The sequence below is a fragment of the Podarcis raffonei genome, chromosome 1, assembly GCF_027172205.1.
Source record: "Podarcis raffonei isolate rPodRaf1 chromosome 1, rPodRaf1.pri, whole genome shotgun sequence".
Classification (NCBI taxonomy): domain Eukaryota; kingdom Metazoa; phylum Chordata; class Lepidosauria; order Squamata; family Lacertidae; genus Podarcis; species Podarcis raffonei.
The window spans coordinates 42328949-42400023 of NC_070602.1; the positions used below are offsets into that span (position 1 = coordinate 42328949).

The 71075-nt window shown below is 44.4% G+C and overlaps 2 protein-coding genes and 2 long non-coding RNA genes across 4 annotated transcripts; all 4 read left to right on the top strand.

Annotated features, from left to right (window-relative positions):
* Positions 1-741: 741 nt before the first annotated feature.
* On the top strand, positions 742-9327 carry KNSTRN (kinetochore localized astrin (SPAG5) binding protein). Its single transcript, XM_053382711.1, has 9 exons — positions 742-1044; positions 3004-3082; positions 3608-3725; positions 5115-5174; positions 6285-6384; positions 7266-7380; positions 8124-8185; positions 8483-8557; positions 8987-9327. Exons 2-9 carry the CDS (start codon positions 3013-3015, stop codon positions 9116-9118), a joined length of 732 nt encoding a protein of 243 aa, XP_053238686.1. The 5' UTR covers positions 742-1044; positions 3004-3012; the 3' UTR covers positions 9119-9327.
* A 1412-nt stretch (positions 9328-10739) lies between these two features.
* IVD (isovaleryl-CoA dehydrogenase) lies at positions 10740-31733 on the top strand. Its single transcript, XM_053382551.1, has 12 exons — positions 10740-10922; positions 13916-14005; positions 17278-17329; positions 17946-18115; positions 21327-21420; positions 22583-22719; positions 23404-23500; positions 25537-25630; positions 26727-26808; positions 27886-27990; positions 28609-28681; positions 29010-31733. Exons 1-12 carry the CDS (start codon positions 10782-10784, stop codon positions 29141-29143), a joined length of 1269 nt encoding a protein of 422 aa, XP_053238526.1. The 5' UTR covers positions 10740-10781; the 3' UTR covers positions 29144-31733.
* A 2268-nt stretch (positions 31734-34001) lies between these two features.
* LOC128410928 (uncharacterized) lies at positions 34002-34838 on the top strand. Its single transcript, XR_008329636.1, has 2 exons — positions 34002-34301; positions 34344-34838. It is a non-coding gene; the product is annotated as an uncharacterized LOC128410928 (long non-coding RNA).
* A 23782-nt stretch (positions 34839-58620) lies between these two features.
* LOC128410923 (uncharacterized) lies at positions 58621-59313 on the top strand. The gene is made up of 3 exons (XR_008329635.1): positions 58621-58810; positions 58921-59008; positions 59126-59313. It is a non-coding gene; the product is annotated as an uncharacterized LOC128410923 (long non-coding RNA).
* The last annotated feature ends 11762 nt before the right edge of the window (positions 59314-71075 follow it).

Genomic DNA, 71075 nt, shown 5'->3' on the forward strand with positions numbered 1-71075 from the left:
CTTTGTTAAGCGTGCAGGGAACTATAGCTTTGTGAGGGGTAAATCCCTGGATTCTTGTGGGAAGTGTTTGTGCTTTAAATTTATGGCGTGTACACGATCATTGTCTAACTACCGGGAAGGTGCGAATGGAGTGGAGAGTAGCCGGCATTGCTAAGTGTCAGTCATTACTACAGGCTGGCTTGTTCTGTCCACTTGCATTCCTGGCTCAGGGACACGTGTATTGTCACCTTTGCAAAGCAGGACACGTGTCAGCAGAGCTGCATTCCCCTATCCTTAAAGCCCAGTGACGGGAAAAGCGACACTTGGTGGCACATATTGTTTCTCAGCAGCGCTGAAGGTACAGAACCCCCGACGCCGGGTGTGTCCTAGAAATAAATACATAGGCTAGTCCCTGCAAGACTGCAACCCGAGGGTCACTTCCTTCGGATCAAGCCCCATGGAAATCTGTCCGATATAAGCCTCACTACGCATCGCTTCAAAGCAGAGCAACAACAACCAAAACATCCCCTAAACGATAACACGCCCCGTCGTGCAAAACCCTTATTAAGCCTCTCCTCGTCCGCTTCCCACAGTAGCGCAGGGCAACATCCTCCTTCAGCGCCGGAGTCGGAGGAGTCAAAGATGCTTCACTTTTCATCCTGCGCAGGCGCCGCTTCGCCGTATTTGGTGGTGGGGAGAGCCGGAGAAGCCGAGTAATTCGGCGCCTGCGCAGCGGGCTCCTTCCTCGGCTCGCTCGAACTCTCGCGTGGTATCGCGGTGACTGGAGTCGGTTCCCGTTCAAACGCTGGCGGGAGTCGGACGGCGCCGGTCCAGCTAAAGCGCCGAAGGAGGAGGAGGGGAGTCCGCTCCGTTGTGTCTCGAGGGCCTTGTCCAGTTAGCCGAAGGGAACTATTGTGCTGCGGCCTTTGGCCGGTAGTACGGTGCGCTCTGTACATGCCCAGGAGAAATACTTAACCTCATTGACGCTTGTTATCCACTGAGCCGAGGGAAGTTCCCGGGGTGCTGCTCTTCCTTGGGGGCTTGGAGGCCTCCTGAGACTTAACGGTATGTGTGCGTTGTATTTGCAAATACGTGGCCGGAGGTGCAGCAGTAAACGACGCCACCACGCAATAATAATTATAATTAATTATAAATATTATTATTATTTATTTATACCCCGCCCATCTGGCTGGGTTTCCCCAGCCACTCTGGGCGGCTTCCAACAAAACACTAAAATACAATAACCTATTAAACATTAAAAGCTTCCTTCAACAGGGCTGCCTTCATATGTCTTCTAAAAGTTTGGTAGTTATTTTCCTCTTTGACATCTGGTGGGAGGGCGTTCCACAGGGCAGGTGCCACTACCGAGAAGGCCCTCTGCCTGGTTCCCTGTAACTTGGCTTCTTGCAGCAAGGGAACCACCAGAAGGCCCTCGGCGCTGGACCTCCAGCAAAGGCCATGGCTCCCTCTTGACCCTCGGGGAGACCAGCTCTGTCCCCCGCAGGGCTTTTCCCCACCCCAACCTTTGCATTGAGCTGGTAGGCTGCTGTTTTGTCTCTTCTCCAGGCAAGGTATAACCAGCTCCTTCAACCTTCCCTCATAGGACCTGGTCTCCAGGCTCCTCAACATCTTTTGTCTCCCCCTCCAAAGACCTTCCGGTTTGTTAACGGCCTCCTTAAACTGCCCACAGCTGCAATACTGGTCGGTATCTTCCTTGTAAGCTGCAGTTTGCCTGTGATGTGTACAGAGTTATTCTTTTGCGGGGAAGTGGGCAAGACATATGACATGGGTAGGCAAACTAAGGCCCAGGGGCCTGATCTGGCCCAATCGCCTTCTAAATCCGGCCTGTGGATGGTCCGGGAATCATCGTGTTTTTTACACGAGTAGAATGTGTGCTTTTATTTAAAATGCATCTCTGGGTTATTTGTGGGGCATAGGAATTCGTTCACTGTTTTTTTCAAAATACAGTCCGGCCCCCCACAAGGTCTGAGGCACAGTGGACAGGCCCCTGCTGAAAAAGTTTGCTGACCCCTGACATATATTCTGGCCTCGTCCATGTTGCTTTCCCCAACCTTTGGAAAATTTGGGCCTGCTGTGTCTCTGCTTCACTGCCTTGGATAACGCAGCTCTTTTATAATAATAATAATAATAATTAATAAAACAATAAATAAATAATAAAATTAATATTTTTATTAAAGATTCCTTAGTTTACAAAAATCTGTGCATTGTCTCTTTTTTCAAGTTGTGTTTTCTATAGTTCAGTTTCATTTGTTGTGAGACATTAGTGTTGCATACAGTATTAGGTTAGGAAGGAAAGGGGGGTATTGTACTTAGTGGGGGGGGTTGTGTCAGCGTCACTTATATAGGTTCTCTTACTATTTGCTTGTTATTTTTCCTTGGTGGTGAGAGAGGTTGGGGGTGGCCTAGGGTGTGGTTAGTTGTCTTTGGTTGGCTGTAGTGAGATTCATTTTTGTGTGTCAGTGTGTGTGTATTTTTGGATCAGGTTATCCAGATTGATTCATATGCTGTCAGCTTATTGATAACGCAGCTCTTGAAGATGAAGCTGGCATGCAAATAAAATGATTAAAATCAGTCAGTCATGATAAAACTCATAAAAGGTGCTGTGGATCAAACTTGTTGGGAAATGATGTCTTTAAATTCTAGGCTGTCAGCGAAAACCTAGTGATAGGGTCAATGTGTTCTGTGCATCTTGAAATGGGGCTCGCATTTCCAAGTTTGAGAGATGAGCCAGCACATTCAAAACAAATGCCATATTGTATGGGCATGCCCCCTTTTCAGTTCAGCCCTCTGTGTAGTAGAGAATCTGCAAGGAGCATAATTGAAAAAGGGATTTAACCTGCTGCTGGGTTCTTTATTCTTCACCCACTGCTGGATGCTGTAGTGCTGTGTTTCCTCTGGTTTGTTTCATTCCTTGTGCCTGAGGTGGTCCCTGCACTTCATGCATCCTATAGGTTGCAGCAGTTTGTCTAACAAACATGCAATGCTTCTTTCCCATTCTTACAGGCTTTTAATATGGAGAATGAGAAGTCCAGGATTCCTATCTACAGTGTCCAACAGCCCAAAGTGATCAGTATGCCAACAGGTGTGTTAGGCTCTTGAGAGAACTACTGTATTCTTACTGTATAGCTGTTTTTCACCCCTATGGTGCTCATCCTAACAGCTGTGGCAGCCAGGATGAATCTCCCAGGCTGGGGGATGGCTGGAGAGCCTGTGGCCCTCCAGATGTTGCAGCACTCCAGCTCCCATTGGCCAATAGTCAGTGGTGATGGGAGCTGGAGTCCAGCAAGTTTTAGAGACCCACAGGTTCCCTGTCCTGCCTAGAATTTTCTAATAAGCTGCTTGCCCTGAGTTGAGCTCTACCGTGTGATCAAACCTTAAGTTGGCACCATGTGCCCAGACCTTCATTGAACCTGCATTGAAATGTCATCTAGGTAAAACAAGGGCCAAACTATTTACCTTTCTAAATGCCTGGTGTGGTTGTGGGTTTTTAGGGAGAAAAAAAAGTGGGTCTTCAAATGCTGTTTAAATGTGGAGACTGAGGGAGGTGCTGTCAATCATGTGAGTTATTGAGTTTCCTTTTGTTTTTAAATGGATTCCTTATTTGCAGATCCACATTCAAAAAAGCAATGTTTTGTCAAACCTGACCTGGGCCCCTTGAAAGCTCCTGATTTCACTTTTGGTGAAAATGTTCCTGTGCGTACTGCCCTCAAAGACACAAATCAAAGGTAAATATAAGTGTATACTACCATTGAGATTTTCTATGGAAGCTCTACTGAAAGTGCCCTAGACACCTGGGTTGCACTTGACTGGGATATGAAGAAATAGACAGCTTTCTTCAAAGCCATGCCTAGTTTTTGGAACTCCTTACCCATTTAGGCCTCTCTTCTACCAGCTGATCTGTTGTCATTATTGCCTCTACTCTATTTTATTATTGTTAGTCCTGCCTTCCTGCCCCTGCTTTTTTATAAAAACATGTTTAGATGTGCAGACTGCTTTGAGCTCTTCTTTTAATGGAAAGGTGTTGTAAAATAACTTTTAAAAAGCAAACAAAGCTTGTAATCATTGGTATTTAACAACAAACATGACTGCTTGACATTTCTCAGCAAATGTGCTGCTTTATCCTAGAATCAATAGAACCAACCGCACTAACAGGGAGCTTGGAGGTCACGTTGTCCATCCCCTGCTTGACACAAGCTGCAAGTACAGCATTGCTATGCAACCTCTGCCAACCAGCTTCTGGTTTAATGTCCCAGTGGTGTCCAAACTTTTTTTCAAAGAGGATCAGATTTGATGAACTGAAGGGCCGTGGGGGCCAACCAAAGGGCCACCCCAAGGTTGTTGAGCTTTTTTTAGGATTTTACCCCAGGAAAGAAACTGCCACAGGGGAGTTAAACCAACCAGTGGGCCGGATTAGGCCCGGAAAAGGACTTTGGACATGCCTGCCCTAAGTGAATGTGAGCCCACTACCACCTGATGTAGTCTCATCCAGCCTGTACTATTCTAAGTTCTTATACAGCTCAGGACCAGGTTACTTGAGAGACTGCTTTATCCCTTAAGCATCTAGTAGATTGTTGCAGTTTGCAAGTTTCTCCTGCAAGTGCCAAAGATCTCTGAAGCCTGCTCTATAGTAACTCGGAGCAAGACTTTTAGTGTGGCTGCCCCTGTTCTGTGAAATAGCATTTCTGTCAATAGCATTTCTATCTGCACTTTCTGGAAACAGTTGAAGGTTATGTTCGAACATACTTTACCAGCTGCATAATGGATCTGTACCCTGCGCACTTGTTGGGATGGTTAGCCTTGTTTTAAATGTATTTGCCTTTTGTGTTCTTAATTGTTTTAAATTATTTTATGTGTAAAAACGCCTGGAGATGGTTGTTTGGAAGGTTTAAATATTAATTATTAAATTAATAATAATGTAATTAATTAATAGGTTTCTCATAATGTTTAGCCAAAAGCTACTTCCTTGCAATTTCTACACTTGATGAAATGTACCAAATGGTGTGAAGGAATTTTGGGTTTAAATAATGGCAAATGTTCAGAGGATCAAGCTGTTAGTTGGTTTGGCTTTGTAATATTAATAAAAGCTACAAATATCATTATTTAACTCTATTAAGGTTCATGAAGAAGGCAACACAGCCACCACCTAAGAAAGCAGCATCGTCAAATGCTCGAACGTGAGTGCCCCAAAGCAAAGCTGTTTCTTACACATTTTCTTTCTCTGCTTCCTACTCGTCCACAACATGACTATATATGTATATAGTTTTTTAATTCTGTTTAATTTTTTTGAATGATTTCTCCCCCTATTTTTTAGCGGTTCTTACTATTATCTGTAAGCCGCCTTGAGTCCCATCAGGGAAAAGGGCAGCCTATATAATAAATGTTGTTGTTGATTCCACATAGGAATGGATTTAGATCAAATTAACATTTCTTAAGTGATGACCTCATTTAAGAAAATGCAGAATATCATATAAACATCATGATGTATTTCTATGTTTATTTTGCATTATGTGATTTTTCTTTAAAGTCACCATGCAGCTTCAGTGTGCAGCTATATACAGTCATACCTTGGTTTTCGGACAACTTAGTTCTCAAACGTTTTGGTTCCTGAACGCCGCAACCCGGAAGTGACTGTTCCAGTTTGCAAACTATTTTTGGAAGTCGAACGTCTGACGGGGCTTCTGCGGCTTCCGATTGGCTGCAAGAGCTTCCGGACATTTTGGAAGTCGAACAGACTTCTGGAACGGATTCTGTTCGACTTCCAAGGTACAACTGTATATACTTTTGAATCCACGGTGAACACTGAAATGTCCAAGAGTAGTAAATAGCAAAGCTGTGAATGCTGTTATCATAAGCTGGTCAGAATGTGCTTCTTGATTAGAATATTCCTCACATAGGGCCCTAAACTAGGAACTGCAGGTTTGCTGGATCTTCATTTTTCATACATTTAAAGGTGAAAAAGATTTCGGAGCCCAGTCCTTGCATGCTAATTACCCCCAAGCTGTCTTCATTTCAGCTGTGTAACTTAGGGCAGGGATGCTGGGAGGGAGTCATTTTGTTGCTGCTATTGATAAATAGTTGGGAGTCAGAAATCCTTACCTGGGTAAATTACCCAAAGATCTGGTACACCTGGATCTACTTTCTCCCCTCTGCCCATGTCTTAAATGACAACTCATGTATATTTACCTCTTTCTATCTATGGTGTTCTGTGTGAGCTTTGTCTGAATGTTAAATGCAGACAAACTGCTCATCCACGATGCATCAGTGATATGTTTTTGATCCTATAGCCCTATGAGCAGATACAGACGGGAGGCTGAGCTCCGAAACAAGAACAAGCAGTTGGAGTCTGCTAAATGGGAAGTGAGCTCAAAGCTGATGGAAGCAGAGGTAGGAAACAAACTTGATTCTGATTATCCTAAAATGATCTCAACTGTGCACTGGGTTCCCCCCAGATTTCCAGCACCCTTCTAAGAAGATTAGGTAAATTCATGGAGAATAAGGCCATTGATGGCTACCAGCCATGGTGGCTGTATGCTACCTCCCAAGATCAGAGGCATGTTGCCTCTGAATACTAGTAACTGGAGAAGAACAGTGGGAGAGGGCTGATGCACTTGTGTCATCTTTGTGGGCTTCCTATAGGAATCTGGATGAGCACTGTGGGAAACAGGATGCTGTACTAGGCAGCCCTTTTAGTCTGATGCAGCAGACCAAATCCGGGACAAGATGCTAAGGTATCTTGTCCCGGCATTGGCTCATTGGACTGTACTTGCCCAATGGGCCACATTGTGTGTGTGTGAAGTTATTTAAAAATACAGTGGTACCTCGGGTTACAGACGCTTCAGGTTACAGACTCTGCTAACCCAGAAATAGTACCTTGGGTTAAGAACTTTGCTTGAGGATGAGAACAGAAATCGCGCAGCAGCGGCGTGGCGGCAGCAGGAGGCCCCATTAGCTAAAGTGTTGTCTCAGGTTAAGAACAGTTTCAGCTTAAGAATGGACCTCCGGAACAAATTAAGTACTTAACCCAAGGTACCACTGTATGTTACCAGATTTAAACAGGTTTTGAAAAGGCCATCCAAGAAATTGGCTTGTAGAAATATTGTTAATGCCTGCTCATGCCAGCGGTCTATGCGGGGTGGAGGGCAGGCTTACTTCCCTCTAGTGTGTAGTTTTTCATCCCTCCTGCGTCAGGCAAGCAAACCTTAAATGCTTGAAGGCCTAATAAAAACTGGTGCTCTGCTGTTTGGTTTAGTTATCTGTATTTGCAGAAAGATCTGAAGAATACGAAGGAGCAGTGTGATAATCTGGAAAAAGAAAACCAGAAGCTGAAGAAATTTCAGGAGAGCTGCATGTTGATCTTGTCAGCTAGGAATTGTGATCCAGGTATAAAATACAGTTGCTTCTCTGCTCTCTCCCCTGTACGTATACACCTGCAGTATACTATCACTTTCTCCCAAATGTCTTAATGGAGTTTCAATTCCTTGGATAAAGTTCCCTGTGATTTCTTTCTTTCTTTCTTTCTTTCTTTCTTTCTTTCTTTCTTTCTTTCTTCCTTCCTTCCTTCCTTCCTTCCTTCCTTCCTTCCTTTCTTCCTACACTGGATGCAAGGAGGTTGCAGGACCTTTTGGGACCTCCTGTGATCAGGGCACATACACAGGAACACCTGTACACTTCTAGGTGCTTCTTTTTGGTTATCCCACTGAGTGTATGGGAGTGCTGGAAGCAGGGTCAGGGGAATGTGCTGATATTGGGACCCCAGTGCCCCACATTTGCCTGCATGGAATGCATGTGTTTCACTGCTGAACTTATAGTCCCTCCCCATGCGATCACACTGTGATCTGCAGAATCTTTTAAATTTTAATTTGGTGTTTTAGATGGGGGAGGGGGTTATTGGTTTGTGTGGGGCGGTGTTCTTGTTTTTATTATGTATCTTGTTTTTATCTTTATTTTTATGTTGTGAACTGCCCTGAGATCTATGAATGAATGGCAGTGTATAAATTCAATAATAAATTTTGAGTTGCTTATTAAGGATAGTCCCAGAACTATGGGAATGGAGGCCATGCTTCTGGTAAATTAATTGCATATGTATGGTTCTGACTTGTAATTTTTTTTTCCATTCCAATTAGCTACAGGTGACAAAATTTTGGAAGAGGATGAGGAGAACAAGAAGACACAGTCTGAAATAATGGTGAGAGAATGAACCCGTTTCCTCTTCCCTAGGAAACTGCTTGTGTGACTCTTCCCCTCCACCTGCAAAGTTTCTTCTATGTATTTTGCTGCGTTCCAGCTGTCATGGGTCCTAAATAACTACGGAGATACCTTCTGAATATCTCCAGGACAGGATTTGACAGAACTGCTGTCCCTGATGCATGGCAGTCAATGTGATGACCTCTATATGTTGCTAGGCGACTGTCGTCATCCCTGACCATTGGACATGCTGGCTGGACCCCACTTTGTCAACCCCTTCTTGTGCCTTTTCTTTCAGGACTTGATGGAGAAGCTGACTACCGACCTTGAACTATTCACCCAGATGGCAAAAGAGCAAAAAGAGAATCTTCAGGTAAAATACGAATTGTCTTCCTTCTCCATTACTGCCAACATACAGAGCATTTAAGCCTGACCACCACCACTGCTAGGTCTCTAGACACAGAGCCAACACCACACAAATTCCTTTCTTCTAAATGTTTTTTCTTCTCTGCTCACCTGACGCTAACTGCACCTCCATATATGTATGCAAACTTCTTACTTCTGTTTGGCAAGAGGGGAAAGGCCTGAACGGACAGCAACTTCGCACTGCAAGCAAGCCACTTTGCAGAGTGATCTTGTACCTGCTAACTGAAAACAAGTCGTGTAAACCTTGAAGGCTAGCAAATTTATTATGGCATAAGCTTCATGGACTTCAGTACTTAATGTTGTTGCTGCCTTTCTGAAAACTGAAAATACAAGTTGTGTGTAGAATACATTAACTATTAATTTTCTTTCCTCGTAGAAGACACACGACAAATGGAAGCAGGTGGAGGAGGAACAGGCCCATTTCTTAGAGCAGGAGCAGTGTTTTCATAGAGAAATGGAAGATTTGTTTGCCATTTTGGATCAGGCAGAGGAACTCAATTCATCATAACAAGAACTGAGCCATGTAATCTTGTGCTGATCTGCTTCCTTATTGGACTCCAATATATAGAGCAGGGGTATCCCTTGGAGCTTTATAGTTTTAATAAGGTTTGTCTTTGAAACCCTTTGGGTTTTTTTTCCTTTTCTCTGTTTTGTTTTTTGTAAATAATTTTTTTGGGGTAATTAATTGATTAAAATAAAATCAATTTAGAATGAGAATCATACGTAGGATTTCTTTTTTTCTAATACAATGAAACAAATGAAAGAAGCAATATCAATGGAATTTTAAAATACAGCATCTAGTACAACTTATTACAATTGCTACATCAAGTATAGAAAGCATTGTAGTCTGTCAAGGCCAACAGCAGTTTTCAAGTAGTTCTTGGGGAAGTTTGGGAATCAGTGCAGTGATTCCCCCCTTTGGGGGGGGAATATTTCTGATCAAATTAAAAACAGGATTTATTCTGTATCTATTCAATAAATCCACTCCTTTCTGCTTGGAAAATAGGAAAGTTTTCCTGTTTATTTCAGGACTGTCTACAACACTAGTATTACTGTACAGTTGTACCTTGGAAGTCGAACTGAATCCGTTCGGAAAGTCCATTCAACTTCCAAAACGTTCGGAAACCAAAGCGCAGCTTCTGATTGGCTGCAGCAAGAATATTTGGGTTCCAAAGAACGTTCGTAAACTGGAAACTCGCTTCCGGGTTTGTGATGTTCAGGAGCCAAAATGACCGTGTACCAAGGCACAACTGTACTTGGTTTCACTTTAGTATCAGGGCAGGACAATGAAAGACAATAGTAATGGAACTGCAGACTTGTGAGGCCTTGTTTCCTTAAAAAGTGAATTTACACAACTGCACCTGTTTATTCACATCCTGATGCTTGACTTTTAAAGGGGGGGGGTGTCCTTATTTCAAGCCAGTGAAGTACTTAAGTTTAGCTTCTCATGAGCTATCAAGTACAGTGGGTGTATTAAGGTGCAAACTTGCTATTGGCTAAGTAATTAAAAATATTAAAGAGTTGGGTGGCAAAGCCTAGAGAAAAGGAAAGGTAAGGTAAGGTTTGTTGTGCAAAAAATTGCCATGTACACGACCACCCCACCAAGCCACAGGACATGAAATAAAAACCATACCAGATGAGTTCTGCTTTTTGTGGGGAAGAGAACAATTAATAAATAAATAGCATAATCATACCCCCCCTTGCTTGCCATTTTTCTAAATTAAAAAGCCTGAAATGCTATAACATTTCCTTGCAGGGGGTTATTCCAGTCTCCTTGGTAATTTTGGTTGCCCTTTCCTGCTTCTATAAAATCGTTTCATGAGGCATGGTGTCCAGAGCTTCATCTTTTATTTTCGATCGTCTTCCCAACGATCCCCACCATGGAATTTGCCTTTCTTTTCCACGACAGCCGCACACCGGAAAAAGTACTTTTGAGATTTCACATCAAAAGGGTTGTGGGGTAGCGCGGGAGCAAAAGCGCCGCCCGCCGCGGGACCACCCAAAGCCTTGGCTTTGGTTAAGGCAGCGTCCTCACAGCGATTGGCTCTTGTTTCTCCCTCCCACCCCTCTCATTGGGCAACCAGTCCCCACCCGCTAGCGCTGGTTGGTAGAGAAGGCCTCTGGGGCGGAGCCAGGATCCACGGGCCTGGCGAGTCGCACAAGGAACCGAGATGGCGGCGGCGACGCTGAGGCGAGGGGTGGCCGGCTGGGCCCGGCGCCGCTTCTTGGGAGGACTGTGGCAGGGGCGGCGAGGCTGCGCCGGAGCCCCGCTGGATGATACTGTTAATGGGCTGAGCGAGGAGCAGCAGCAGGTACAGCGGCGGAGCCCTGGCTGGGCTGAAGGTCGCTCGCCCGGAGCTTTTCTCTGCGCCTGCTCCGTCCAGACGCCGCGCAGGAGTCGCGCTTCAGAGCCGCGCTCCTCTTTGGACTCGAAGGGTCCCGCCCCGTCAGGTGCTGGCGCAGGGCCTTCTCCTGCGAAAGGCCAGTTCTCAATAACAGGGCTTTGCTCTGGACCATATGGAGCAGTGGTCGGAAAGACGCGAGCGCCTCTGAGCGCCTGCAGAGTGCCCGCTCCACCCCTCTCCTCGCCATTGGGTTATCGTGTCCCCAAATATCTAATACGGGGGAGGACGATTTTCGAGTTTGAAAGTGCAACTTGTAGGCAGCCCTGATCCCATCTTCTTCCCAGCGCAGCAACTTTCTATTATTTTACAGGGCTGCCCTTTATAAGTTCCACAGCTGCAAGTCGGCCTGGACGTCTTTTATTCTGGAGCGAATGAAAGGGTCCCTGTGTGAGGTCTCATGTTGATGTGGACACAGATTTGCACCCTTAGCACAGCAGTTAATTCGGAGTAGCTGCCCTTTCTCATTTACAGTCACCGTTGCAGATTAATGTTCCGCTCCTAAGTGATTTACAAAAATGCAGCTGTGGAGGCTGTTATCAAGCTTTTCTCATCTTCTGGGTTTCCTATTAAAACAATTAATAGCAGAGGCTTGACAACCATATGTCAGGAGTGCTCTGATTGTGTTTCCTGCTTGGCAGGGGGTTGGACTCTATGGCCCTTGTAGTCTCTTCCAACTCTATGATTCTATTCTATGATTCAATTGCTTCCCACACACCCTTTCTCTCCTGCCCCCCCAAACTTTGGTTAAGGGGGTGACAGCTAACAACCAACAGCAATAACAAAGCCACCAGATAGGAAGGAGTCAACAACCCCCCCGACACACATACCTTGTGACAGTCCTCTGCTTTAGATTGCAGGTTCATTTGTACATGAAATACCTTTGGGTGGCAGTCACATGTAGTTTAGTTCAAAAGTTAGGGGGTATATGTTTGTTCAGCTCTATCTGGAGAAACCTGTTAAAGCAACTAGATTCCAAAATGGCTCAGGTAACTAGATTTTCTTCTAGGATGGTGTAAGCCAGATAGCTCTCCTAAGTTTTTTCAGTCAGGGAATAAGATAACAGAGCTTACCAGCATATAATTTTCCATATAAAGGAGGATATTTCCACTATCCCTATCCTTTCAAAAGCACCAAAGAATAAATAAAAGTGCCTTTAAGGGTGTGTGTCAGTTTCCACCAGTTCATTTTCTTCCTTTGTGTCTCCTTGAAAGAGTGTGCTGCTAGCCTTGGAAAAGGTGTTTTCTAAATCTTAGTCAGCGACTAGTAGCTGCTTACGGTCTTCGTGACACAATGGCACAAAGTCAAGGGAGGGCGTGTCTAAATTTCAGTTAGGCTCTTGCAGCACTGCTCTCTTCAGATGCAATTCTAAGTATGATTTCTTGGCAACTTAAATTGTACTGGAACCAGTAGGGTTTCCAAGTAAATACGTTGTCTGAGTTATTTCTATCCTGCCTTTCATGGCAAGCTCCCACAAGGCAGTTTGCAATGACTTTTAAAACCAATACAATAAACAATATAGATCAAAACAGCATCTGATACAGATACATAAGGACTCGGCAATGAAATCAATAAAAAGTTTGTGGGGGGGAACATTTAGGGTCTGTTTTGAAGGCCTGCAGAACTGAGACTTGAGTTCATGGGGGAGGGAATTCCACAGATGTGTTTTAAGATCATGTGGGTTGTCTCTTTATGTTCTGGGATTACTGCTCAGTTGTAGAACGTACGTTTTGTGTGGGTGCAGAGTGCCACCTGTGATTTGGGTTGCCTGTGCTGGAATTATCTCTGATGGAAACCCTGGTGGGTCACTACCAGTTCAGAGAGGCAGGTTTGGACAAGATACATAGCTGATGTGATTTAGTATATACTAGCTCCACTGTAATCTTTATAGTATACGGTGTGTGTAGCAGTGATGTAGCGAAACCTTTTATAGCTTATCAAGCAGTGATTTCGCTGTAAACCTCTCATGCTGTGTCCATCCATTTTAATGCAGTTTGTTTCTCCTGTAAAAAGTGAGGCTAATTATACTTGATTATACAGGTTTTTAAGTGAGTTTTAAAAAATGATAGATTCTTGTTATGTACATACTAAAGCATCTCATCCAATAGTAGCATTACAGAGCAAGTCCTAACTCCCACATCAGTTAAGAAGAGGCTGAAATGTTTCTCTATTAGCGGGCACTATTATATTTGCTGAAGGCTCTATGAATGTAAATTTCTCCTCAGTGGAAGACCTCAAAACAGAGTGTTTCAGGGCCAGTGACAGCCAAGGCCTTCTGCTTCTGAAGCCTCTCCATATTCCTGAGAGACCCCAGGATCCCATCCATCAGTTTGGCTCAGTCAGCAGTCTTGGGCCATGTATTGCATGCAGCATTCTTTAGAATGGCTCTGTGGGGTTTGATTTGGTTTTGCTGGCTTTGGGACTTTGAAATGTCACATTGCTTACTTAGTTGAACCATCACTTTTTCGGTGTTGGCATGCTGCATAGATAGGCCCAAGGGTAGTTAGGAATTAGTGTGAACTTTCTTCTACCCATCCACACACCCAAGTTCTTTTGGTATATTTTACCATAATATATTTTAACCAGAGCCAACAAACGTCTTCATGTTACTAGGTAGGGGATAACTGTTTAAAAACCAGATTAAACCTATTTTAAAATATCAAGAGATACACATTGTAGACTAGACAGAAAGTGCTTTGTCAGTAACTTCACAGGTTTCAGCTGCCACCATAGTCAGCGCTAAATAGTTTTATTGACAGTAAGTGGGAACTTAATAGAATATTCTATTCCGGGCTTGAGATCTCAAAGAAAAACAGCTAGGGAACCTTTTTGATAGCATTCAAAGGAAGGAACTTAGCAATTGTGATTTATAATGTGCACTTTTACATTTTCATTTCTAACAGCTTCGGCAAACTATGTACAAATTCTGTCAGGAGCACTTGGCTCCAAAGGCCCAAGAAATTGATCAGCAGAATGAATTTGAAGGCATGAGGGTAAGTACTTCAGTACTGTGAATCTACTTATTATATAACATGACTTCGGGAGATGCATGAATATAATTTAAAGGATGCAAATATGAAGGGTTCGAGAAAGTTACAAAATGCCTACCCATTAGAAAGAATAAACAACTAAATCTATGAGGGAAAAGGACATGTATGCCATTCAGCAAGAATGAATAAAATATACATGTTTGGTATTGTTTCTGTCTTATTTTTCAAAGTTTTCCATCTCCGTTACCTGAAAGATTGTGTAGCCTCTCCTGAACATATAAATCTTTTCATGGAACCTTCTTCAGGTTGTAAAGAGTTAACTGTTGCAGATGCTGGGTTTCTAGACTATGGGATTTAACAGATTCCCTCTTGCGTTAATTGTTAATGAGCTAGAGATATTTTTATGGGACTTCCTGCTTCTCACTGTTTTTATAAGCCCTGCAGTACTTGGAAACTTCATATGTACTAGAACTTTTATACCTGCTGTGTTTCACAGAGAATTGCTTTAAAATGCTTGCAATAGCCTTTTATGGAATCAATTTTTGAGTGCTGTGGGACCTTGCGATTGAATTATATGGTGTCCTTCACCAAGATAGTTTGGAAAGGTAACCAGTTCTCAGAAGTACAGAAAGTAATCAAAATGACTACTGTTATCGGCAATTGTACCATTTCCAGAAGGTCAATCATGCAAAATAACCATTACCAGTAAGTTACTTTGTAAATAAGCCCACAAAAGTTAGGACCCCCCCCCCGGGAGGGGAATTGTAATGGTCCGTTGGAGTCTGGAAAATGGCTCTGCCCATTTTCTGGCACTTGCCTTCTAGGCTGGGCACAGAGAAGGGGCAGGTCTCCTACCTGTCCTCTAACATAATTATGTAACTTCTCCTAGAGAAAGAAACTTGAAAAGCATAGATTAAAAGGTGACACCCCCACCCCACCTCCAGAAATCAGGGCCATCCGTCCTGACAATGTTCCAGGTCCAGAGAGCAGCTGTGCTGCAGTAAGGCATTTGTCTAGAAAACCACTTGAGGACTACTGGAGTGTCAACGTATATAAGGCAGGGGAAGTGAGTTCCCCTTCTCCATGTGCCTCCATCTTCCCAGGGCAGCTGGGACATTTATGAGACATAAATTCCTTCTTTGCCTTGTATATACAAGCAAAAGCCGTCCAATGAGTCCCTCCAAAGGGAAGGGCAGTAACTCAGTGGCAGAGCACATGTTTTCATGCAGGAGCTCTTGGTTTCAATCCCTGGTGCCTCCCGCTAAGCTTCAGCTGCTAAAACATCCAAGGTAGCAGGCTCAGGGCAAAGCTTTACCTGTGATCTTGTATAGCTGCTGCCAGTCAGAGTAGACATTATTTGGCTGGATGGACCAACAGCAGCTTTGTGAAATTCAGTTGGACATATCCCACACTACCAAAAGACCTGTCCTTCGCTGTTTCAGATTCTGGCTGGACAGGCAGAACTAGGGGGAAATCATTGTGAGATGTGTAGGAGGAAAAAACTCTTCCTGGATTCGTGCTGATGTGACAGAGGAGTGTCAAATACTGAGAGATCCCAGAAGCTGTTCTAAAAACAAAGTGTTTTGGTTTCTGAGCTGATCTCCTGATTATAAGTGGCTGGCTCCTAATTTGAAATGGTTTGGCTTAATGGTGCTATGGTTCCCTGTCACCCTGCCAGTGAGGAAAACCTGCTGATTGGCAACCTGTCACATTTTTCAGTGTGTCAGGAATGTCTTGGAAAGACGAAGCATCACTGCAGAAGAGATAGGGGCTCAGCGGACAGTATGTCAGTTCTGGGAGATGAGCACTGCTATTTAATTGGTTTTTCCCACGTCAGGATAGTGACTCATAAGCAAAGGTTGATCTAAATGGTGATGTGCATGTAGAGCTACACTAAGTTGGGGGGAACAGTGCTGGTTTTATTGGACTGTAGGGACATCTGCTTGGAGCGAGATGAACTAAAAACAATGTTTATCAGACTTTTTGAACTCTTGCTCCTATACAAAATTACTATGCTTCTCCAAACCTGAGCCACCTCTTCAGCCAACAATTGCACCAAATCCTTCGTTCTAGCAGCCACAGGTCTGCAGTTCAGTGCTACACAAGTAAGGATGTGTGGATTGATTCAACACTGACATTAAAAGAAGATTATAATAGGGCAACACAAGATTCCTTTCTAAAACCATTTAGCTAACCAGGGAAGGAAGCAGGAGGAGAAACCTGTTTTGGTCCAAAGTTCGCAGATGTTTTGGTTTCTACAGTTAGATCATCTCTGGCTATCTTTGTTGTACAGTAAGCCCACAACTTATATCCATTTAACTTGGTGCACATTCAGCTTTATGCACACGGGGGGAATTTAAAAGTGGGCAGGGTTCCTGGAAAAACGTTGTTGGCAATCCCACCTGCCCTGTTTAGGGAAGTTTATAGTGTTTGATTTTTTTATCATGTTTTTCATATTCTGTTGGGAGCCGCCCAGAGTGGCTGGGGAAAACTAGCCAGATGGGCAGAGAATAAATAATAAAATTATTATTATTATTATTATTATTATTATTATTATTATTATTATTATTGATCCCAATGGGTTTTGACTATATGAAATTTTGGCTTTAGGTGTAATCCACAGAAATAACTCCCACATAGGTTGTGAGCTTACTGTATAATCCAGTCCCTTCATTTCTCCTTCTGAGTCTTGTGTGCCCCATCCCCTGGAGACTTTTATAGCAGATATGTGACAAATGTTTTGACTACCTGGGATCACCATGTGGAAAATAATGTTGTATAGACTCCTTTGATCTTGGTGAGCTAATGATTGTCTGCAAAATGATGGCATTCTTGTTTTGAGCTTGCACCAGAAATGCTATCAGGTTGGATTACAGAAGAGCCACATGTCTAAAGCCATGTACATTGATGGTGCTATATAAATGCTTATAATGTTCCTCACATTCGTGTAATGCAAGTTCATGTGTTAACTTATTTAGGATTATAGAGTGCATCATTCTGATGGCTCTAGCTGGGCAGCAGCATGGAAGAAGTTGTTTAATTTTTTTACTATTTCTTAATTTTTATGGAACAAATCTTTAGTGGATGTGAAGTATTCAAGGTGGCTGTGACCTTCTGTTTCACAGCAGGTTCCATGACAACCATTATTTTGCCCAGCTTTTTGCTTCTGTGGAAAAATTAAAATGCTAAGTTCAGGGAGATGATAAAAAAAAACCTGGTTCCTGGTCTTGTGAAAAGTCAGGATCTCTCTAACAGCTTTGCTCTGCTCTTTATAGGCATTCTGGAAGAAGCTGGGTGATCTAGGTGTTCTAGGAATAACTGCTCCAGGTGAGTGTGTAACTAGCCCTGCCTTCCTCATTCTGACAAAATATGGTATATTTAAGTGGGAAATGCTGCAGTTAGTAATGTCTGTGAATGAATAATTGGAGAGCAAGGGCTTGAGGGGAAAACAGACCCGATTAGCTCACTGGCAGTTTGTCAAAGGCCAAGGCTGCTGAGGTCTAAAAGAACGCCTTATGAATGGCTTGTTTTCTATATGGATATTGCCTTTGTTCGGAAATAATGTGTACTTTTGTTACATATGACAAACATATACCTGCCTATGATGGAGCATGCACACACAGGGAGCCCCAGTTGGTGCATGTTGCGTGCGCCCCTAGGAGTTAGTCATATGAAATATCTCCCACCATTTCCTAAAGTTGTCACTGTGTAATTCATCCATCACTGCCTGGTCTCTTTGTTGTTTGCTTCCCTCCGACTTCACTTCTGCCCCACCTCCTGACGGTATGTGCATATATGCCTGCCAGTTTGGGATTACACTTCACGCATCTGATGAGTGGTGTGTAGTACAAGGAAGCCTATGGCGTTATAAATCTTAACTGTGTCACAAGGCTCTTCGACTGTGGTGTAGGTAAGTCTATAAATATTTTCTTCTCCTTACCAGCTGAATATGGTGGCTCTGCGATGGGATACCTGGACCACGTGTTGGTAATGGAAGAGATTTCTCGGGCTTCCGCAGCTGTTGGGCTGAGCTACGGTGCCCACTCTAACCTTTGCATCAATCAGATGGTGAGGAACGGCAACGAAGCACAGAAAGAGAAGTACTTGCCCAAGGTATGTGGAATCGTGGAGTCTGATGTATCCAGGGAACTAGAAGCATGCTGGGTAACAGCTTCAATTACAGAACATGTTTCTTAGAGCAAAGAAAAATAATGCTCCCAAACTGGACACTTTGCCCCCATTGTTTTATTTAAAATTTAATTTTATATTTCCAAGCATTTATTTATTATTAAATTTCTAGTTTGCCCTTCCTCCCAAAGGCTCCTGGGGTGGCAGATATAAAAAAAAGATTAAATAATATAGTTAAATTTAAGAAAACATATAAAAAAACTATCTAAAACATTATTAATGAAAAGTCATTTTTTTAAAAAAACCTGAACTCAATATCTTAAAAAATATATATCTTCTGTTTTGTTGCTACAAGTAAAAGCCACAGATCTTTGAGAGAAAAGACTATTGGTTTGAAATCCAAATGTGCAATGAAAGCTTAAGTACATTTACTCCAGAGCAAGTTCCACTGAGTTACATCGGACATATTTAGAATTGCATTTTGTTGAACCAGACTGGCATCCGCCTCGCACCTTCGGCTTGGAAGGTGCAAGCTGGAAAAGTCTGCATTCTTGGCTTTGGTATCCCTCTGCCTTTTTCAGAATTTAGTTTAGAATAGTTAACACACACGCTATTAAGTAGAGGCAGGAATGGCATCTGGATTTCCATAAGGTTGATTAACACATGCAAGTTGATCACTTGGTGGATGATCTGTCACAGAGCAAACGTGAATGTTTCATATTCATAAACTTGTCTGTCCTCCTGTCAAACATCATGCTTTTCATTGGAGTCGGTTCACATACCCAGCTCTGAGTCATCACTGTTTGAAACTGCCTTATGTGTTTCATCAGGAGCAGGGGAAGCTGTTGTTGTATCTGTCATATAGCACCAGACGCACTTTGGTCCCCTGTAGTGAGTACTAATTTGCTTTCTAAAAATTCAGAACTTCAGACTGTTCCGACATGCTCTGCACCCAAGGATATTTACCAGCTTGTCCTGCAGCTTGTCCTTTGCTGCCATGGATGGTCTGTGGCTAGTTTTGGGAAGAAGAGGAAGCACTCGAGAGTCATGGGATGCTTCTGTTCACAGAAAACAGGTTGAAAAGGGCCCTGACAGCAGCATCCTCTGTTGTGCCCTTAAGACAAACCAAAACTTCAAGGCTACCTCAATCTCTCCATGCTGTTTGGCACACAAGAACACTCCCTGCCCCCCATGATCAATTACCAGAGCGATAGTAAAAGCACTAAAAACAGCACAGCACTATTAAAAGCCCTTTCCTTAAGAGCAGTCAGTTCCCAAAGGCCTGCTGGAATAAACAGTCTTCACCTGCCAGAGGATGTGTATAAGAAGACTGTGATGACTAGGAAAGGTAGGGTTCTCCAACTGTTGTTCTTTTATAAAGAGTCTACAGGGGCCACATGAAACAGGGTTTTTATTTAGTTGGGGGTGAATTACGATGGAACCCGATTTTTGCCTTTTTTGATTTTATAATACATTCCTTTTTCTTAATCTACTACTGTCACCCAAATGAATGAACAGTTTCCACTTCTATATCTGATAAACAGCCTTTGCCCATCTGAGCGCAGGATGAAACTTGTGTGGTTTGAATCTCTGTAACCTGAGGCTCCTGTATTCAACATCCCATTACATATTTGAAATCATAAATCAATATTAGTAGAGGGGTGTTGCGGTTGGCCATTATCTCACAAGTGATTGGCTATGAAATCTATTTCACGTGTAAACCAAAGAAGTTTGAAAGGAAATAGACTGTGGGGGGGGAGAGGTGGACAGGAGGAAATTGATGGGGGGGGAGGCAGCAGCTGCTGTGCCAGAGGGTGGCATAAGGGAGCCCAAAAGGAGGGTCATAGAATCATAGAGTTGGAAGAGACCACAAGGGCCATCGAGTCCAACCCCCTGCCAAGCAGGAAACACCATCAGAGCACTCCTGACATATGGTTGTCAAGCCTCTGCTTAAAGACCTCCAAAGAAGGAGACTCCACCACACTCCTTGGCAGCAAATTCCACTGTCAAACAGCTCTTACTGTCAGGAAGTTCTTCCTAATGTTTAGGTGGAATCTTCTTTCTTGTAGTTTGGATCCATTGCTCCGTGTCCGCTTCTCTGGAGCAGCAGAAAACAACCTTTCTCCCTCCTCTATGTGACATCCTTTTATATATTTGAACATGGCTATCATATCACCCCTTAACCTCCTCTTCTCCAGGCTGAACATGCCCAGCTCCCTTAGCCGTTCCTCATAAGGCATCGTTTCCAGGCCTTTGACCATTTTGGTTGCCCTCCTCTGGACACGTTCCAGTTTGTCAGTGTCCTTCTTGAACTGTGGTGCCCAGAACTGGACACAGTACTCCAGCTGAGGTCTGACCAGAGCAGAATACAGTGGCACTATTACTTCCCTTGATCTAGATGCTATACTCCTATTGATGCAGCCCAGAATTGCATTGGCTTTTTTAGCTGCCGCGTCACACTGTTGGCTCATGTCTAGTTTGTGGTCAACCAAGACTCCTAGATCCTTTTCACATGTAGTGCTCTCAAGCCAGGTGTCACCCATCTTGTATTTGTGCCTCTCATTTTTTTTTTGCCCAAGTGCAATACTTTACATTTCTCCCTGTTAAAATTCATCTTGTTTGTTTTGGCCCAGTTCTCTAATCTGTCAAGGTCGTTTTGAAGTGTGATCCTGTCCTCTGGGTTGTTAGCCACCCCTCCCAGTTTGGTGTCACCACCTGCTATTCCATTGCAAGTGTCAGAGACTTTAGTTTATTGCCCTCCATTCTGGAATCTTGTCCCATTCCCCTGATTTATTCCATATACTGGAGAGTCTTGTTCTTTGTGAATTGCCCTTTTTCCAAGTTTCTTCAAACCGTCTACCCCGTCCAATCATCCATTTTCAAAGGACAGCATGGGATAGGGAATTAAGAGGGACATCTATATCCCCTAGCACAGTTTGCTTGGCACTCTCTCCTACCTAAGGAATCCAACTAAAACTGTAGGTTTTCGTTTGCCACGTCCTTGTGAAACTGCAGTTTTTGTGCCATTTCTTAAATAGTAGTCCTCAATGGAGAATTCTGCCAAAGGTAGTGTCCCCACCATAGCATGAAAAAACTTTCAGGTTTATTGTGATCTGTTTTTTTTAAGGCAAGAGTGGGAACGACTGCAGGAAAACAATTCATTTTGTATCTTTCTTGTCCCCTCTCGTCCCTTCAGCTGATCAGCGGGGAGCATGTTGGAGCACTAGCAATGAGTGAATCCAATGCTGGTTCTGATGTTGTCTCTATGAAGCTGAGGGCAGACAGAAAAGGTAAATGCAACCGATTGGGAATTTGCCACCTACAGTGGCCTTTGGACATTGCTGTTTAATGATTTCTGATCCTCTATGCATTTTGTTTTGTCCATTCGCTGCCAACACAAGGCTGTGTGTGTCTTTGCATCCTCCCAAACAGAATAGCCAGTGTGGTCTAATGGCTGGAGTGTCTGAAGATCTGGGAGACCAAGGTTCAAAACCCCACATGGCCATGAAGCTCACTGGGTGACCTTGGGCCAGTCGCTGTCTAACCTATGTCACAGGGTTGTGTGAGGATTAAGTGAGGAGAGGGAGAACCGTGTACACCACCTTATGCTCCCTGGAGAAAAAGATAGGATATAAAATGTGATAAATAAATAAATTAAATAGCAGGAAAGGGGTAATCCGGCTGCAAGATGGGCATGAGCAGGCCAGAGGTTCCACACCCCAATTTCAGCTTCATTGGGACTGCTGAAAGGCAGGAGTGGAGAAGACAAATTTCTGGTTTCCAGAGGTCCCATGGCCTTAAAATAGAGATTAAGTGGTATTAGGAACAAGAGCTGGGGAAGAAACTGTGTATGTAGAAGCCGGGTTGAGAGACAAAAACTCCAAAGTTAAGGGAGTGTGTGATGTAAATTACACTTTTCAAGATACACTGGCCTGTAGGCCAGGCATCCTGTTGTGAATATTTTGAAAATCAATATATATTTTAGCATGTATTTATGAAAATTTATTATATAGTGCCTGATAATAGTAAAACCTCTGTAATTTACAAGAAATATTTAAAATTATCAATAAAAAACCAGTTAAAAGCAATTTGAAACATTTAAAAATAATTAAAAATTAATATTCAAAAAGCATCAAATTGCATCAGCATCTGCAAGTCTGGACAGCCTTGCCTAAACAAAAATGTTTTAAGCATGGGGGCAATTCTAGCCCTACTTTTCAAGAGAGCTGGCTGGTTATAGAAGAAGCCAGCTATAAAATTGAGCTGTGTAGTGTCTGCATTATTTTTTTTGCAGTAGAAGATGCAGCTCTGCAAGTTTTTTTCTTTTTCTTGATATGCCAGACCTAGGAATGGAGGAAATCAGATTTCCAGAAATCGAGAAGAATTACTTGTGGAATGTCAAGCTGTCATGTGGGTCTTAACAGAATTTTCTGCTTGTTTCATCCTTTCTAGGAGATTATTTTGTTTTGAACGGGAACAAATTTTGGATTACCAATGGTCCAGATGCTGACGTCCTAATTGTTTATGCTAAAACAGATCCAAGTGCTGTTCCAGCTTCTCAAGGGATAACAGCATTCATTGTGGAGAAGGTAGGTTTATGGGACAGTGATGCTCCCTCTTTTTATCCCCAAGGAAGATACTTTCCAGGTGGTGTCTGGTCACTCAGGTGTGAGATTTCTTGATGGGGGGGGTCACGCTTTCGTTCCTACCCCTTGACTTGCACATCAGAATGAATTCAAAATTCTTCCCTGCTGAATGAATCTACAATGGTTGCTGAAGTAAGCTGTAGGCAGGTGATAGCACTTGTCGTTCAGACGTTTGCCGTGCTGCTCTGTGGCACATGGAACAGAGCCAGGGAATCTGTGCTGATGTTCCCTGAAAGTTCTGGGCAAATGCCACATTTGGGTCCCTGTGAGGAGAGGATTCTCCTGGGCCAGCTCTACAGATGGTAAAGTTGGATCTTTGGCCAGACACCAGAGCCAGCAAAGGACCTGCCATCCAGTGTTCCACTTTGAGAAGAAGACACGGGGGCTCAGGTCTGCCTGGAAACAACAGAGTTCACTCTGATTGGGGTGTTCATTCCCTAATATCTGAAGTTCTTGACTTGATGATGAAGGAAATAAACTTGGGATTATCTGTAGGCACTTTCATGTTTCAAATATTTTAATCCTCTCCCTGCTTATCCTCTGAATTGTCATGCAGTGTGCCATCATTCGATCGGCCTCTTTATAAAAATGGATTTTTCCAGTAGTTCTTCCTCCCCTTTTCTTCAGGGTACACCTGGTTTCAGCACTGCACAAAAGCTTGATAAACTGGGAATGAGAGGGTCAAATACCTGTGAATTGGTCTTTGAGGACTGCAAGATTCCTGGTGAGTGATACTGAAGTGGCACTGCCTCCCTCAACCCATGGCAACTCTTTCCTTACTTATATTTTCTAGTCACTGCAATGTTCAAATATGTGTACAATGAAAAGTTAGAAAAAATAAAACCCAAAATGAAAAGCATATGCTATTAAATAGTTCAAGCAAGTGATATATAAAAGCATCATCAAATCTACTTGGCTCAACATTAGTTTTGTTTTGCAATATTAATCTTATCAAGCTTGTCTAGAAAGGAAGGTCTTAATTGTCCCTTGAAGGGGGCAGGCTTGTGGACCTGCTCCACACTTCTGGAAAGTGGACCAAGACTGAGCTGGTAACCAAGCTGAAGGTGATATTACTGCGAGGCCATCAGTTGAAAGACTAGCCATGATAGGCTACCAGATTTACACTCCCTGTGGCTGATTTCTGTCCCATGGGAAAAACCAATATCTCTTCCTTGGTTCCCTTTGTGTGGTGGCAAGTTCTTCCCCAACCACCCCCAATTTGCAGGTATTACTGAGAAGCTCCAGGACTGATCGCTTTCACCCTCTTTCCCAAGGACAACTTGGCAGATTTACAAACTTTTCAGAAACACCAATTAAATGGCTGCCGGGCTGCCATTTTTCCTTACAGTCTGCTTCCGATCCTTCCAGTGTGCTCTCGTGGCCACAGGCTCCCTCTCCTCAACGGAAGAGATTAGTAGCAGTACCAAAGAACGCATGTTCTTTTTGAGACTCCCTCTGATCTCCCAGGACCACTTCAATCGTTGTTCAGTGTCGAGCTGCTTGAGTAGATTCCTGCATCTCCAACGCAACATTTCCCTTAGATCAGAGTGTGCTTTTGAGTGTTTGCCACCCCCTCTGCTGTATTAGCGTGCGGGTTTGTCATTGGCACTCCACCAAGTGTTGCGCAGGTTCCTTTGATCGTGAGTGCTGCCCCACGGAGTCCCACTCTTAGGTCACACAGCAATGGCCAGGAGCGGATTTGGAAAGCTCATCTTGTATTTTGCCCGAGGCGTAATTGTTGAAGGTGCATTCAGGGAATTCAGATGCAGCTCTTTCCTTTTTTGTTTTTTTGTATTTCACAAGGAGTTACTTCTTGCAGTTTCTCCGTTCAGCAGCATTACCCATGCTATTTGCCAACTGTTTTGTTTTTTAAAAAAATTTATTCTGTGCTCCCACCCATGAGCCCCATGCTTCCTTCCTCGGTCCCTGCAGGTTGGGAGGGAAAATCCAAATTCATCAATTAAGATCGGTATGTGGTATGGAGTAACACCACTGATTCAGGCACCATTTGCAGTGCAGAAATTGATACAGTACTGGCCTCATGTTCATGGGATGCCAGCACATGCAGGAAACAACACTGGGTTAGTGTTATGTCTGAACCAGCGATCCTGTTTTGCTCCCTACAAACCATGATCTCAAGCTAAGGTTTGTGCTTGGCTCACTGATCATGAGTTGTTGGAGCGAATCGCAGTTTGGATATAATGCCAAGTCTGGAATCATGATTTCCTTCTTGTGAAGGAGGAGCCAACTGATGAAGAGCAGCGCTTTTATGGTAAACCATTAACTATGGCTTCCCATAATGTGTGAACAGGGTGAAAAAGTTGGCTTAAGTCAACTGAATGCATATGTATGCCAAATTTTGTAATACATATATATTTTAGTCTAGAACTCATGAGTCTCCTGTCTGTAGCAGGCACTTGGAATCATGCTGCGTTCAGCATTCTGATCACCAACAGATTAAAACAAGTTCCCATTGAAGCTAATTCATGCATAATTTGATCTGTCCCTTAGTAACGATGCCAAGACGTAGGCCATAAACACACTTAGCTGTTTTGTGCAAGGTACATGAGCAACTGAGATCGTGTTGCTGCTTTTTATTTGTTTATGTTGCTTGAAAATAAAAAGTGATGTTTGAGTGTAAGGTGTAACTGTTTGTGCTTATATACCTGGACATACTCCCATGTGAGCACACATACAAGGAACACACTATCTAGGATTGTGTAAGTTTGCCAGGAATCAACTTTCCCTTTCTCCTCACAGCTGCGAATGTCTTGGGGCAACTGAGTAAAGGAGTCTATGTGTTGATGAGTGGCTTGGATCTGGAGAGACTTGTGTTGTCTGGCGGACCCCTGGGGTAAATATGTATTTATTTATTACTCTAGTGACATAGCTTGTTGTGCTTCATTGGTTCTATTAATACATGGAATCGCCACCACTTTGATGGCTGGAGGGGGGTGCTCATCTTTTTATGTACTAGTGACCTCACACAAATGCTGTGCCACAGGACAGCTTGAAAACGGCTGTGGTAATTGTGCAAATCCCATCAGCTATGTGGATAGTCTGTTTAGACACGACAGATATTTTGCCCTCTTAATGAGAGGACCTACCCTTCTCCCTGAATGTAGAGATGCCATGGGATTCTCCCTGACATGAAACTCTTGCTTTTGGGAATCCTTGAAAAGCAGTGAGGCTTTGGCTAGGTCTTAAGGCCAGACAGAGTTTGTGGACCCCAGGTTAATACTATTGCCACCTACAGAGTAGAATGCCCTGTGGCATATTTTTGCCCCTTTTATTTTCAATATCCAACCTGATGGAGACTTTTGATTAAAATTGAAAGCTTCCCCCCTTCTATGTAGCTTCTTAGTGTGTTCTAATAACAGTAGGATTACAGGCCTTGGATCACAGAGGATCTGTCCTTTTGGCCATTACTACCTACTACATGGACCAGCAGCAGCTTTTGAGGATCTCAAGCAGAGAGGCCTTTCCCATCACCTGCTACCTGGTCTCCCTGGTGACCCTATTAAATGGGGTTGCCGGTGATCTAATATAGGATTTTCTGAATAGATTAGTGCCACCACTAAACTGGTCCCTAACCTACTGTGACTTCTGGATTTATTTAATTATTTTTAGTGGACAAACAGAGCTACACGCATTTGTTAAAATTTACAGGTTTCTCTATGGCAGGAGTTGTTATCCTGTCCTATCCAACCATCCATCTATCCATCTAAACATACCCATGTGGGTATTGCAACATCTCATTTGTGACTTTTTCAGTTTATCTGTAGGCTACTTTTTATTGTTATTCCTGCTTTTGCAGCTCCTTTAGTTTTTTGGTTTTATGGATTGTATTTTGATGATGATGATTTGATGTTTTTATTGACTCTCTATAAGCCAACTTTTCAAAGGCAGGATGGAAATCTTTAAAATCTGCATGCCTCTTTCCCTTGCAGGATCATGCAGGCTGTCCTGGACCATGCACTCCCATATTTACACGTGAGGGAAGCTTTTGGACAGAAAATTGGCCATTTTCAGGTGAGAGCCATAAGAGGGTTGCCAGTGAACTTTTAGAGCCTGCTTTTAGAGCCTGCTTCCTTTTACAGTTGGATAAAGCTGGTTCTGGATCAATCTGTCTTCCTCAGATAAATATTTCCACCTAAAGCTGTGATGCTGCTTGTTTCCTAACAAGCAGTTCTGAAGCTAACCATTTCCCCCAAGTTCCTTTTTAGTTGCTGGCTGATTTTAAAGTAACACTGAAATGTCTCCTATTGCTAGAACTTCATGATAGTGTGCATTCAGAAATTTAGGGCTTAGGAGAAATCCTGGGTTTGGTTTCAATTTGCTGATTATGGCAGCTGATGTTAGCTTTGAATAATCATGTAACTATTTCAACTTTAGTTGGATTTGGAATTGCAGTGTGCACTACTGGATGCTTGTCTTTTTAGTGGTCAACCAAACTCTCTTTTTTAAATATGTAGGCAGGTATGTTTAAGTCTGGGTTTTTAAAAATAGGATCCATGTTGCTGCTGTCCGAACACTAAATGTATGCAGCAAGCCCACAATTTATGTACATTTAACTTGTGCACATTCGGCTTTATGCACGTGGCAAAATAAATAAATAGATAAATAAGGGGGCGGAGGAAATGACTTTGGCAATCCCACATGCCACTGAACTTAATGTGTTTTGACTACAGTGGTACCTCTGGTTATGAACTTAATTCGTTCCGACGGTCCGTTCTTAACCTGAGATACCACTTAACTAATGGGGCCCACTGTGTGATTTCTGTTCTCATCCTGAGGTAAAGTTCTTAACCCAAGGTACTAGTTCCAGGTTAGCGGAGTCTGTAACCCGAAGTGTTTGTAACCCGAGATGTTTGTAACCTGAGGTACCACTGTATACACAATTTTGACTTTAGGCACTATTCCCGGAACGTAACCCCTATGTAAATTGCGGGCTTCCTGTAACTTTTAACTTAATAATTTTTATTAATTTACTTTATGTGTGTATACTTGTTGCCATCTTAATTGTTTTTGTACTAAGGATAGCAGCAAGGGGTGATAAAAATTGTGAAAATAAATCCAAATCTCTCTCTCTCCTTATGCTCTGATTAGCTCATGCAGGGTAAAATGGCTGATATGTACACACGGCTGATGGCTTGTCGACAGTATGTGTACAATGTCGCAAAGGCCTGTGATCGAGGACACTGCAATGCAAAGGTGAGATCATGGGTGCTTGCAACATTTCTTTTTGACCCTTCTGTATTTTGTGTAAGCAGGAGGGGTGAAGAATCAGTAGTGTAAGAGACTTAAGTCCACAGTAGAAAATATATGATGTTTTGAATACTCTCTTAAAGGAGAAGAATACTTACTTGCCCACCTGGCAATGGCTTTCCTTTTGCGTATACATGAAGCATATGAAATTGATGTGGTACTAGAATATTTGTGCCACTTGCTTTTGCCGCTAATATAGATTTCATGTGCTCTAATTATGACAATCTAATAGGATGGACAACGGAAGTGCTGTCTCTTATCTTAAATTCCATGTGTACCTAAACTCAATGTGGCATGAAGCCATGAATGCTGTGGTTTCTGTTGCAATTTGCAGGTGGGTGGGGGTATTCAGAGCTTAAGGGACGCATAACAGTGCCCTCATCTCGGAAGAAAAGGTGGGTGCTTCCTTGTTGGTAACCATGGTGCGAATTCGAAATCTGGTTTGGCTAGAAAGACGGCTGGCTTGGACAATTCTGCCAGTCGCTTGTGGGGGGTTGGGGCCAGAAGAGCTGAACGTCTATCTTGGAAGTTCTTCATTGAAAATCATCTTATCTGCTCCACCAGGACTGTGCAGGAGTGATTCTCTATTCTGCGGAATGTGCTACTCAGGTCGCTTTGGATGGAATCCAGTGTCTGGGTAAGATCACAGATGTGCATATGGTTGTCCCACCAAAAGGCAGGCTGACCTAGCAGGCAGTTGTGCAATTTCATGCCATCTTCTTGTTACCCTGCTTTAATCATGGGACTGGGAGCAATTATTACTAATTTTAATAACTTTATTATTTGTACCCCACCTGACTGGGTTGCCCAGCCGCTCTGGGCTAACAAATGATTTCCATTTCAGTGATTTCCATTTTGGCCAAATTCATCATTCATCATCCCACAAGCTGCTGCCCCCAGGACCCAGTCTGCATCCAAGAGCTCTGTCTCTTGTTAGACTTTAAGGCTGCCTTCTTGTGTTGCAGGTGGAAACGGCTACATCAATGACTACCCTATGGGTCGCTTTCTGCGCGATGCCAAACTGTATGAAATAGGTGCAGGAACCAGCGAGGTGCGGAGAATCATCATAGGCCGGTCGTTTAACGCTGCCTTTAAATAGCACTGTCGTTCGAGGAGAATCACTCTTCAAACCGAGAGGCCTTTTATTTCTAAGACTGTAAAAGCGCACAAGCATTTTTCCGCTCCCGCTACCAGAATGACCACCTCCACTTATCTCTCGACCTTCTGTTCTCAATGCAAACCCAACTAGATTCCCTAAGAACATGCGATTGCATTACAGTTACAGTGGAATACAGTAGAAAGCTCAAGTGGAATATGTGGATATCTGCCAACATGGCTTGCTTAGAAAGGGAGAAATTTTGTACACTTTAAAAAAGATTATCAGTTTTGTGAACTATTGAAGTAGATTTTTTCTCTCTCCCGAATGTAGTGTTTTTAGTGAATGGGATTAGCAACATGGTGTTCTTTTGCATCACACCTCCAGAGTGCTAGCTGACTTTATGGGGTTCTTTTGCATTTCATGGGATCAGCCACCCAAGCAGCATTAAGGCTGCTGCTGAAACATTGGTAACATGGGAGGCATGCATTTTTGTTTGTTCCTATCCTCTCTTGCTGCTTACTGAGGTATATTAATACCCTGTGAAGCCTTCATTCATTTGATGGACTGCCACCTCATGCTTGATTCATGCAGTGATGTCACCATCTATCATTCTGGAAGCAGTTAAAATGTCAAAACACTACAATGTGCCGGCTGAGAGTGAATTGGGGAGGAGGCGGAGGAGGCAACTTGACTGGGGAATGTTAGGTGGTTTTGCAAAGCTTCCCCTCGGTGAACATGGCTGCATATACACTTTTCTCTGCCTACTAGAAGAAACAAAAGCTCAGCTGATGGAGAAGAAAGGGTGGGATCTAGCGGTGCTTTACACACCATCATATGAGGACTGAAGGGTTTTTGGTTTTTACTGGGTGGTAAACAGCGTGACACAATTTCCAAAGATGTTAAAGTCCAGGCAAAAACAGAAGTTGACTAAGATTTAAAATGGTTGTCGGTGGCTGGATTATTGTCTTCCATTGATTTCTCTCTCTGGGCAGTAACTTACCATGAACTTTTAGGCTGATCCTGTACTGTCCACATAAACGATGGAAAGGGAGACAGTATAATGAAAACCAGCAGCTTCCAGCACTTGAGCTCTGTTAATCTTAGACCAATTCATGAAGGGATTGGTGTGGCTTGAATGTAATGGAGAACCAGTATGCTAGAACACACAAGGTTTATGTTGGTAAGCTGGTCTTAATAATTCAGTCTTTCTCATATAACGCATTAAATTTTCTAACGAGAGGGGATCCTTTCACTGCAATCAGACATGCTTGCATAAGTCAGACTTCCTTTTATTTTCCAGTTTTATATACCACTTTTCACCCAAGTGATTTTGAAGTGGGTCAAATAGGTTCTTATGTGCCAAAAGCAGCGAACAGAACCAGGCACTGTGGGCCATGCCTGTGGGACAGAAAACATCAACCCCACAAACATCTAAAGCTCAAATAAATTTTGGAAACCCTTCAGATCTGATGGGGTCATGGGGAATCTTGATTAGTAATTGGTAACCCGGTCAACCTTTTCAGACCCAAGACATCTTTAAATCCCATATGCACAACATGATTGACTTAAAAGCTTTTACTATTTATGTACAACTTTCCCCTTTCTTCTTAATAAACTTTTTTTTAAAAGGAGGTGGTGACAGCACTTGATGGTTTGAACTGGACCTTGAAGGTGGAAATCATGACAATATCCTTGACCGTTCAGAATGAGATGTTCTTTTGGGAATAGCCCTGGAGCATAGCATATTTGGTCTTCAGTGTTATTTAAGTCTCACAGAGTCTCTGAAGACACCAGCTTTCATTTCAAAAGATAAGTAGTGGATGGGCAAAAGTTGGCAGTATTGCACACTGTCAAACAAATTGCCCATCTCTCAGCATACATGTCCCATAAAAATTCATGGAATCTTTGCATCTCTCAATCACATTAGATTCTGCAGCCTTCTGCCTCATTTTCAGAAAGTATCTGTTAAAGGGCAGTTATTGGAAGAGATACTCAGAAACAGGAAGTGTTTCTAAAGCGCAGTGAAATGTTGCTTTTTATCCATTTTGAAATCTGAATTGCAGCAGGATTGTTTATACATCATCAAACGTGGTAGCAGGTTACAGCTTTATCACCCAACTTTGTCCAAAGCTCCATTGAAGTGAGTGTAAGAGTTGAATAATACAAAGGAACTGACTCCCTCGGGAGGTTGTGGTGTCTCCTTCACTGGAGGTTTTTAAGCAGAGGTTGGATGGCCACCTGTCATGGATGCTTTAGTTGAGATTCCTATATTGCAAGGAGTTGGACTAGATGATCCTTGGGGTCCTTTCCAAGTCTACAGTTCTATGATCCTTAACACTCTGACTTCTAAATTTGCTGCCTGGCGCTTGGGCGAGCTTCTTCACAGAAGTGTTAAGATGGAATCCGTAATTCTTCTGGGAGATTGCTAATAAAACTCTGGATGTATCCATAAGTCAATGTGATTGAATGTATTGAGTGGTTTATTCAAAGGGTTCTTTCCAATGTAATGTGAAACATGGAGAAATTGCTGACTAACGGATGGCTTTGTTGAATGCATTAATGTTGATTAAACTATTGCAGTACAAACAAATATATGCCCCCTATTCATGTATCAGCTATTAGTATGCTCTAGTATGCCCAGCAGGAGGCAGGTAGAAACTTCATGTGCTTCTTAGCATTAAATCACCACAACTGTGAAGCAAACCTGTCCCAACCAGTACATCCTGTATGGGTGAAACTGGTGTGTATGTTGGGGAGGGGTTCACTTTTTTAGCTGCAATACTCCTTCCTTCACAACACATTGGGCAGATACAGGGACCTTTGATCACTGGGGAGTCATAACCAGCAGCAGGCATTATATGAGGCCAAACTACCCAAACATGTCTTTCTACTGTTGCATTATGTAGTTGAATGGCCATTTTGCTAATCCTATTGTTGCCAGATGCACTGCTTTTCACAAGATGCACCTTCATAATTACTGTGTTGGGAGGATGGGGCCACAGGGAGTTGACAAGAGAATGCCAACCTTATTTAATGTTTTTAGATTTATGGCTGGACTGGTGCAAGAACCTGTCGTTAGGCCTTGGGCCTGGATTCGAACGCTTGCTGCAGCAGGGAGGGGTAATTTGCAAAATTCTCTCTCTGTAAAAAGGGATTACCTTTCTCATAACTGGGGGCCTAGTTTGTAATCTAAATTACCAGGATCTTTAACTTAATTGTGTAGGAGCCAGATATACCACCAGCTTTAATTGTGATTTTTTTGCCCTGTTACACTTTGCAGGCAGCACTTAGGCCCTATAGGCTGGCAGCACTTCCAAGCAGTTTCTGATGATTCTCATTATTGCAAGTACAGTGGTACCTCGGGTTACAGACGCTTCAGGTTACGCGATTTCAGGTTGCACACTGCTCCAAACCTGGAAGTACCAGAACGGGTTACTTCCAGGTTTCGGCGCATGCGCAGAAGCACTAAATCGCGCTTTGCACATGCGCAGATGCGGCACTGCGGGTTGCGAATGTGCCTCCTGCACGGATCACGTTCGCAACACGAGGTTCCATTGTACAGCATGAGACTCTTAATGTCAGGGTCTTGGGTTCGAGTCCTAAGGGGGTTGGACTAGAAGACCCTTCCAACACTACAATTCTATATGATGAAGAATTTTTCACCAGCTTACCAGCAGATTGGTGGTCATTGTTACCTCCCGAGGCTTGCTCCACGGAACAGAGCAACTTGCATTAAACCGAATGTGTGTGTACTTTGCCGGTAGTGGCAGCTCAAACCCATTGAGACAGGACAGAAGGTAAAGAGGACAACATTAGATGGAGCCAGATGCAGTGGCTGGCAGAGCCAACTAATTCAGCTGGACAGCTGAGGGACAGGTAGTAGCTCTCCTTTCCCTACTCCCTGCCCTTGTTGCAGGATCACGCTTGCTCTCAGGGGCATCAGTGTGCCTCCTGCACCCTGCGGCTCACTGACAATGGCCGGCGCTACCCCTTTCTGAGGAATTGCTGTGCTGAAAGATTAGGAAGAGGGCTTCACTTCAGCATAAAGGAGCTAACAGCTGTGAAGAGAAGACAAAAACATCCTTGAGCGAAGCAGACAATATTGTGTGGGGTGCAAAGAGGAGTGGGGATTACCGTTAGCAGAGCTGCGATCCCTCTTTCTTGCACCTGCTGCTTGCTGAAAGGCTAATGCTGGGGCCCAGTTGTCAGCTGCAATGAAAAAGCCTCTAGTCCAAGAAAAAGGCAGGCAGGCCATCCACGCAGGCAGGGCCAAGAGCAGAGGGGAGGGAGAGGAAATGCAACATGTGGAGGCAAGAGGCTGGCGGGCGAGGTGCCCGATTGCCTCAAATCTCCATCCGCACTTAAGCACCAGGTAGGTGGAACATTGCTGCAATAGGATAGGTGTAGCAAGAGGCGGGCGGTGAAGATTGGCAGATTGCACTCAGATTTGCAGGCGAGGTGCTTTGCAAGCTAGCTGCTTAACCTAAACTTAATGGTAGAAAAATAAAGCTTAAGTGGCTATGGGACTCTGGGTGCTTACAAATGGGTTTATATTGTGGGATCGGCGCTTCACCTCTAGGCATGGGTTTTTCTATATTTGCACAACTTTGCCGTGGCATCAAGATGACAGCCTGCATTTTCCCCATTTAATCCCTTTCCAGGTAAAATCCCATAAATTAAACTCCATTTGCGTTCTCTCGACAGGTCGCTTTCAATATTAAGCCCCCAACTGGAAGCATTCTCTGCCCATGAATCAGGATGTTTCTAGTTCAGATCCTTCCTCAGCCATAAACTTGCTAGCAAAAGTACAGGTAATCATGTGGGTCCATTGACAGGCAGGAATTAAAATGCCACACCTTCAATGGGGCCGGCTGAAATGTCACAGAGTAGTGAGTCTGTCTCTCTCTGCCTCACCTTGTCTGCCAAAGGAGTAATACAGAACTACTGCATCATTCCATGTTGCCTTATGGCTAGGATGATTTAAGGATTACAAGATAATGCAAGGGAAGGTGTTTGAACAGAAGTGCTATACAAATGCGAATATGACAATTTAGTAATTCCATTTCATCGTTCAGGTGTGATGCTAAAGTTGTTGACTGCAAGATGAATGAGGTTATTTCTGTTAGTCCCATGGCTGCGTATCAGTGCAAAGAAGCAAGTTGATTTGTTGTACATGCAACTGGCTTCTTGCCAAAACTAGGTTCTGAAAGTCAGGCCTCAAAAGTATTGCTCCTTTTATTATGAGTTGTATTGAAATGATTGTTATGAAGTCCTTGTTCATTATGTTGTAAGGTTCCCCGTGGTCATTTTTGTGAATGGCGGTATATAAATGGCGGTAAATAAATTTTTTTTAAATGACATTTTCAGAAATGCACATTGTACTCCTAGAATCAATTAATGCAGCAGCCACAATCGGAGTGGACAACTTTATGTAAAAAATGAAGGATCTTTCTGATGCAATCCAGTTGCTGAGAATGTTCATTGTTATGTACATCTCATCTACATATTTATATTCTCTGCTTGAGGTGGCTTATAGAACACCTGAAAGGAAGCTCATTTTGATGTATTTCATAATAGTTTATACACTAAAGCTATCCATGAAAATCCCAATTTCAAGGTTCACTGCTAATAAAACTACATTTCCTTTCACTGTTAATAAATTTAGGACAAGCAGATTGTCTGTTTCTGCAAATTCCCACTTGGTTTCCATTAATCCTCTTTAGGGGGGGGATTATTAATATCTACAATAGGACAATGCATTTTCTGCAGCAGCATGAAAAACACGAACAAGGAACCAAGATTAATTGGGTTAGTGTGTTTGTCAACTCATAATTTCATTTAAATAATAATAATAATAATAATAATAATAATAATAATAATAATAATAATTTATTATTTGTACCCCGCCCATCTGGCTGGGTTTCCCCAGCCACTCTGAGTGGCTTCCAACAAAGATGAAAGATACACTAAAATGTCACATATTAAAAACTTCCCTTTCAGAGAAGGCCCTCTGCCTGGTTCCCTGTAACTTGGCCTCTTGCAGTGAGGGAACCGCCAGAAGGCCCTCGGAGCTGGACCTCAGTGTCCGGGCAGAACGATGGGGGAGGATATACTCCTTCAGATATACTGGACCAAGGCCGTTTAGGGCTTTAAAGGTCAGCACCAACACTTTGAATTGTGCTCGGAAACGTACTGGGAGCCAATGTAGGTCTTTCAAGACCGGTGTTATATGGTCTCGGCAGCCGCTCCCAGTCACCAGTCTAGCTGCCGCATTCTGGATTAGTTGTAGTTTCCGGGTCACCTTCAAAGGTAGCCCCACGTAGAGCGCATTGCAGTAGTCCAAGCGGGAGATAACCAGAGCATGTACCACTCTGGCGAGACAGTCTGCGGGCAGATAGGGTCTCAGCCTACGTACCAGATGGAGCTGGTAAACAGCTGCCCTGGATACAGATTTGACCTGTGCCTCCATGGACAGCTGTGAGTCCAAAATGACTCCCAGGCTGCGCACCTGGTCCTTCAGGGGCACAGTTACCCCATTCAGGACCAGGGAATCCTCCACACCTGCCCACCTCCTGTCCCCCAAAAACAGTACTTCTGTCTTGTCAGGATTCAACCTCAATCTGTTAGCTGCCATCCATCCTCCAACCGCTTCCAGACACTCACACAGGACCTTCACCACCTTCACTGGTTCTGATTTAAAAGAGAGGTAGAGCTGGGTATCATCCGCATACTGATGAACACCCAGCCCAAACCTCCTGATGATCTCTCCCAGTGGCTGCATGTAAATGTTGAAAAGCATGGGGGAGAGGACAGAACCCTGAGGCACCCCACACGTGAGAGCCCAGGGGTCTGAACACTCATCCCCCACCTCCACTTTCTGAACATGGCCCAGGAGGAAGGAGCGGAACCACTGTATGACAGTGCCCCCAGCTCCCAGCCCCTCAAGACGGTCCAGAAGGATGTTATGGTCGATGGTATCAAACGCCGCTGAGAGATCCAGCAGAACTAGGAAACAGCTCTCACCTTTGTCCCTAGCCCGCCGGAGATCATCAACCAGTGCGACCAAGGCAGTTTCAGTCCCATGATGAGGCCTGAATCCCGACTGGAAGGGATCCAAATGGTCCGCTTCTTCCAGGCATGCCTGGAGTTGTTCAGCAACCACTCGCTCAATCACCTTGCCCAAGAATGGAAGATTTGAGACTGGGCGATAATTGGCCATCGTGGCCGCATCTAAAGATGGTTTTTTAAGAAGCGGTTTAATAACCGCCTCTTTCAGCGGGTCTGGGAAGGATCCCTCACGGAGGGAAGCATTCACCACCCCACGAAGCCCATCGCCCAGTCCTTCCCGGCTAGCCAGGAGACAGGTGGTTGGCTTCACTCGTCCAAGCAGCCTGTCCACATCCTCGGAGGTAACAGATTGGAATTGATCCCACACAACTTGACTAGACAGGACTCTAGCACTCTCCCGCCCTGGCCCTGCTCCCACGGTGGAGTCTACTTCTTCCCGAATCTGAGCGATTTTATCTGCAAAAAAACTTTGCAAAATCATTGCAGGAGATCATGTGGCCCGTACTGGGCCCCGATGTCGCAGGTGGTTCCGCTAAATTGTGAACCACCTGAAAAAGTCTCCTGCTGCTGTTTTCTGCAGATGCAATAGAGGCGGCGAAGAAAGTCTTCTTCGCCATCGCTATTGCCACTTGGTAGGCTCGACGTTGAGCTCTAACCTGTGTCCGGTCAGATTCGGAATGAGTTATCCGCCACCGGCGCTCTAGCCGTCTCAACGATTGTTTCATTGCCCTCAGATCCGTGGAAAACCACGGGGCTCTCCGGGCTCCATGCAATCGGAGACGGCGCTTCGGAGCCAAACAGTCAATAGCCCTGGTTAACTCCACATTCCAGCGGGCCACCAGGGAATCAGCTGAAAGGCCATCAACATGGGATAAAGCATCCCCTACCACTCTCTGGAAACCATTTGGATCCATTAAGTGGCGGGGGCGGACCATCCGAATCGGTCCCACCTCCCTGCAGAGGGGATGGGTCGCAGAGAAGTCCAGTTGCACCAGGAAGTGATCTGACCATGGCACTTCTTTCGTTTCGCTTTTACTTAGTGTCAGATCACCAACATCCATAGAGGTAAACACCAGGTCCAAGGCATGTCCGCGGCTATGGGTTGGGCCAGACTTATTCAGGGACAGCCCCATGGAGGCCATGTTTTCCACGAAGTCCCGAGCAGCCCCTTGTAAGGTTGTGTCGGCATGGATGTTAAAATCCCCTAGGACAACCAAGCTAGGTGTCTCCAGGAGAACATCCGCCACAACCTGCAGCAGCTCGGGCAGGAAATCCTTGGTGCAGCGGGGAGGTCGGTACACCAAAAGGAATCCTGTACTGCCCCTATTGCCCAACTTCCAGAACATGCACTCGGACAACTGGGTCTTCCCAATAGGACGCCTGGTGCAAACTAATGACTTCCTAAAAATCACTGCAACCCCCCTCCCCGCCCACATGACTTGGGTTGCTGTGCGTAAGAGAAACCTGGTGGACAAGCAGCGGCAAGGACAGGCCCATCTGCTTCATCCAACCAAGTCTCTGTTACACATGCCAGGTCAAGTCCTCCATCCATGATCAAGTCATGGATGGCAGTGGTCTTATGAATCATTGACCTGGCATTGGACAGCAACACTTTCAGGTCATGTGGGTATCCCTTGCTGATTCTAGTATCCATCCGGTCAGGACCAGACCCGGAGGCAGGGATAGTCCTCAAACAACAACTAAACCTGCCTCCTCTGTAATGACATGGTCTGGTCTTAGTGTAACTCCTCCTCCTACCCGTGATCACTGAGATCAGTTGTCCCAGTGCATCCCCCCCTTTGGAACATGCCCCAGCCATTTTGTGGGCTGGGACCCACTCCCCAGCAGCCCTGACCCCTCTCCTTAAGAACAAAATAACACCTTAAAAAAAACCAATACAAACAAAAAACAATAAAAATTAGAAAAACATAAAATCAAACAAATTCCCAGGCCCAATAAACATCCATCCCACCCCCACCCCCACCCCACATACAAAAAATTCAAAAGAAAATTTGTAAAACATTTTAAAAGCACTCTGCACCCCTCCAGCAGTAACAGCAACTGTCCTAGTGAGGCCTGTCAGGCCCTGTCCTGGGCCAGGTGGTAAGTGGCAGGAAGGAGCAGGGCCCCCAGACACTCACACAGGAGAGTCCTCCTGGGCAGCAGAGCACAGCAGTCCCTGTGAGGCTTCAGGCCCCGCCCCAGTCCAGATGGTGAGTGGCAGGAAGGAGCAGGGCCCTCAGACACTCACACAAGAGAGTCCTCCTGGGCAGCAGAGCGCAGCAGTCCCTGTGAGGCTTCAGGCCCCGCCCTGGGCCAGGTAGGTAGTAAGCGGCAAGAGCAGGGCCCTCAGACACTCACACAGGAGAGTCCTCCATAAGCATGCACTTGCTCCTCCCCCCACCCCTCCTGAAATTATGGTTATGTACACAACGCCAACTTAAAATCCAGCCAGGTCCTTCTGTTTCTCAATTCAGATCAAAGCTGGTTTGGGTAGATATGAATCAAGATGTCGTATTTCATAAGAAACAACAAGGTAGATAAGAGTATATGGATTGTAGCTTAAGATAATGTGTGCACCACTTCCTAAGGGAGCAGTATGAGCACACTGGACCCAGATCAAACGAGACTATGTGCACAGCCTATATTGCTAAATAATTTTGTATCCTCTGTGAAGATCAGTGGGTGTTTAAAGCAGCTTATAAAAGGTAATCTATGATCATTAGTGAGTTGTTGACCTGGGATTATTGCAGTACAAGGGGATAATTTTAAATAGCATCCTCTCATCAACATTAAAGAATTTGGAATTAGCAAGTGAGATCTGCAACAAAGTGTTGCAGAGTACTGTATCTTCAACTCCTTGCAAAATTGCTCTTGGCCAGGGTGACAGGACAGAATAATCCTCTCCTGCAAAATATTCCATCTCACCTTCTCAATTTCCCCCGACACTTTAATGTTATGTGGCTACTAAACACATTTATTCTTCAGTGGGCTGGTTTCTTTACTCTCTTAGAAGACTTTTTGTACTTCTGCAAATAATGGAGTTCCCTAAGCTGCTGCCCCCTTAGTGGTCCCATTTTGGCTATACATCCATCACTACCCAACCAGTTGACTTTTGCTGTTAGCAGTGCTGGGAACTTGTTTCAGCTGCAGAGCCTTTTTGAGGCAGGGCTTGAACACACACTCCATTCCTATTTTGATGGGGTGTTTTTTGTTGGGTTTTTTAAAAAACCACCTTATGAGAATAGTATATGAATGGCAGTGCCAGCCACCAACCTAGATGGCTTTAAAAGAGGATTAGACAAATTCATGGAGGAGAGGGCTATTGATGGCTGCTAGCCATGATGGCCATGCTCTGCCTCCACTGTCAGCAGCAGTAATGCTTCTGAACACCAGTTGCTGGAAATTACAGGAGGGGGGAGTGCTCTTGTGTCTGAGTCCTGCTTGGCGACCTGAGATTCATCAAAGCAATTACTTTCAAAAAGGCTCCAAGCTAGTGCACCCAGCACTCCTCATTTCAACCTACACACACATTGCTGGGGGAAGCAGGCATAGCTTCCAGCTGTCCAAGATAAGGCAGCTTGCTCATTGCCCCAGCTGACCCCACAAAAGCTTCCTAAAACCCAGAAACTCAGACCAACACACCCTGTGCGTCTCAGACAGCCCCCTTATAAGTTACTGAGAGTGTAAAGGCAGATCGCACTCCTGACTCTCTCCCAGATCTCAGAAGAGCACCTGCCTTCTGATTCTAACCTTTCAGTAGCATGAATTCTAAGCACCTAGGTACGTGAGGATTCTAAAACCCTGAGATTGGCAATTACACACAATTCACTGGTCAAATTAGGGAACTTTATTTAAAAAAAGAGGGGAAGCAGGCAAATCGAAACAGAATACCAAATACAGTGGTACTTTGGAAGTCCGTTCCAGAAGTCCGTTTGACTTCCAAAATGTTCAGAACAAATAACGGCTTCTGATTGGTTGCAGGAAGCTCCTGCAGCCAATCAGAAGTCGCGGAAGCCCCGTTGGACGTTTGGCTTCCAAAAATAGTTCTCAAACCGGAACAGTCACTTCCGGGTTTGCGACATTTGGGAGCCAAAACATTCGGGAACTAAGCTGTTTGAAAACCAAGGTACGACTGTAAATAAGAGCACTGAACTGATCCTAGCTTAGCCACTACAATATAGTAAGTCTAATTGTAAGTCTAATTGACTTACAAGTAAGCAGCAAGGAAGTTCCACTTCCCCAAAAGTCCAGTCTGGATTCTTGATGGAGGGATGGAACCATTTTGCAAAGGCAGCTCAGCTTTTCAAAGTCTCCTCTGCTGAAGAAGTGGCCCCTGGCTCTTCCTGACCAATGAGATCCAGAGCCATCTGGCCCCACTGGTCCCCTTTCCCAGAAAAGCATCTTGATTACCCCTTTGTGACTGATTGGCTTAGAGAAATAGTGGGGCAGATCAGAGCCTTTCTTCACACATCTATTGCATGTATCTGAGTTCTTATGTAGGACATTTTCTCTTGGACAGATATCTAAACAAACAAGAAGGTACGCTTAAAATCCCACACACAGCTGAGTCGACATCCTGATTATAGTTTGTTGCCAGCAGTTGACAAACATGGTATGCCCATAAGGTTCACGAGAGCCTGATGAAGGTTTGGCTTTTTGCAAGAAAGCTGTCCGGCCAGCTAAGCCAGTAATAGTTTTGTGTTTGGCAGCCTACATAACTTCTCAATACTTTCCAAAAACCTTTAGATGCAAAATTGCATTTTCCTGTTGCAGTGAAATGTTCTGTGATCCTCAGCAAACAGCAACATGGGTACATTTCCCAGATGATGTTGGACTACAAATCCCATCATCCCTGACCAGCGGTTATGCTTGCTGTGGCTAATGGGAATGACAGCTCTCAAAATGTTCTGGTTACCCTGGCTTTACTGCTGGAAACATCTGTGTAACTGCAGCAAACAATATTGCTTCATAAAGTGAAGACACACGTGATCTACATACAGAAAGGTAGCTGTGTTGGTCTGCCATAGTCAAAACAAAATTTTTTTTTCCTTCCAGTAGCACCTTAAAGACCAACTAAGTTAGTTCTTGGTATGAGCTTTCGTGTGCATGCAATTCTTCAGATACACAGAAACACACGAAAAGCTCATACCAAGAACTAACTTAGTTGGTCTTTAAGGTGCTACTGGAAGGGAAAAAAATTTTTGTTGTGATCTACATAGTGGTTCAAAGAGACAGGCGCTTGCAGCTGAACATGTGGTCTGCCAGGGATCAGGGATCAGCACAGCTGGGACAGGAGACCCACTGCTGATCCCCAGTGTTTCTGGGTCCTGCTTGCTCTCATGTTATTGCATGTTTGCCTGCCCTCCACATATGATAGGAGCAAAGAGGAACAGCAGCAGTTGTCTCCGCTTGCCTCCCTCTCTCCTTCAGTGCAGTGTTGTACTCAGAATCTGGAGGGAGGCCAAGCAGAGACGACAGTGGCAAGGAGAAGGGCCTAATAAAAGTGTAATGACCAAGAGGCCCAAAAAATCTGGAGCCAACACTTTTGACAGTAGATGTTTGTGATGCTGGGATTGTGTCAATGACTTGACATGCAGGATGGGGCTGACTAGGTCAGGAATTGTCTGTTACTGACTGATAGAGAAATTTCCCAGTCAGCTGAACCACAGCTGTGTATTTCAGATATTTGTGTCTTGATAATATTGAACCAAAGTGAGTAGTCACATTAAAAGCTGCTTTCCCACATGAAATGTGCCTCTAATTGTGTTAGCCAAAGGTCTGACAGCTGAACCGCATTTGTTGAACTGGATGCAATGCTGTTGGCCTATGGGAAACCTGCAAGCGGGACCTGAGAGCAGCAGCACTCTGTCTCCCTGCGGGTTCCAGCAACTGAGATTCAGAGGCACACGACCTCCAGCAGTGGTCCATCTGGCACAGTGCAGGCTCCACGGACTGGCAGCAGCTCTGCAGGGTTTGGGACTGAAATTTTTCCACTGGCCTGCTTGGCCTCCTTGCAGATTGAGCCTCAGACCTTCCACAAGTAAATCATGGGTCTTGCTGCTCAGAGAGAGCCCTTGTCAGAAACATGTTAGGCCACCCTAGGAAAAAGGGTCATACATAGTTCTGTGACAGAGCACCTGCTTGGCATGCAGAAGGCGCGGGGTTCAATCCGAGACGTTTCCAGGTAGGGCTGAGAGAGGCTCCTTGGAGAACCACTGCCGGTCAGTGCCGACAACACGGAGCTAGATGGGTCGGTGGCTTGACTCCTGTTCGCCTAGGAAACTGACCGGGAGAGGCGCGACCCACACAGAGCTGCCGCCGCCGCCGCTTCTTTGGATCCCGCCGATTCTCATTCCACGCATCTCTTTTCTCGCGTCGCGGCGGCAGACTTCGGAAATGACTGACGCGGATGATAGACGTCGTCTGAATAGGCGGGCGGCCCTCATGTGGCGCGGGGCTGCGCTCACAGCAAGAACGAACCGCCGTCTTAGAATGGCGAGCTGCAGGGATAGGGAAGGCAAGAAGCCCGCCTGAGCGGCACGAGAAGCGCGGCGCCTGGAGAAAGGGACGGGGGTGGGGTGGGGGAGGTCTCCGCCTTCTCCTCAGCGGAGCAGCGGGAGCTCATTTTCCGGGCTTTTGCTCCCGGCCGGCGGCTCCTGCGCCCGCAGCTGGGAAGTGAATGGCGCGGGCCTGGAAGCTGCCGGAGCGCGCAGCTGGCAACCAGCCGAGCCCCGTCGGAAGCCGCTCCCCTCCAGGCGAGCAGCGTGCCTCCTGCTGGGCGGCCGCCGCGGGGCGCCTTGGAGGAAGGCAGCCCTCCCGCGCGCTCGTTCCCGCCGCTCGCTGTAATCTACCTGACACAGCGGGAGCAGGAGGGGGAGAAGCCGGGAGAGCACCAGGGAGGCAACCAGGGGCGGGCCGGCGGGCGGGCTGCCGCACACTCGCCGGCTGGGGAAGTGGTGGGGGGCGCGGGCGGGGGGGGCGCAATTGCTCGCGCGCTCTGTGGAGGCGGCCCCCTCGAAGGAGGCGCGGTGGGCGCCGCTTCCGCAGCTGGGGGGCGGGCGCAGGAGCAGCGCCCCTTGCGCGCCAGCAGGCAGCAGCAGAGGGTCAGCCTGGGAGCGGCGCGCGCCACGACCTCGGCCAGGGCGAGGCTGGACTCCGAAGAGCCGCACGGGCGCGTGGCGGAGCACGCGGGGGAGGCGAGGGGAGGCCGCGTGCCGGAACGGCGCCCCTAGTGGTGAAGGGCGCTTAGTGGTCAGGAGGCGGCCTCGCTCCCGCTCCCACGTTCCTTGTGCAATAGTTCTCTGTACGCGCAGGCAAACCTACTAAGTTAGATGAAAGTAGTTACGCAAGGGGACCGTCGCGTGATGGCACCGGGTTTAAGGCGTTAGGCAACCTCGATCGCTGCCGTGTTTTAACGAGCTGGGTAAATGGAGTAACGAGCTGGTTAATCAAGAAGCAGATATAAATAATAATAAAAGAAATTGTAAGTACTTATAAAAACGGCACCATCTCAAGAAGGGCAATGCCCGCTTCTCTCTCTCCCCGAAGGGAGTGTCTCTAAGATTATGGCTACTGCAGCACATCATCTAAAGGCAAAAGAGGCATTTGCATAGCGCTTTTGTTCATTTGATTTTCTGCAGATTTAATGAATAGGCTGGTAAGTAACTGAAATTCATATGATTGGGAACTATTCACGTCTCTTTGGTCAGCTGTAAGTTATCAAGATTCGCAGTGCCACACAATGTTTTCTGTATGTTACAGTCCACCACACACAGCTTTTTTGGGCTTCCTGCACATTTTAAAATGACCTGGTTTGGTTTGCACTGATAGAGTTACTGGAAACATAAGACCCCTCTGCTCAATGGGCTTACTCTCTCAAGTTGGTGTGCACAGCATTATAGCCTAAAGAACATGGTTGGCATCCCTCTGCCTCGAGAGACAATGGAGTGCACTTCTGGGGGCAAAGACAAACCTCTGTGTTAGCAGCAAAGGGAGTTCCCCAGGGTGCAAGCCTGAGCAGTGTGTATGGAGGTCCTGGGCTGCCCAGATGACAATGCCACACTCTCAGCCTTGCTGATGTGGTCCAAAGGAAAGCAGAGCAATTTGTTTGGCACTTGCTTGGCTTCACTTTAGATTTGTGTAGAATCCCAATGATATCCCACTTTGCAGGAGAGGTTTGGGATCAGAGTTTTCCTTCTGGATGGGCTGCCTTCCCAGGTTGACAAGCCGCATCTGCCCCTCACTTCCCTCTACACTGCAGCATGTGCAGAAACCGCCTTCTTGACCGTTGGACCCACTATTTGTCTCATCTGCTCAATCTGCTGGAGCCTGTCTTTGCATGCAGGGGAAGTCCCTAACTCACTTCAGTCCCTAACTTTAGACCCATCAGCTTCCCTCACCTGGTTTAGCCAGCCAGTCGAGGTCCTTTCCAGGGTGTGGCTGCTGTCACATGCTGACAGCTTCTAGGAGCCACAGGTGAGAGCTGAGCACAGGATGGGAACCAAAGGTGGACAAACTACCCCAGGAGGAGCACAGTGTGTACCCCAGCAGAGGTACTACACCTCCCCTAACACACCATACACCCCCTAAAGAACATAACCTATTCTGTTTAGTAATAGAGAGAGACAGAGAGATAAAGGGACCCCTGACAGTTAAGTCCAGTTGTGAACGACTCTGGGGTTGCAGCGCTCATCTCGCTTTACAGGCCAAGGGAGCCGGAGTTTGTCTGCTCCGCAGACAGTTTTTCCGGATCATGTGGCCAGCATGACTAAGCTGCTTCTGGCACAACAGAACACCGACACCAGAGCAGCGCATAGAAACACCGTTTAACTTCCTGCCGGAGCAGTACCTATTAATTTATTTGCATTTTTGGGCATGCTTTTGAACTGCTAGGTTGGCAGGAGCTGGGACCGAGTAATGGGAGCTCACTCCGTCGTGGGGATTCAAACCGCCGACCTTTTGATCAGCAAGCCCAAGGTTTAGACCACAGCGCCACTCTTTTGCATCAGTGCTGTCTCTTGACATATTTGTGCATTAAGCCCAGTTTCTGTTTAAAAATAAAATAAAATGGTGTTATAACATGGCATGCCTTTAAAAAGAATGTTGTGTGTCTAAATTAGCCACACACCCTGTAATATAAAGTATACATACACCACACACCATTTCAAAATGGAATAGAGATTTTGAGTGGGTTTGCACTGTAAGGGCATCTCTACCTTCTCATGTGCGTGATAGCATTTGGCCCAGACATTGGTAAGTGCTGATATGACCCTTCCCTCCCATTGTTGAGGCCCAGAACATGCCCTGTCCCATTTCCCACAAATCCCATTGCACAACATAAATGAAGCTCTAAACCACAAGGCCCTTCCTGGGTGGTTACGGTCATCTAGCCTGGAGCCTCCACAAAACTGCCTGAGGCCTGCAACAATTCCCTAGAAACTCTCTTGCCTGTCATGTCTCATTGCTCATTCAGCAGAGCTTCTGCTCTGAGGCTGCACCTCCCAAGAGTTGTGGCAGTGCAGCTAATGGGAGCCTCTGTGCCACTGGGCACCTACCTGCTTCCCCACTGGCATTGCCTCTAACGTGGAACTGTGTGACAGAAGCCCAGCTGGTAGTATGGAAAGGCCGTTTCCTCCTTGGCCCATCCTATCCACTTGACTTGTTGCCTCTTACAGGGCAGCTAATAGAATGAAATCCCAATTTGAGTGTCTCTGGGCTATTTCACTGACTTATTTTCTCCTGTGGCAAAAGCGCCTCGCAGGCTGCCGCTGTCCATTTCTGCTGCTTAATCTTTAATGAAGATGTTCCGCGTCTTCTGTCTGTCGGCTCCTCCTCTGTCTCTGTTTCCCTGATGCAAAAATATTCTAATGAATGAGCTGGCGAGCCCTTTTTTCCTGGCAACAAAGAAAGTGTCGTGTCATCTGTGTTCGAGGCTCCAGAGCGGCTAAATGTTTTCCTCTTAAGGCCACTTCCCTTCTGCAGTCATGTGCTCACCCTTCCAGCTACAACGATCTCAGAGAATTGTGGCGAGTTCACGGGTGAGGCCTCTTTAAAGTTGTATCGGCGCATTGGTTTTCCTATTGGCTGCCTGCTTTGTGAATAGCTTATTGTATGGTTTTCAAATGCAGCCCCCAGGAGGAAGTTTGGATGTGGCGGAGGTGGGAAGTATTGGGGTGCAGAAGCAAGAGAAGAAAGGGAAGGAGGGGGGACAAGAATGTGTGGAAGCAGAAAGGCTAGCAGTGGGACACCAGAGGTGTGGGCCCCTTGCTTACTGAGCTCCTTTACTAGAAGAAGAAGAAGAAGAAGAAGAAGAAGAAGAAGAAGAAGAAGAAGAAGAGGAGGAGGAGGAGGAGGAGTTGGAGTGGTAGTAGTAGTAGTAGTTTGGATTTGATATCCTGCTTTATCACTCCCCTTCAGGAGTCTCAAAGCGGCTAACATTCTCCTTTCCCTTCCTCCCCCACAACAAACACTCTGTGAGGTGGGTGGGGCTGAGAGACTACAGATCCCTGCTCTTTTTCTATACCACAAAATTGTAGAATTGCAGAATTATAGAGTTGGAAGGGACCCAAAGGATCATCTAGTCCAACTACCTACAATGCATGAATCACAACCAAATCATCCATGATCAAAGGTTCGGAAACCTCACTCAAAGGCAGAGGGAGCCGTGTCAGTCTCCATCCGCAGGGCTCCCTCTGCTTTCACCAGCTGGAGGAGGCGGGCAAGCTGCCTCATTCTCCCAGGAGGAGGAGGCAGCCCGCTCGCCCCCCACTTGCCCAAAGATGGAGTGAGCCCCCAACCCGCCTCTGGCTTGCATGAGCCGGAGGCAGGGTTGGGGCTCTTTTGAACTTCTCCGTTTAGGGGCGGGCAGTCCCTGAACAGAGAAGCTTAAATGAGCTGCCTGCTTGCATGGGCAACCAAGGGAGGAACAAGCTACATTGGCCCTGGCCAATGTAGCTTGTTCTGCCCTCAGTGGTATTAGGGTCCAAGCAGGATGGCGGTTTCACCCGGCAGTATATTGTGGGTGAAACTGCCACTGCTCCTGAGTCCCTCTCTCTCCAGCTCATGGCTGCTGCTTGTTTCTCCCTCGTGTGCTAGGGGCAAAGGGATTCAGGAGCGGCGGCGGTTTCACCCACAATATACCGCTGAGTGAAGCAGCCATCGTGGTCTGGCTCTCATACCTGTATTGATACATCGTCCAGGCCTAGTTGAAGCCTAATGGGAATGCTTTGAAGTTCCTCAAAACTTTGGACAATGTGGTAGGTAAGCACCACCTCAGATATTTAGAATATCTAAAAGTGAAATGAAGAGAGCAGATTTTGTCCACTGTTGGTGAAACTGTCCTGAGGTAAAAAGTACTGTATGAAATTGCATCCAATATTTTGAAGTTCCAGCAACTCCCAGTTTACGCGGGGGTTATGTTCCAAGGCACTACACGTGTATATTTGAGACACCATTGAAAAAGCCTGCAAACACCCACTCACCCCACCCCTTTTTGTGGCATTTTTGTGATGTTTTCGGGTTACTTCAGGGTTCAGCACGATGCAGGCCTGTTCAGTTATGCATATACTGTACCAGACGTACCTAAAGTGATCACTGCCAATATTTGAAACAGTTAGACACATATGTATACTAATTTATCTTAAGGACATGATTCCTGAGGACAGAGAGAAATTATTATACCATGTGATTTTAGAAGCAAGAATTTTGCATGAAAAATATTGGGAAAAGAAAGAATTCCCACATCTGAGGGAATGGTTTATAAGACTTTGGGATCTGGCAGCTTTGACTGCTTTCCCCTCTCAGGCTGCATTCTGGCCCCAGGCCTGAGGTTCCCCACCCCCTGGGCTAGATGAACAGTCTGACTCAGTATAATAAAGCAGCTTCATATTATTTGTGGAACAGCCACAGGGTGAACATTCTAACAGTGACGGGAGAGAAGCATCTGCAAAGGCAGAGTGGCTGCACAGAAAAAAGGGCCCTAAGTCCAGCAGCTCCCTGGCCTCCATCTCCTGCAATAGCTCCATAAGGAGCTCCATAAGGCAGCTCCTGCAGCCAATCGGAAGTTGCAGAAGCCCCGTAGGACGTTCGGTTTCCAAAGAATGTTTGCAAACTGGAACACAAACCAGGTATGCGGCGTTCAGGAGCCAAAATATCCAAGTACCAAGGCGTTTGGGATCCAAGGAACGACTGTATTGCATCTCCAACATCAGGAAAAATGGACATGTTAAACTGGTGCAGAAGGTCTCAATGGCACAGGGCTTATGACTGATTTCCCCGCCCCCAATAACTCACCCCACAAAAAGGGAGCATCCCTTTAAGCCAGTGGTAGCCAACCTGATGCCCTCCAGATCTTTTGGACTACAGCTCTTTTGAGGCTTGGCCAATGAGAGCTTTCATCCCAATGCAAACAACTGCCATGGGCCAGGAGTCAGCTTCACCTGCTGAACAGCAGCCTGAAGTGCAGGGAGGTGGGATGACTTCACCTGCAGCTGATCAACCTTCAAGGGCAGAGGGAGAAGGCACTGAAGAGAACCAGCTGGCTCTGGCCTTCTGAAACACAGCTCTCAGCAACAGTCAGATGCTGGAAACAACACCTGTAGTTCCTGACGCTACCTTGCTGCTTCCTGCTCTCCATCTGGACCCTTGGGTCTGTGATCATCTGGATTCCCTGACCTCTGGACTGTCTGTATGTGGATTCTGTTCTCATGCAAGTGTTCCTCAAAGAAAGCCGCTGCCTGCTTGGCAACGGGACTCAGATGGGGCTATGACAACAAAAGCCATGGGGGAGCCAAATCCAGAACAGGGACTTGGCTGGGGCAATGGGCTAAGTCACCTCTACCCTTTGCCATGGTTCTGCTAGAGATCCATCAACACTCCTCACAGCAGCTATTAGATATTTCTTTTTGCTGGGGTGGGGAATGCAGAAAAAGTAATAATGCAATAATTAATTGCATGGTTGTCATGTCTGATTTGACCCTAAATGGCTCAAACTTCTAAGTACTGTAGATCCTTTTTGGAAATACTGCCCTTGGCTTATTTCCTTTCCCAAGGCTGTGAGCACTCTGCTCTCTTTCCCCTTTTATTGTGACTCCACTAGACTCCCCCCCGCCCCGCATCTCCTGCTACTGTTTTGTTTCTTTCTATATACAAACAGAGCTCTGTGGTTTTCAGCATGAGGTAAATGTTTGCCTAGGCTCAAGATCTGTGCTGAGATGGGTTGGAACGATCATTTTGGCTAGGCCCACCCCTTTTAGCCTCTGTGGTTTTCGGGACAGGGTGTTTGTGTGGCACTGGTGGTATGATGAACTATATTTCTGCCCCACTACATTACTTGTTCTTGTTGCTTCAGAGAGGACGCAAAGTAGCTGCTTTTGCAAGTATAAACATCCGCTTTTGACCATTTATAAGCTGTAAGAGGGAAAGAGAAGAACACATGGTTCCAAGAATGTGGAGTGTGAGGAGAAGCCGCTTTCAATATGAAGCAAGGGTATGCAAAAGCCTGCAAGGAAAATGAAGCAGATTAAGTTCACTGTTCCTGGAATTTAAGGATAGGGCAGGGAGAAAGTAGAACAGAAGATTAGGCTTAATCATAGCTGTCAACTTTTTCCTTTTTTTGCGAGGAATCCTATTTGGAATAAGGGAATTTCCCTTTAAAAAGGGGGAAAGTTGACAGCTATGGGCTTAATGCTCTCCAAATTTAATAATAAAAGGTGGAAGGAGAATGTTGGTACAGAGTTGTTTACCATCCCTGGGACCATTTTCAATCTTTTTTTTAATTTAATTTTATTTTTTTAAAGCATTCACAAAATAGCAGGGGCTTTTGCAAGGGGCAGCACTTTCACTCAGCACTCTCCAGTAAATGCTCCCTGAAAATTCATTCCGCACAATAGTCACAATTGTAATAGACTTGCTAGCTTATGGGGAGGGGAGATACACCATGTTTTCTCACTGACAAAATACTGCAGCTCGAAAGTGGAGGAAACAGAACTGTTCCATAACAGAAGAGAACCTAGAATTGGTGTCAGTGACTGTAGGCCCTTGGGCTAAATGCAATCTCTCCAGGTTTTCTGCAGTTCACAGTTACCAACCTAAAGGCAAAAAGTATGAAGGATGTGTCATTTGTGGCAAAAGCCACTTTAAGATTTAGGGTAGAGGTGTGGAACCTGTGGCTCTCCAGATATCATTGAACTAGAACTCCTATCATCCCTGACTATTGGTCATGCTTGTGGCAGTTGATGGGAGTTCTAGTCCAACAACATAATGAGAAGCCATGGGTTCCCCAGTCCTGATTTATGGAATGAGGCACTGGCCTGCCACCCTTGACACTGGTGCAGAGATGGGCAGTGACTGAGCATTGCCATTGATTTCACTGCAGGGACAATGATGCCATCTCTTTGGTCCATGTTCTGCATGTGAAATAAATAAGCTAAGCAGGGGAAAAGGTAGGTGACAATGACATGCATGATTAAAGGTAACCTCACACTTTTATTTTGGAAACCTATCCAAAACTCTCTTATGGCTAACCAAAACTGTTAGCAAGGTCTTGAAATCATGATAACTGCTCAGATGGGTAAATATGAGAGGGAAAAGTGGCTCGGTATTGAAGTCATAATGTCTACATTGGGCAAAAGTTCATTTTTGCAGCATAGCCTTAAAAGGGATGTGGTATCATGAGGAATGCCAGCACTTCAGAATTTGCTACTAGTAAGGAAGCGGTATTAAATTAGAGCATGCTTAGGAAGACATGCAAGTTGAAATATGAAAATGTTACTTCCTCTGAGCCATAAAGCACAGTCGGCTCTCTCTCGAAATATATGAATGCATCATCACAACATTGCAGAAGCTCTCACAGAGCACTTTCCCCAGCAGTCTTGCAGGTAAGGAGGTTAACCTACCACAAGGAGGACAGATGGATCACACATTCCTTTCCCTGAAGTATGTTCACCCTGCCAATAGTAGATTAGGTATGCTACAAAATGAGTGTGAAGGCGCCAGTCCACTAATGACTATAGTTAATTGGGGTTAATTCATTCACCTTCATTAATCAATTACCATTATACGCTAGACAATTAAATGACTAAAATAACACTCTGATAATTGGCGACCTTGGGATGAAGGGTGGGTTAATAATAATAATAATAATAATAATAATAATAATAATAATTAATAATAATAATAAAAATAGAAGATTGGGACTGGCTCTCAAATTGAAGTTAATAGTTAAGGTTTAAAATACATATACACAAACACACATTTGCTCTGGTCTTTCAGTTTCAATCCCTTCCCTGTGTTTGCCTGTTAAGATGTCGGGTCAGAGAAGTTCTGCTGAAATCTAGGAAATGTCAGGTCAGGGATGTCAATCCATCCTTTGAACAGGATCGAGCATCTTATCAGTGTTTAACAAATCAATTAATTACAGTTTGTTCTGTACTCAGGAGACTTGAAAGTTCTCTGCAATTTGTATTATTTTCCACCAGGCATAAATCTACCAGCTGGATGCTGAGATTCCTGCATATTAAAGACTCGGGCTACAGTGATGAGGGCATGTTGCTCTGCAAAATGTAAATTGCTGACTTTGAAAATCCTTGCCTAACTGTAGAGACAGGAGGGTTGACTAAATGCAAAGATAATTGCTTTCTGTTAAAATAAGAGAATAGCATAACTCTTCCAGTTCCTCTCTCAACACCCACCTATTTTTCCACAGTAACAATGTTTGAAATGCACTATTGTTGCAAGCATTGTTTCCATGTGTGAACGGGATACTGAAATTAAAAGTAGTAATTTTCAAGCCAAATATTTTTATCTGATATAACTGCTCCCCATAACAAGTATATCCCAGCATAGTTAACGATCAATAATTAGTTCTTGAAAAAGTGTGCAGATTCCCTTGAATCAACACAGTACTTGCCAGTACTGTGCCTGTGAGGCAGACTGAAGCAGCTGCCTTTGGTAGCAGAATCCCATGGGGTGGTGCCCCATGGATGCCCAACCTGTCCCTACCACAGCTGGCAGAGTCACGCAGTGGCGGCTTCCCATGAGATCTCAGTGAGATCTTGTGAGAGTTCCATGATATCTCACTGGAAGCCGTCACAGTCACATGACCCTGGTAAGCGAAACTTCAGTGGGGAGGTAGCGGAGGGCAACCAGGGGTGGGACATTCCCATTTCTCCTCAGGTGGCGAAATAGGGTGGGTCACCCCTGCTACTTGCAGACTGTGCCTTCTAGTGGCAGAAGAACCTCAGAGATTTGAAGTGATCAGACAATGCCTTGTTGTCTCACCTACTCAGTTTTCTGCTTCTTCCTCTTTGCCTTCCCAAGTTAGAGCCATGCCAGCCTCGCAGCTAGAGCACTGAAGCTTGGCTTTCATCACATCCTTGTCCCATCTCTGTGCACTTGATTTTCTAGCCCCCTGCTCCATACAAACACCCTGATAGATCTCTTTAGGGTTGCAAACAGCTAACCAGAGAATAGCAGACCTAGTTTACTCCTACGCCTTTGTAGATATTGGCCTGACAAACCTAGACAGCATCTTAAAAAGCAGAGACATCACCTTGCCAACAAAGGCCCGTATAGTAAAAGCTATGGTTTTCCCAGTAGTGATGTATGGAAGTGAGAGCTGGACCATAAAGAAGGCTGATCGCCGAAGAATTGATGCTTTTGAATTATGGTGTTGGAGTCCCATGGACTGCAAGAAGATCAAACCTCTCCATTCTTAAGGAAATCAGCCCTGAGTGCTCACTGGAAGGACAGATGCTGAAGCTGAGGCTCCAATACTTTGGCCACCTCATGAGAAGAGAAGACTGTGGTGATCTTTGTTTTCGTGTGTGAGTGGGGTGGGTGGGTGTTTTGGATCAGGTCAGCCATATTGATTTGTATGGTGTTGGTGGATTATTGTCATTGTCTTGTTGAGCTGTGTATGTGATAAAGGGGAGCCATACCGGGGTAAATGCATCTTCTTCTGTTTGTCCCCGGGTCAGTTTCAGTTTATTGGTTGATTTTTCTAGTAGGGCTGTTTCCCATACTATTGGGTACCATTGGTCCATGCTTACTCCTGACAGGTCTCTCCAGTGTCTGGTTATGGTGTTTCTGGCTGCTAAACAACCACACTCTAGGCCAACCTCAACCTCTCTCACCACCAAAGGAACACAAGTGAACAGCAGAGAACTTGCACAAGTAACGCTGACACCAAACCCTACATACATTAAGCAAAATAGAAACATCGCCACCCGACCCCCCCCCATCTCCCCCCCTTGTCTTCCTAATGTCTCAACAAATGAAACTGATTTGTAAAACTGTTACATGGAAAAAATACAAGAGACATTACACATACTTCTGTAAATCAAGAAAATATTTAACAAATAATAATAATAATAATGAGAAGAGAAGACTCCCTGGAAAAGACCCTGATGTTGGGAAAGATGGAGGGCACAAGGAGAAGGGGACGACAGAGGACGAGATGGTTGGACAGTGTTCTCGAAGCTACCAGCATGAGTCTGACCAAACTGCGGGAGGCAGTGGAAGACAGGAGTGTCTGGTGTGCTCTGGTCCATGGGGTCATGGAAGAGTCAGACACGACTAAACGACTAAACTACAAAAAGCTTCTCACAGTAGACAAATAAGCATTATAACTGCTGATATCAGCCGATCAACCTGCTGTTGAAGGCACAGGAGCAGAAGCTGGTAAAAAAAGAGAAGCAGCTGGCAATCCTAGCCAGTGCTGGTGCCAGGCTATTTTGCACTCTAGGCAAGGCCCCAGGTTTGCAAAGGCTGCTGTAGCACAAAGCTCTGAGTTTGAAATGTAGATATTCTATGCTGGATGTTTACAAATCTGGATCTTCTCCTCCTGTCAAGCACTCTACTTGCGGCTTGGCTGGCAATAACAGCACACAAAGTAGTAACAGGGGACATAGGTGAGAGAAAGGGAAGAAGAGATCCCCCCCCCCGCTCCAGCTGCCAAATTATGATGAAAGAAAATATTACCAGCTACCCCTCCCCCCGTTTCTCAGTCCTGCTAACCAAAAGCAAGCAGAAGAAAACGTGAGGTTCTAAGTCAGCACTCAGCATTAAAATTCAAATGTTTTACACAAAGTTAATATTTTGTCTTTTTCACCCCCTAGCAGCGCTTTTTGCGTAATTCATTACATACTATTAACACTACTCCTTGTTTTAAAGTGTAGTTTGCTACAAGCCACAGGCCCTGGGTGATAAAGAACACAGTGCAGATTTGTAAACAGCCCCAAACGTGATCATCTCCAGGACAGCTTTCCCCAAGCTGGTGCCCTCCAGGTGTGCTGAACTGTAGCTCCCACATTGGCTGGGGCTGATGGAAACTGTAGTTTTTATGGAAGCCGCCCAGAGTGGCTGGGGAGGCCCAGCCAGATGGGCGGGGTATAAATAATAAATTATTATTATTATTATTATTATTATTATAGTCCAAAACATCTGGAGAGCACCAGGTTAGAGAAGACTGTCTAAGAGCAGAACGATGACAACATCATCATCATAAGAACTGCTCTCGTGAATCAGATCTATCTAATCCAGCCCTCTCCCTCCAACAACAGCCAGAGAGATGCCCTTGGGTGTGATTCACACAGGAGGCAATAAATTTGTTTTTATCACAGTGGGAAGCAAGCAGCAATAATTACAATTCTATTATTTGCCTCCCACTTTTGTTATGTAAAGCCAGAGAGACACCGACATATTACACAATGGGATTAATTTTCTGTATGACTATCAGATACAGGGCTTGTGGTGTAGTGGTTAAAGACATGGGAAACATGGGTTTGAATCCCACCTCAGCCATGCATTCCACAGGTTCATACTGGACTGGTAATCACCACTCATTTTTACCTACGTCATAAGAGTGTTGCGAGAATAAATGGAGGTTGCTCCATGTATAGCTGCTCTTGAGTTGCTTGGAGGAAGACTGGGCTACTAACATAATGATAATGATGCTGCTGACATCACACAGAGCCCTCTCTACCAGTTAAATTTCTATGGTCTGTCTTTGCCTATCAGAATTCAGCTCTGTGGTCTTAGCCCCTTCTCATGCTAACTAGGAAGAATACGCATTGCTAGGTTGGGCTGCAAAATCTCCCACACTACCTTGTTGGAGAGTTGATTGGGGCATGCTGCTTATTAGGAGTAAAGCAACGGTAAAGCTTGCAGTAAGTTATCGGAATCCGTGGGGATCGACTAGACAGAAAAGGAACCTATTCATCCCTTACTGATTCCTTCTCTTTTAGTAACGTTACCTGTTCGTAAAGTAGATCACCAACTCTCAGGCTTTACTTCCTTCTTGCTTCTTTTCCGAGTTAGTTGGAGTATGAGCTAACATGTGTCAGTGTTACCTTCACATCTATTTGCAATGACTTTGTTTGCCTTGAGTAATAAATCTTTTAAGTTTTATCTATCCTTTCAACCAGAATCTTTCTGCACATTGCTGCAATATATCCATCAAACTCCAACACTACAAATGGCTACCAGTGACAGAAGTTTTGGGTTTCTCCATTGTCTTCTACGTGATGCCATCGCTTACACCATTCTAACGAGAGGAAGCCACAATGGGAGCTAAAAGGGAAAAGGGAAATCAGGCTGCAAAGAAAATGAACTGTCAGCATAGCACTTTTGTACGTCTACAATCAGAACATCTTTCTCCTTTATTATTAACTTCTCATACTCTTAAGATTAAACCCTAGCATTAAATTAAGTCCAGGACTCTAACCCCTGATGAACGTGTTAAGGGCCTTGATCTGCAATCCTTTATATTCAGATAAAAGTCTTGCTTGTTTCGTTTTTAAAATTATATTTTATTGATTTTCCATACATTCATGCCAGATTACAACTTCTATTAAATTTTCCATTTTTGACTTCCTTCGGCCTCTCTACCAATCACCCAAATTCTAACTTCTTTAATTACACATTTCCAAATTTTGCTATTGCCTTTATACCTACCCCCCACTTCTATTTTACCTTTTTACAATATTTCTTGTGTTGTTACAGAGCTTCTTTAAATGCCACTAGCGTTATTCCATTATCACTTATACATTCCCAGTACTCAACTAATTTCCCCAGTCCTCGATGAACTTTTGATCTTGTAGATATCTGATCTTCCCAGTCAATTTATCAAGTTCTGCATAGTCCATCAGGTTCATTCTCCACTCCTCCAACGTTGGTATTTGTTCTTGTTTCCATTTCTGGGCCAGTAGTATTCTGGCTGCTGTTACTGCATATTGGAAAAGTTTATGATCCTTTCTATTTATTTCATTACCGACAATTCCTAAGAGAAAGGCCTCTGGTTTCTTAACAAATGTATATTTCAACATTTTTTTCAGTTCATTATATATCAACTCCCAGAAGCTTTTCACTTTCTTACATTCCCACCACATATGATAAAATGTACCATCTTTTTCTTTACATTTCCAACACTTCTTACATGTTTTGTACATTTTTGCAAGTTTTACTGGTGTAATATACCATCTATATATCATTTTCATAACATTTTCCTTTAATGCAGTACATGCAGTAAATTTAATACTTTCATTCCATAGTTTTATCCAGTCATTAAATTGTATATTATAACCAATATCTCTGGCCCATTTTATCATGACTGATTTAACTTCTTCATCCTTTGTATGCAATTCCAACAATATCTTATACATTTTGGATAGGATTTTATATTCATTATTTATTATTTCTATTTGAAATTTAGAATCTTTCTCTGCATATCCATATTCTTTAAGATCTTTTTTAAACATTTCATTTATTTGAAAATAATGCAACCAGTCATATACCGACTCTTTCACTTCTTCATAAGGTTTCATTTTCCATTTCCCCCCTTCTTTAACAATCAAATTTCCATATGTAATCCAATTCTTTCTCATATTAATTTTTTTAACACTCATAACCTCTAAAGGAGACAACCAGTGTGGAGTTTTTACTTCAAGTAGGTTTTTATACCTATCCCATATTTCTAGCAGCGATCTTCGGAAAATGTAGTTCTCAAAGCCTTTATGGATTTTCTTCTTTTCAGCCCATAGATGCGCGTGCCATCCAAATCTGTTATCAAATCCTTCTAAGTCTAACAACTCTGTATTTTCTAATTTTATCCATTCCTTTAACCAACAGAGACATGAGGCTTCATAGTACAATTTCAAGTCTGGCAAGGCGAAGCCTCCTCTTTCTTTCACATCAGTTAGTAACTTAAACTGAATTCTTGGCTTCTTACCCTGCCAGATATACCTTGAAATCGCTCTTTGCCATTCTTTGAAAACCCCAGTCCCCTTGATTATTGGAATCATTTGATATAAAAATAATAACTTTGGCAGCACGCTCATCTTTATCGTTGAGATCCTTCCCCAAAATGACAATTTCATTCGTCCCCACACTTCCAGATCTTTCTTTATCCCATTCCACACTGGTATGTAATTATTCTGATATAAGTCTATATTCTTGGGGGTTATCCAAATACCCAAATATTTCACTTTTTTCACCACCTCTATACCTACATGTTGTTGTATAGTTTCTATCTTGTCTGGATCCATATTCTTAGCAATTATTTTGGTCTTTTCCTTGTTCAGTATAAATCCTGCCACTTGGCCAAATCTCTCCACCTCCATAAGTATGTTTTTCATACTTTCCGAAGGCTCTTCCACCTTCCAGTCTTGCTTGTTTCAATGGGTTTTACTGCCAGATAAGTGGACATAGGATTTTAGCCTAAATGAATGAATAAAGGGCTGTAGCTCAGTAGCAGAGCACAGGCTTTGCAGGCAGAAATTCAGTCCTTAGCATCTCCAGGTAGGACAGGGGTGAGACCTTTCCCTGGGGCCCTGGAGAATCACAGCCAGTCAGTATATAATACTGGGCTAGAAGATGGAACTGTTGTCTGACAAAAGGTGCTTCCAGATGGGGTTTAAATACTACAAATAAATTGTTGAGACATCAAATAGGTTGTTGACAACAGGTTTATTTTAAAAGACTTTTTGCTGGATTAAATGAGAAGAAAATGTGAGCTAGCATTTTCAGAACGCCATGTAGATGCAGTGAAAAACTTCCATGATGAGCATTGTTCCCACAATAAACACCTGCCTGGAAACACCCTGACACACACTGTGAGGCACTCTCCCTATGTTCATAGCTCAGTTTTGACTAGCTTGTGGTTTAGTACATAGAGGCAAGATGCAACACAATTAAGCAAATGCTCTTTGGATACAGTACATTGGCACAAATAACAGCCATTCTATCATTGCTGAGCTTTATTCCCTTCCCTGTTGCATCAGATGTTCTTTCTGAATATTTACTTCCTCCTGGGTAACCCAGCTTCTCTTTGTGGCAGCACCTGTAGTGAAGTCATAATTCTCTTTTTGCAACATCACAGTCTGTTGCCATGGGAATGCATGTAATGTAATGTTATAAATTCAGCAGTAGAGCTTCATTCTTGGGAGCGGGTAGGAGCAGAAACTCTGGAGCAGGAAGACCCCTTATTTAAAAATAACAGGCTTTGATAGATAGCCAGAGAAGTCACACAGGCAATGACTGAGCTCCTCTCTAATTAGGATCTACGTAAGAATTGTTCTGAATGTGGAGATGCCTTTTATAGTAAGTGCTGATTATGCAGGAGGGCGGGAATGCCTGTTGGGGAGGTTATAGACTCGCACTTCAGACTGGAGTCTATTACAATTTTTTAATGGCATGCTTTCCATTTCCAGCTTTTGTTTCCAGTTCTCTAATTGCACATTAATATTAATCACTGCTCTCTGAACATTCAAGGGGAAATAAGGAAATTCACTAACTAAGGTAAATCCACTCCAAAATGCCCAGTCACTTCATTGTTATTAATCATGTATACAGCACAAGAATTCTACAGAGTGCTTTAGAATCCTTATCTCATTCATTCTAACTCTGATATGACAGGAGTGCTCCACTGTGCATTTCTCATGAGAGATTAAAAAGAACGAAGAAATTCTCGGAGGCTGACAAGGAAACTCTCTGCCCAGTCATTCACAAGCGAAGGCACTGCAGAAAAAGAAAGCACACATCCAGGATCCAGGAGCAAAGGCAGATTTTTGGCTATATGGAAGCATCTTTCCTGATCACAATTTAGTCCTGTTTTAAAAGGGGTCTGAGGACAAAGTCATTTTATGTATTTTACAGTGGAATCCACTGTATGTCAACTGAGAAGTAAATTGCACTCAGCTGAATTATTCTTACTCATTGTGTATAGGATGGTCAGCCAGATATGGCTATTTCAGTTCTGGTGTTTTACTGTAATAGGAAATCAAAACAGTAAAGACAGCATTTCTTTCTGATTTGTTTGTTTTATGTTGCCTCACACTTTAATACCTCAAAAAAGCACCCACAATGAAGTTTGGGTGATATGCAAAATTCAATTAAAATTACTCAATCAAACAATTAACTGGTTAAAAGGAAGGTGATTAATCAACTTAGGGAAAAGATAATAAAATGTACATTCAGACATAGGAGAACATAAACACAAAATAGAATACCAAGTTGTGCTTGGTTCAAAAACTTTTATGTTTTTGAAAGTGGTGTCACCGAAAACCAGACATGTGGTTGAGATCCCTGTAGCCATGAGAATGCTTAAATACCATGGAGTTTCGCTGGAGAACAAAGTATCAAACCAGTTATTGCATTTCTCTGGGGTAAGCAGTACTGGGTTTTGTGTTTCCTACACTATTTAGCAGACTCACATAGGGAGGCATTTAAAAGTTATTGCAGCTCTATAAGAGCCCTGGACATGTGGCGGTAGCCAAAGACATGAGCATATGAAGCAGCCTTTGGATAAAACGCTGACTTCAGAAAATTCCAGAAATCCAAGTTAAATCCTTTTTAGAGTTTGTAGTTAGCAATTCAGTAGCAGGCAGGTGTTGTTTCTCTCAGAGTCACTTTACACACTGCAACATTCCTAGACAGAATACACATCTGCGTAGAAATCACCATGTTTCATGCCAGCAAACTGACTCTACAGATGAGAGATGTCATAAACATGTAGCATAGTACTTTCCTTTTCTATATCACCATGTAGAATGTTACAATGTGTGAAAGGGCCTAAAGTCAAAAGAAAACCAGTCCTCTCTCATAAAGCATCTGAAGTTCTTTCCAACATACATATAGCTATTGCCAAAGAAAACCCAAACTTTTCCCTATACTGTGAACTAGAAGCCTTGGACCCAGCATTGCTTGGGAATTCTAAGAAACAACAAAAAATCTGCAGTTTTGAAATTGGTGGTTTAAATGGTGCAGTTTTTAAAGGTTCAGTCTTGATTCAAAATGGCATCCAATTGTATCCAAGCATAGATGAAAACCTGCTTCTTGATCTCAGGAACTAGCATGAAAAAAATGGCTGTAATATCTTTAGAGGTATCCAAATGCATGCTGAACAAACAACTTTCTAAAATATACAGTAGAAGCTTAGTGTGACACCACAAATCCATTAGATTTGAATGAATCAAAAGCATTTCTCTTACCTTTTCAGATTGGATAAAGATGTAATTTAACATATAGGTCTGATCGTCATTGAGCAGTTATAAAGTCATCCCTGTCAGTGAACAGAACCAAGTATTGCTTCTTACAACTTCCTGGTTAAAATGTTAGCTCAGAAAAGATAGAAGGGATATGCTTGAAGCATGCTAGGCTGGTGTTTGAAGTGGCAAGGGGCTAGATATGGGTCAATACAAATTCAAGCTGAATACTGATAAAATATGTTGCTACTTGCTCGGAGTTCTTGGGCCCCAGAGGTGGGGAGATTGTCTCCTTCTGGGCCAGATCAAACCCCTGTAGGAGGAGGTTCATTGCATAAGGTTACTCCTGGATCCATAGAATCATAGAATCATAGAGTTGGAAGAGACCACAAGGGCCATCGAGTCCAACCCCCTGCCAAGCAGGAAACACCATCAGAGCACTCCTGACATATGGTTGTCAAGCCTCTGCTTAAAGACCTCCAAAGAAGGAGACTCCACCACACTCCTTGGCAGCAAATTCCACTGTCAAACAGCTCTTACTGTCAGGAAGTTCTTCCTAATGTTTAGGTGGAATCTTCTTTCTTGTAGTTTGGATCCATTGCTCCGTGTCCGCTTCTCTGGAGCAGCAGAAAACAACCTTTCTCCCTCCTCTGTGTGACATCCTTTTATATATTTGAACATGGCTATCATATCACCCCTTAACCTCCTCTTCTCCAGGCTAAACATGCCCAGCTCCCTTAGCCGTTCCTCATAAGGCATCGTTTCCAGGCCTTTGACCATTTTGGTTGCCCTCCTCTGGACACGTTCCAGTTTGTCAGTGTCCTTCTTGAACTGTGGTGCCCAGAACTGGACACAGTACTCCAGGTGAGGTCTGACCAGAGCAGAATACAGTGGCACTATTACTTCCCTTGATCTCGATGCTGTACTCCTATTGATGCAGCCCAGAATTGCATTGGCTTTTTTAGCTGCCGCGTCACACTGTTGGCTCATGTCAAGTTTGTGGTCAACCAAGACTCCTAGATCCTTTTCACATGTACTGCTCTCAAGCATTGAGACTGGAGGCTCAGCATTGTCACTGGAGGCTCAGGTGGTCTTGGTGGCTAGGAGTGCCTGTTTCCAGTTCCAGCCGCTTTTGGGCAGAGATTACTTGGTGATTGTGCTCCAAACTCATGTAATTTACAGATTGGATTATTGGAATGTGCTGTACATGGGCTTTCCTTGAAGATGTGGGATAACCACTCTGCTATAACCAACATGCTTAAGTCTAATTAATGCACAAAGGGGTTAAGACCATAGAGTAAGCTGTCCTGCCATGCTTAGCTATTTAGCCTACTGTTCCTTCCTAGTCTACCAGAGAAGCTCAACGTGTGAGCATGGCTCTCGCAAGCCTTTCTTGAGTTCCCATACCAATAGTTTAGGAACTTTCACCACTCTAACTAAACCAAATTTTACTGCCTGTGCAATCTCTGCTGAATGTTATATGGAAAGGCACATGAACCACACCTTTCAAGTTCATAAGTAAACCATTTTTAACTTACCAAATGTGTGGTGTTTTTTTCTATGCTGAGGGAAGAAGTTTTGGAGCTCACAAGAGTATATTTTTAAAGGTCTAGCAGCCTATATTTCCATGCTTTACCTTACTGAGAACTTTGTGATTTTAAATCTCTGCTGGGGTTCTCTCACCGGAGTACTTGCCCCAAACTTCGATCTTGGCACCCAGGGAATTTTCCTTCAAATACAGTATCTATATTCTTTCCCTGGCCACCAACAGAAGATGACTTAGAAACTTAACTGTTCAAAGATGCAGCAGCCAAATTACTAGATGGGGTTCCATTTAGAACCCACAATAACCCGTGTTTTAAAACAGCTGCACTGCTTGCCAGTTCACTTCCAGGTGAACTAATTCAAGGTGCTCACACTGGTGTTTAAAGCCATATATGATTTAGGCCCCAATTATCAAGAGGCTGCATCCTTAACTACAGAATCTAATGAGTGTTCAGATGAAAAGGAGGGCTTCTTGATAGATCCACTCTCCTCAGAAGTTCAGGGAGCAGTGGGCTGGGAGGGGGTTCTCTGTGACAGCCCCTATCTGTGGAATTCCCTTCCCACAGAGGTACATCTGGCATCTTCACGTGTACGTAGCTTTTGTTGCTTGCTGAAGATGCACCTTTGCCCTTCTGAGGCCCTATAGACTTTTAAGATCCACCCCATTACCTTGACTAGGATTTCTTTTGGTAGTTTTATATTGTATTTTAAAATTGCTGTAACCTGCTCAGGGGCATCATACTGAATCTAATAAACAAAAGCATCCTGTTCCTCCCAGTGGCTAAGCAGATGACTATGGGAAGCCCACAAGGGCCAGAGTGCAGGATAGCTCTCTCCCACTCATGATTCTCAGCTGGACATTCCAAAATCCTTCTTTTCTTGGAGATCTTTTTGGAGCTATAACAAGGTATATAATAATTTTAAATAAATGTTCTCCCTCAGTTGATAGGGGCTAGGGAGAAGCCTCGCCACCCATATCATGGGCATAGCCAGGTTTTTTGGGAGGGGGGGCAGAACATCAGATTTGTATTGATTTTGATTTATTTGGGGAGGCTGCTGCCCCTCTTGGCTACAACCATGGCCCCCATTGCAGCAGATCCTACTAAAACTATGGGGAAAGAGTCTCGTTTGTAGAGACCCCACATGGGTGGTGCAAAAAGCCATATGAACGCCTTGACCCCTGTCCTAAATGCAGCCAGTGAAAACACGCTCTGCACATGCTCAAGGGGCAGGCGTCCACTTCCCGCGCTCTGCAGCTGACCCATTGCACTTGAAACAGGGTTACTCAAGAGAAAGAGAGCAAGCCCTGCTTCTGTCTTCCTTTGAGTTAACCTTAAGAGCCTGAAACCCGCCAAGCTCACACTTCGCTCCTGCGCCGCCCGCTCCCTCCCCCCTCTGAACTGCAGCCCTACATTTTCCCTTCGCCTCAACGCCCCTTTCCTGCCCCAGGACCCTGGGTGGGTTCGAAGCAGAGGGTCGGCCTGCAGAAAGGTGGAGAAGCAGGCAGAGAGGGAGACAGAGAAACTTAGACTTTCCATACACCAGGAAAATAATAATAATTTATAATAATTTATTACTTCTACCCCGCCCACCTGGCTGGGTTTCCCCAGCCACTCTGGGCGGCTCCCAACAGAATATTAAAAACAGGATCAAACATTAACAACTTCCCTAAACAGGGTTGCCTTCAAATTCCTGACATGTCCTGGTTTTGGGGCCAACTGCCCTGAGACGCCCAAGTTTATAAATTTAATAATAATAATAATAAATTTAAAAACGGTGTTTGGGGTTGGTTTTTTTTACTGAATTGGCCGAATGTCATGAAAACCCGGTTAAGTGGCAACAACGTGATGGAAAAAGCGCCAAAAATGAGGTTTCCCCAAGCTCAACCATTTCGGTAGTTTTATAAAAGTGTTGGGGCCTTCCTAAAAATACAGCTGAACAACTTCGCTGGTACTTTTGGAAACGCCGCCACCTCTTCTCGGGCCTGGGCTGAGGCTCCTGCGCGTCTTCCTGCGCTCTAGGCCACGAGGCGGAGACTTTTCGAGGGCGCCGCCGGTCTCCGGCCAGCCAGGAAAAGAGCTGCTACCGAAGCGGGGGCGACGCCTGCCTGGGAGAAGCAGCCGCCGCCGCCGCCGCCGCGAGTGGGTGGTCGCGCGGCTGCCGTTTGCACAACAAGCGGGCCGGCTTGAATGGCTGGCTGGGAAAGGGAAGACGCGGGCAGCGGCATCTGCCCCCGCCCCGCTCCTCCAGCCTGCAATGGGCTCGGCAGGGCCGTTTCCTTCGCTCCGCCGCGAGAAGCTAGCTCGCTCGCTCTCCGGCTGCCGCAGACCAGAGCCGCCTTTGCTCGGCTATCCCTAAACCTTTGCAACTCTCCGGCGCTTGGAGGGCCGGCAACGCGCGGCGGCTCCTGACGAGCCTTTATCTGTTTGCCGCTTGCCGAGCGTTTTGGCTGAAAGCCTCGAGCCGCTTCCTGGGCGAAGTTTCTCGATTGTTCTCGAAGCTCTTTCCTTAGTTAGCTGAGGCTGACGCTCCGAAAGAGAAAGTGCCGGCGGTGGAGGTGGCTTAGGGAAGCCACATCCTGCCGGCTTGAATCGTCTTGCTCCCGGGTTTCGGACCTGGGATCGTTGGCTGTTTAGATTTAAGTTACTGACTAATGGAGAAAAGCACTCTGCATATGCCCAGAGACATGTATTGCTTCAGGAGGTTCTGAGAGAAACCCGGCTCCAGCAAAACCCAGCGTCCCCTTGCATTGCCAGGGTAGCTTACAATAAAAATGTTTAATATAGCATAAAAACAGAGGCATCAAAACAACATAAAAATGGGAACGCTATAAAAGCAACCAAAGCTGGGAAAAGGCGAAAGTGTGTTGCTCAGCGGCGGAATGAAATCTGAGTGGTGCCAACTGAGACTTTCGGGAAACATTTCAAAGCTGTGGCACCAACACTAAAAAGGCCCTGTTCCCCTTAACCAGCCACTGCACCTCAGGTGGGGAGGATGAAGATTTCGAAGTACTGGAATGGCCCAAAACCGCCATGCTGTGGTGGTATGTGGGGATTGTTCATTATATGTATTTAGAAACCGGGAAATAAAGTTAAGAAGGGACAGGACCAGGACCAGCACATCGTATTGGGCCTTGAAACAGACTGGAAGTCAGTGTCTGGTACTAGCCTTTGCTGAAGGCAAGGTGGGCTAGCTAAGAGATTTCTGTGGAAGGCAGACTGCTTCCAAAGTAGCCCCTTAGAACTTCTGTTCACTTTTGTATGAAGAATGGCCTTTCTCACTGTGGAAACTCTTCTTGCAGCTTTCGCCCAGGAGGACAGACTAGCTGTCCCTTCCGGGGGGAGGGGGGGGGGAAGAAACGTGTAGCAATATGTTTATTCCCAGGAACACACAGCTTCAAAACGTGAGAGTGAGAGGGCTTGTCTTACATACCTTCATGGAGCCAGCTTTTGCTGCTTTTATATGATTAGAGGAGGTGTGCTATGTATTATTTAAAATCACCCTATAAGAATATAGTTGATTGTGGCAGGTTTCCCTTAACTACTCCGTTGCTTTCCGCCCCCTTGGTTTTATTTTGCAGATTTGCTCCTTTGATCTACATCTGTCAGACAAGGTCTCTTTGCTGGCACTGTGGATGAAAACTGAAATGAGATTGATGAAGGGGAAGCAAGCTGAGCAATGTGTCTTTCAGCAAGTAAGACTAAAAACATTGATGAGCAGGTGTATTCAGTTAACTCACTAAATGGGAATTTTAAACGGTGGACTTGTAGCTGAATTTTAATGGTGAATTGTCCCTTGGGGAAACATAGGGCTCTATTATTTTAAAATAATAATAATTAAAAAGCAATATCTTGAGTTGTGATAAGACAGTTGTAGAAAGCCAGTGCTGTCTTGAGAGCAATGATGGGCTACTAACAATAAACTATCCCTACTAGGCCACTGTGTCAGCAGAATGTTTTGAGTAGGGCTACCATTTTTACTTGCTAAAATTATTGTCCTTTGAATGGTGTAAAGGGAGAAAATCAGCTGAAAGTTTTATATCACTACACCTCCACTCTGGGAAAAGTTGTACCTGATGAATTTCTGCCTGTTCATTTGTATGAGGCAACATATAACCCTGCTCGAAAGCGGCAATCTTGATTTTAAACTATTAGCAAACATATTTCAACCTCTCCATCTGAATTATTGTAAGGTACTCGGTATCTGGTATACAGTATATATAAAGTCTTTCAGTAATTCAGATAAAGATGGTGAAAAGTTCTCCTGGCTGCTGCTAGTTCTATTTTGAAACACCCACAGTTATGTGCTAGCATTGATGTCCTTTGCTGTCTCAAATAATTGCCAGCCATTTTAATCTGTATGTTCAGATACTGGATAAATATTGAGAATGCTGGATTTGGGTGAGACAAATATGTGTTCTCTTTTGATTTTATATTATATATATTTTCTAAACAATAAATCATTATTAGCTGAGAGAGAGACTTCATTAAATGTTCTCAAAGTAATACACACTTTGAAGTTTTGGATTCATCCATCCATCAGTCATATAATGACAACCAAACAGATAATTTACGTGTTGATTATAAGCACATTTGCTTAAGATTCCAATAGAACTAACTCCCAGATGTTAGGCTCTCTGTTTTTAAACCTTCAAGTTGGCATGTGTTTACAAAAGAAATTAATGAGGCCCTGTGTTTCATCAGTTTTGAGGTTGAACACAATAAAGGTTGTATATTGTATGTTCTCTGTCAAATTGCAATGTAGACTTCAAATATATTTGGGGACATTATTTTCTATAGCCATATTCAAACAGAGAGATATGTCATTAATCATGCATTTGTGAAAAGACTCACCCTTGAATTTTATTCAGTGTTAAAAAGAATTAACTATTTCATTAGAAAAATGCTTACAGGGCTCAGACAACTATTAGGATCTTTTCCCTCTTTGGCAACCATCCATTGCCTTTCATACACTGTGGTTATCACCCGATGCTGACAGGTTATTAGAAACCCTTCCCTGCTGGTCACCCATTAACTGGTGTGGGAAATAGTTTAAATTGGATAGTGTAGATAGGAGAAAACAAGTAGCTAAGCCATTTCTAATTCCAGTCAACCATCAGCGGCTGGCTATTTTTCAAAAATAACAATTCTACTTCTCTTCATTGGTCAGTGAATTGCATCTGTATGCTTGCACTGATCCTTAACTATGATGTAGTTAAGGATCTGAAACAAACAGGTATGCCGTATCTATAGAGTATCTCCCAATTTCCCCTCCAACTCACTGTAGGATACATCATATCTTATGCGTAGGATGTGTAACACTGGATTGACTATTGACAGGGCATGATGGAGGAGATCCAGTCTGCCTCATGCAGTGTACTTGGCCCAGAAGAGAGTGGTTTGGCCATATGCCTTTTAAGGGGATGGAGGGGGATTGGCATAGAGCAGAATTTACCTTTCTTCCCATGGGTAGGATGCTGTGATAGCACAAGATTTGCAGTTATGCTGATAAATTGTGCTTGAGTCTTGAAAATGAAAATGCTGTAGTCTAAACAGTTTATCATGGCATAAGCTTTCATGGAGTAAAGATCATTTCAGGGGTAGCGATCATTTCATCGTAGCCCACAAAAACCTTTAAAGAACATCCTAAGAGCCTACTGGATCAGGCTAGTAGCCCAGTATACCTGAAGGAGTGTCTCCACCCCATCATTCTGCCTGGACACTGAGGTCCAGCGCTGAGGGCCTTCTGGCGGTTCCCTCACTGCGAGAAGCAAAGCTACAGGGAACCAGGCAGAGGGCCTTCTCAGTAGTGGCGCTCACCCTGTGGAACGCCCTCCCATCAGATGTCAAAGAGATAAACAACTACCTGACATTTAGAAAACATCTGAAGGGAAGTTTTTAATGTGTGACATTTTGATGTATTTTTAATTTTTGTTGGAAGCCACCCAGAGTGGCTGGGGAAACCCAGCCAGATGGGCGGGGTGCAAATAATAAATTATTATTATAATATTATTATTATCTAGTCCAGCTTCCTGATCTCACAGTGGCCAAGCAGATACCTGTAGGAAGCCTGCAAGCAGAACCTGAGCCCTCTTCCCTCCTGCAGTTTCCAGCAGCTGGTACTCAGAATCATACGATCTCTGGCCAAGGAGGCAGAGCACAGCCTTCATCATGGCTGGTAGCCAAAGTTATTAAAGTTGGTGGCCATCACTGCTTCCTATAAGAGTGAATTCCGTAGTTAACCATTCCTGTCTGTCTTGAATCTTCCAACATTCCGCTCCCATGAGTTCTAGTATTCTGAGAGAGGGAGAAAACCTTCACGCATAATTTTATAAACTTGACACACATAATTTTATAAACTTCTATAATGTGAAGTAAAATAAGCTGCTCTAAGCTGCTGTGAATTCTCACAAGAATCAGAATAGCAGCAAATGCAGACAGCTGGGATGTTTGGAGGGATTAATTCAAGGGACATCAGTTCCTGAGGGAAGAGATTTGGGAGACAGAGTGCAAGACCAGGAAAGGAGCCAAAAGAGTGGTTTTTTAATATATATATTTAAGATGTGAATTGCAATGGGTAAATTTGTGTTGTCATACAGAACACAATAATATTTTATTGCAGGTCCTTCCTACCTAGAGACTGTAAACTAACAGCACAATCTTATGCATGCCTACTCAGAAGAAGTAACCCTCATCAAATTCAGTGGGGCTTACCGCCAGGTAAGTGGATATAGGATTGTAACCTAAGTAAATGTGGCTGAAATAATTGCATATTCTTCCTTTGTTCATCCCCCAACTTCATATCCTTCCCCTTGCTTGGTTGTGTCTGTCTAGATTCTAAGCTCCCTGAGGGTAGAGTCCTCTCATTCCTTATAAAGCTCTACAGTGCTGTATTATCCTTATTACAATTAATACAATATCTGATATCTCAATAAAGAGTGTGGTGCACAGTATGAAGCAAGCACTTAAATTAATACAGATCATGGCAGCCCACACCCTGCTCTTAATGAATAATAATAATAATAATTTTATTATTTATACCCCGCCCATCTGACTAGGTTGCCATTACCAAGTTGCAGAAACACTGTTGCTCCAGCTTTGCATTATGCTTCTGGGCATAACTCAAGTTACTATTTTCTATCTATACAGTTCAGTTCAGTTCAGTTCAGTTCAGTTCAGTGCAACACACTGAAGAAAAGACTGCTTTCTCCCTGTTTGTTTTGATCTTAAGATTGTCTGAAGAATTCCTACTATCCATCCTAGTTAAACAGCAAGAGGTGTTCTGGTGTTCTTGGTGGTTGTTCCATAATTCCTTTTCCCCTGCATTTTTTCAAAAAGTATTGCAATATGTTTTCAAAAGCCAAATTTTAGTAGATTAGGTGAGAATTCTTCTTATTTGTGGGTGTATTTAGAAAAAAAAACTACTTAATTATAAGGTTATTTTTAGATCTCATTGGTAATCATTTTTCCTGATTTCAGGAATTAAAAGGTAACACTTCCTTCCTGCGTGCGCGCGCACACAAACATTATAGTTATTTAAAATCAGCATAATATGACTTATCTATCTATAATCTCAATGCGTATGTTAATTGAGATTATATATTACAGATATTATATGACCAAGAAATGGAGCCAAGGGTGGGTCTCCATAGGTACAGCAAGTTTATGTTTCAATAGTTTCTGTTAAATTCCGTGGGGCAGAGTAAACGGCCTACAATCTGCTGTACTGCTGGCCAAAGGAGCCTATTATGGATCTCTCTAGTCCCCAATCTCTTAAAATAGATCACCAGGAGCAAGAAGCAGTTTTAACACATCACAGGTATAGGTAAAGGACCCCTGGACAGTTAAGTCTAGTCAAAGATGACTCTGGGGTTGCAGCGCTTATCTCACTTTCAGGCCAAGGGAGCCGGTGTTTGTCCACAGACAGCTTTCCGGGTCATGTGGCCAGCATGACTAAGCTGCTTCTGGTGCAATGGAACACCGGAACGGAAGCCAGAGCACACGGAAATGCCATTTACCTTCCTGCCACAGCGGTACCTATTTATCTGCTTGTACTTGTGTGCTTTCAAACTGCTAGGAGCTGGGATGCAGCAACGGGAGCTCACCCCATCACGCGGATTCAAACCACCGATCGACAAGCCCAAGAAGCTCAGTGGTTTAGACCACAGCGCCACCCGCATCTCTATAACACATCACACTAAGTATCTTGGAGTACACTTTTTTGCTTTCTCTCGTATAAGTGGATGACCCACTGTTAAGGTGAAAGGGACCATAGCCCAGTGGTTGATCATAAGACTTGGTAAAGGTCCCAGGTTCTGTCTCTGGCACCTCCAGACAGGGCTGAGCAAGATTCCTGTTTGAAACCCCAGAGAGCAGCTGCCACTCAGTGGACACAATACTGAGCAGCTTCCTCATGTTCCTCCTATTCACTCTGATGGAGGAAAAGCAAAGCGCTGCAGAGAGAAACAGCATAACCTCCCCCCGCAAGGCCTTCTTTCCATTATGCTGGTAAGCATATAATAAAGACCGAATTGTGAAATCAATTGGAAAACTTGCCAATTTTAGTGGCACAGGAGCCGAGAAAGTGTAGGTTTTACATGCAGTCAGCACAGCACAGCACCATTTCAGAGGATCTCCCACAGTGTTTCGCTACAGAGGGCAGCAATTTCCAAGACAGTCCAATTCTGCGTGTGCACCGTAGGGCCCTTTGAAGAAGAAGCTGTTAATCAGAATGCCGGCTGTGCCCTTAACTGGAGGGTTCCTTATAACATGCAGTTTTGCGGTGCTGACTTTGCAGGACCCTCCATGACCTAAGTGAGCCTGGCTTACAAAATGATA

Coding starts and splice junctions, on each gene's coding strand:
- KNSTRN (XM_053382711.1), top strand. CDS start 3,013: ATGGAGAATGAGAAGTCCAGGATTCCTATCTACAGTGTCCAACAGCCC. Junction 3,083..3,607: donor AGTGATCAGTATGCCAACAG/GTGTGTTAGGCT, acceptor CCTTATTTGCAG/ATCCACATTCAAAAAAGCAA. Junction 5,175..6,284: donor GCATCGTCAAATGCTCGAAC/GTGAGTGCCCCA, acceptor TTGATCCTATAG/CCCTATGAGCAGATACAGAC.
- IVD (XM_053382551.1), top strand. CDS start 10,782: ATGGCGGCGGCGACGCTGAGGCGAGGGGTGGCCGGCTGGGCCCGGCGC. Junction 21,421..22,582: donor GCTGAGGGCAGACAGAAAAG/GTAAATGCAACC, acceptor CATCCTTTCTAG/GAGATTATTTTGTTTTGAAC. Junction 26,809..27,885: donor AGAAAATTGGCCATTTTCAG/GTGAGAGCCATA, acceptor TGCTCTGATTAG/CTCATGCAGGGTAAAATGGC.